The sequence below is a fragment of the Brassica napus genome, chromosome C4 (assembly GCF_020379485.1).
Source record: "Brassica napus cultivar Da-Ae chromosome C4, Da-Ae, whole genome shotgun sequence".
Taxonomy (NCBI): domain Eukaryota; kingdom Viridiplantae; phylum Streptophyta; class Magnoliopsida; order Brassicales; family Brassicaceae; genus Brassica; species Brassica napus.
The window spans coordinates 30,394,464-30,446,608 of NC_063447.1; the positions used below are offsets into that span (position 1 = coordinate 30,394,464).

Genomic DNA, 52,145 nt, shown 5'->3' on the forward strand with positions numbered 1-52,145 from the left:
GCGGAGGTCCATAGATGGGTACAGATGCTTCCCTAGGAGGTTCGTAATGTCTCATCGGAACACTCATTTTCCTTGGTGGAGCAATGGGACCGAGAGACACGTGTTCTCCAAGAAAGTCTTCCTGGGATATGTTGAAGCTGATAGCTCCAGGTCTCTCTAAGCTCGTCAGGTTCTGGTTTGGAAGAACCACTTCGACCGGCTTGCCCTTCAAGTAGTAGTGGTAGACGTAGTCCTTCCCATACATCCCACTGAAATATGTGGCAATCCTCAAGTAAGTGCCATCAATGAACTTAGGCTCTGCTGCGTCCTTTCCCAAAGGAACATTCAGAAATTGGAGCAGTGGTGTGATCATCCCGCCTATCCCAACCTTTGGGCGCGAATCAGAGGTGTACCATGTCCAGTCTCTGTAGTGCTCGAGACAATTCACGAAGAAGCTGACCATCCCGAAGGTAGCATAGATATCAGTGCTTGGAAGGGGCAACACTCCAGGGGGGGCGTAGGGGCGGATACCCGGGCAGAGCAGTCGCATGTCTTCCTCGGTGACATTACCAGCTTGCTTCCGGGGGTAGAATGCATGAACGAGCATCCTATGGAGGTAGCGTACAGACGGGTGCCGGATATGTGAGTTCTTGTCAGCCCCGGTAGAGTGCTTGTTTCCAGTGATCAACTTCCAAAGCTCGGTGGGGAGGTTTTCACACTTGGGAAGGAAGTAGTCTGCCAAGTCTTGGAAACCCATGACTCTCCCAATGTCCTTGAAGTTCATGTTGTAGTCTCTCCCATTGACCTTGAACCTGATTTTGCCCCATCCTTGCCTCACGTGCGGAGCGTCATGGTAAGTGACCTCAAGGGAAGACAAGAATTGACAGGAGACATCCCTGTAGACAGGGTAGGCCATGGTGAGGAGTTTGGGCATCTTCAGGTGCCCCAGAATTGCCTCAATATCATAATCGAGATCCAACTCCTTCAGCAAATCAAGGTCGGCGAATCTGGTTGGAGTCTAAGTCACCCCATTCAGCAAATGATGATACAGCTCTTCCGCAGATGGAGTTTTTGCCCTGTCTCTATCAATAGCAACCTCCTTCCCTTTTGACATCTTGGCCCTCTTTGTAGGAGCCTGCTCATCTGCACTTTCATCGCCACTCTCCTCGTCTGTGGCAACTGCTACACTTTTTCCTGCCCTCTTCTCCTGCTCTTTTGCCTTCTTTGCAGCCAAGGTTTGCTGTCGAGAAGTCCTCTGTGTCCCAGAGCTAGTCTGCTCCGAGGATAAATCTTTCCCTCTCAATGCAGATTCTTGTCTCTCAGCTTCTTGCTTCTCAGCATCCGACTTTCCCTTAGTTTTCTTAAACATTGGTACCTGAAAAATTCAAAACTTGGAAAGGGATAAGTGGATGAACTTTGCAAATGAAAATTGCAAGAGTAAACTCAACAAATGAATAGCAATTTAAACTCAAGTTAATTAAGCAATCAAGCTAAGAGTAAAGACTTACACTTCTCAATCTTTTAAAAATTTGAAAATTACAAGACAAGTAAAATTCAATAATCAAAGTGGTTTTAGAATGAGAGAATTCTTTAATCAAACCTTTCAACACCTTAACATACTAACTTACCCACTAGTACACTCAATTGGGGTCAATTTTGAAAACCCCCAAATCCATGAACCCTAAGTTTGCCAAAGTTCAAATTAGACTCAATTTCACCATTAATTCAACAACCCAACTTGATAGATAAGCTTTTCCTAGTCTATTTTACCACAATCTAGCAAGAAAATGACCAAATTTTGATTTTCAAATTCTAGGGTTCATGGACCTACGAATTTGAATTTAAAAACTCAATACATTGCTTTGGATGAAAGGAAATAGTGAATGGATGGTGAGGAATAGACTACAGGGGCGAAAGCTTGGATTTAGAAACAAGAACTTGTTGCTTTGGGTGAGAATTGAGAGAGTTAGGGGATTTTTTGTGTGGGTGAGTTTGAGAGAGTATGAGTGTTTATGAGAGGAGGAGAAGGTGAGGAAGATGAAATCGTGGGTGTTGGGTAGGTTTAGGGGCATCCGGTTCGGTTTAGGTAGATTGGGGATTGGTTATTTTAACTAAACCGGGTTTAAAACGAAGAAAACTTACCTGACTGGCTCGGGAGCGACTTGAGGTTGTCGCTGCGAGAGGTCGCTCCCGGGTCGTTTTTTGCGTCGTGATTCGGCGAAAATGCGAGCGACCTGGCTATTGCTCCATATGGACTAACCTCCTTGACCTTGAAAGGACCGGACCACCTCGACTTAAGCTTTCCTGGAAATAACTTCAGCCTAGAGTTGTAGAGAAGAACTTGATCTCCTACTTTAAACTCTCTCTTCAGGATATTCTTGACATGGAAAGCTTTAGTCTTCTCCTTGTAGATCCTTGAGTTCTCAAAAGCATCCATTCTTATCTCATCAAGCTCATGTAGCTGAAAAAGCATTTTCTCCTTAGCACTCTTGATGTCAAAGTTCAGCAACTTTACTGACCATAGTGCCTTGTACTCAAGATCCACTGGCAGATGGAAAGCTTTCTCGTACACTAGGTTGAAAGGTGTGGTCCCTAGAAGTGTATTGTAAGCTGTCCTATAAGCCCAAAGCGCATCATCAAGCTTAATTGACCAATCCTTCCTTGTAATCCCCACAATCTTCTCCACAATGGACTTGATCTCTCTGTTAGAAATCTTAACTTGACCACTTGTTTCAGGATGGTAAGAAGTTGCTACCTTGTGCTTAACACCGTTCTTCTTGAGAAGTCCCTCAAGCAGTTTGTTGATGAAATGAGTCCCTCCATCACTGATTACAACTCTTGGAACCCCGAACCTTGGAAAGATGGTGCTCCTGGGCATCTTGGTTACAACTCTAGCATCATTGGTGGGACTTGCAATAGCTTCCACCCATTTGGAGACATAGTCAACAGCTACAAGGATGTATTTGTTGCCAAAAGATGATGGAAATGGCCCCATGAAGTCTATACCCCATACATCAAACACTTCAACTTTCAGGATTGGATTTTGAGGCATCTCATTCCTTTTTGTGATGTTCCCTCTCATTTGGCATGAATCACACTTTGAAACAAAGTCCTGTGTATCTTTAAACATATGTGGCCCCCAGAATCCAGCTTGTAGCACCTTCGTAACAGTCTTGAAGGTAGCAAAGTGGCCTCCATAGGATGATCCATGACACTGTGTAAGGATCCCATCAATCTCCTCATTAGCAACCACTTTCCTATAAAGTTGATCCTTGCAGAGAATGTAGAGGTCGGGCTCATCCCAGTAGTATCTCTTCACATCCTTGTAGAACTTCTTCTTGGCATAGCCCACAAGATTCAAAGGTTCTTTTCCTGGTAATTTACTAAATCAGCATACCAAGGTTCTTTCTCCTCTGTTGCCTTGACTTCTTCAAGCTTCCTACCAGTCTCACAAACTGCCATCACTGCTCCAATAGCCATGATCTGTTCCTCAGGAAGTCCTTCGCAATAGGAATGCCACACTCCACTCTCAGCCTGGACAAGTGATCAGCTACACCATTCTCAACTCCTGGCTTGTCCTTGATCTCTAAATCAAACTCTTGAAGCAAAAGAATCCATCTCAAGAGCCTGAGTTTTGCATCCTTCTTTGCCAAAAGGTGTCTCAACGCAACATGATCTGTGTAGACAATGACTTTAGATCCTACCAAGTAGCTTCTGAACTTCTCAAAGGAAAAGACAATAGCTAGCATCTCTTTCTCTGTTGTGGCATATCTCATCTGAGCATCATTCAGGTTTTGGCTCGCATAGTAGATCACATGGGTCTTGCCATCTTTCTCCTGTCCCAAAACAGCTCCCACATCATAGTCACTAGCATCACACATGATCTCAAAGGGGAGATCCCAATTAGGTGGCTGGACGATCGGAGCACTGATGAGTTCACCTTTCAGCTTCTTGAAGGCTTGTAGACATTCCATATCGAAGATGAAAGTGGCTTCCTTGCACAGCAGCCTGGTCAATGGTCTAGTGATCATGGAGAAGTTCTTGATGAATCTTCTGTAGAACCCAGCATGACCAAGAAAACTTTGGATGTCTTTCACTGTATTTGGTGGGGGCAAACCAACCATAACATCAATTTTGGCCTTATCCACCTCAATCCCCTTCTCTGAAATCTTGTGTCCCAGCACAATCCCTTCTTTAACCATGAAGTGACACTTCTCCCAATTCATCACAAGGTTGGTTTCTTCACATGGCTGTAGGACCCTGCACAAATTTAACAAACAAGCAGAAAACGAAAAATCGGTAGACAGAGAAATCATCCATAAACACCTCCACAACATCCTCAATTAGATCAGAGAAAATTGACATCATGCACCTTTGAAAGGTGGCTGGAGCATTACATAGACCAAATGACATTCTTCACTATGCAAAGGTACCATAAGGACATGTGAATGTCATTTTCTCTTGATCATTGGGATGTATGGGGATTTGGAAAAATCCTAAATAGCCATCAAGAAAGCAATAGAATGGATGGTTTGCAAGTCTCTCAAGCATCTGATCAATAAATGGAAGTGGAAAATGATTTTTTCTATGACCAGTGACTGTTTTGGTAATCAATACACATTCTATGACCAGTGACTGTTCTTGTTGGCATCAATTCATCCTTGTCATTTTTAATTACAGTTATACCACCCTTCTTTGGCACAACATGCACAGGAGATACCCATTTGGAATCTGAAATAGGGTAAATCACACCAGCATCTAAGAATTTAAGAATCTCTTTCTTTACAACATCTTTCAGGTTAGGATTTAACCTTCTTTTATGCTCGACAGAAGTCATTGATTCATCCTCAAGATGTATCCTATGCATACACAAAGAGGGTGATATTCCTTTGATGTCATCAAGAGAGTAACCTATTGTTTTTCTAAATCTTTTAAGTGTTTTCAAAAGTTCAGATAGCTCAGTTTTAGTAAGTTCACTACTCACAATGACTGGGTAAGTTTCATTAGGACCAAGGAATGCATACCTTACACCATTGGGGAGAGGTTTAAGCTCCACTTTAGGCGCCTTAAGCTCGCTCCAGTCGTCTTACTGGGTGTCCTCTTGTTGAATGACTGAGGCTTCTTGATGAACCACTTGTGGCAGCTCCTCATACTGATCCTTACTACCAAATCCTCTGTGTGAATCCAGCATCATCCCATAGGCAGCACTCTCCAGGTTCTCAATCACTTCAGCTTCTCTCTCTATCGTCAAAGCATGCTGTAGAGGGTCTTCTAGTGACAACTCTTCAAGGAGCTCATCAGCATGGCCGTCCATCTCTTCAATGTAGAAAACTTGCCCTTGAACTATTGGTTTCTTCATTACCTCCTTGATGTCAAAGTGAAGAACATGCCCTTTACCCAAGTGGAGATCAATCTTGCCCTCTTTCACATTAACAATTGCTCCTGCTGTAGCTAAGAAAGGCTTACCAAGGATTAAAGGATCTGCAGCTTCCTCACCCATCTCAAGCACCACAAAGTCTGTAGGGATCTCATAGTTTCCAACCATAACGGGGAGGTCCTCCAAGAGACCCACAGGGTACTTCACTGAACGATCAGCCAATACCAGAGACAGTCTACACTTCTTGTACTGAGTGAAACCAAGCTTTTTAGCAACAGATAAAGGCATCAAGCTGACACTAGCTCCCAAATCGCAGAGACATCTATCAAATACCATAGGTCCAAGAGCACAAGGTAATGTGAAGCATCCTGGATCTTCTAACTTCTTTGGAACAACAAGCCTCTGGATGATGGCACTGCACTCATGAGTGAGAATCATCATGCCCTCCATCTCTTTCTTCTTTGTAGCTACAACATCTTTCAGGAACTTTTTATATTGAGGAATCAGCATGAAAGCATAAATGATGGGCATTGTGACTTGAACTTCACTTATTTGCTTCTCAAATAGAGCTTTGTACTTCTCTAGCAGCTGCCTCTTGAATCTACCAGGGAATGGAAGTTTGGGTTCATAGGGAGGAGGAACAAAAGAATTCTCACTTGCTGGAGCAACAACTTCACCATCTTTCACTGTTTTCTTCTCTTCCCCAACCTTTCATTTACCTTTGGCTTCCACAATCTTCTCCAAGATCTCATCATTGATTTTCTCATCAACAATCACCACTTCATCATCTATGTTGATGGCAACCCCCTCACCTTTCTCAGCATCCTTGGTGAGAGCTCTCTGAGGTAACTCCTTACCACTCCTGAGGGTGATAGCTTTCATGGTCTCCTTGGGGTTTTGCTCAGATTTTCCAGGTAAAGAACCTTGTTGGCGATTTTGTTGAGTGTTCATGGCAGCAAACTGGTTCTCCAAGGTTCTGAACTTGTTGTTGAGCTCATTGTAGCTTCCATCAATCTTTGAGTGAAAGTTCTTCAACTCATAACCAACATGCTTCTCACTTCTTGTCTAAGACTCCAAGATTTATTTCAGTAAGGCATCAGTGCTGCTGACTTGAGGAGTAGAGGTAGAAGGATTAGCTTGTTGTTGGAAAGAATGGTGTCCTTTGTTGTTGAAACTAGGAGGAGGGTTTTGTTGAGGCTGATAGCTGCCTTGCTTGTTGTTCCGAGGCTGATAACCACTCTGTTGGTTGTTGGAATAAGATTTCTGTTGGTAGTTGTTGTACTGAAAGTTGGGCTCTTTTTTGTACCAACTACCATTGTTGTTGATAAAACACAGCTCTTCTTGACCTTCCAAACCCTCGACCTCATGGACAACAGGTGGTGTCTCTTGGCTTGGGTTACCAACAAAGTGCAGCTGCTCTTGGGTGGCTTTATCAGCAATGAGGATGTCTATCTTATCCTGTAGAGCTTTCAACTCCTTCCTCGTCTGCTTGTCATTTGTTCTACTGCCTCTGTCGTGGTCTCCACTGTAGACTGCATCACTCTTTACCATGTTGTCAACCAGCTCTTCTGCATCTTCCTCAGTTCTCCCCAAGAAGAACCCATTGCTAGCTGTATCCAGTCTGGCCCTGTACTTAGGAAGAGTACCCCGGTAGAATGTGCTCAGCAAGCTTTCCTTAGAGAAGCCATGGTGTGGGCATTGAGCTTGGTAGCCCTTGAATCTCTCCAAGGCTTCACTGAATCCTTCCAAATTCTTCTGTTGAAAGCTGGAAATCTCATTTCTCAGCTTAGCAGTTCTTGAAGTAGAGAAGAACTTCTCCAAAAATGCTTTCTTGCAGTCATCCAAGGTGGTTATAGAGTCGCTGGGTAGAGACTTTTCCCACTGACGTGCCTTATCCCCCAAAGAGAAAGGGAATAGCTTGAGCTTTAAGGCATCTTCGGACACACCATTGGTCTTTGACAACCCACAGTAGCTGTCGAACCTGTCCAAGTGATCAAATGGGTCCTCTAGAGCCAAGCCATGATACTTGTTGTTCTCGATCAAGTTGAGAAGTCCTGATTTGATCTCAAAGTTGTTGGCTGCTACAGCTGGTGCTCGGATTCCCAATCTATGACCATGAATGTTGGGGCGGTCATAAGTGCCAATGGGTCGAGCTGCTCGCTGTTTGTTTTGTGGAACGTTGTTAGCTCCATTGGCGTCCGCATCATTTTGAGGTATGTCTCCCATATCAGTATCCAATCTCTGCAAGTGAGCCTGTTGTTCTTCTTCTCTTCTCTTTCTAACACACTCTCTCTCTCTAAAGCTCTGATGTCTGTAGCTCTTGGAACTAGGTTTGATGGACCCCTGCTCCTCAAGTTCTTACACCTGTAAATTTAAGGGAGGTGAAGAAAGAGAATCAGTAACGAAAGAAAATAAAAATGACTTAGTCTCAAGCAAATGACTAAATCTCAATGTTCAAATCTACTCAGAATTTGGCAACGGCGCCAATTTGATGTTAGGAGTTTTCAAGTCTCCTAAGACAAATGATGTAGTATAAAAGATTGTCGAACCAATTCTAAGGGATTCAAAGCACCGAGAATGCAAGTACGTACTTAATCTAAGTGCAACCGATAATTTGGATGGTTTTAAACTAATACTAATAATATAATGCAATAACAGAACAATAAAACAATAAAATAAGTGACTTTCTTTGGTTATGATAAAAGAGAACTCATGGGTATAGGAATTAGACCTTGGGTGATCAAGTTTCGAACTAAGGATGACAAATGATCAATCAAAATATCAACCTTAAGCTTAGACACAATCTTAAACAAACTCTATGTCTAGATGAATGTTCATTTACTAACATATTTCAAACATCAAATGTCTTTGGTTGAATAATATGAAAGCAATCATTACTAACAAGTCTATTGGCTATCTTAACACCTTTAACAACAAATGTCTTTGGTAAAGTATGTTAAAAGCTTAGGAGAGTTGTCTCAGACATTTCATCAAACACCTTGTGGATGAGAAATGCCTAAAGATCAACTTTTGAGAGGCCAACTCAGAAGATGCATTATGAATACTATACTAGCAAGGAATAAGAAGGATCTACACTATAACATCCTAGATCTAGCCTAATCACCATTAATCTCCCTAACCCATGAATTCAAGAGTGGATTATTTACTACTCTTCATGATTCCTCTTAAACCCATATTGGATTTCAGATTAATCATGTAGAGAAATACAGACAATAGCTATGAAAACAACAGAATTGCAATAACAAAATGATCAAATTGATTCAAAGAGATGAACTTTCCAAGAGGTTTTTGGTGGTTTTCTTTTTGATAAAAAAGATAATCTGCCTCCCTGGCTTACAAAAGGTACTTAAACTTAGGTTTAGAAAGTAAAAACGTGCATAATAAAATGACCAAAAGGCCCAGTAAACATGAATTCGAGCAAACAAGAGGCGCGCAGCGACCTCCAGTAGTCGCTCTAGGCTTCGGGAGCGACCTGGAGGGGTCGCTGCGAGACGTCGCTCCGGGCCCGTTTTCGTGTTTCTGCGTCGCTCTGGTAAGGTCGCTCTGATAAGGCAGGTCAGAGCGACTTGACGGTGTCGCTCCGGGAGGGTCGCTCCCAACGCTCTGCTCGTCCAATGATCACCTTTACACGTCTTTTGAGCTTCAAATACACCCAAATGTCTCCGAGAACTCCATGCGGTAATCCAATACCTAATAAAGACTTATGTATGCAAAATGCAACCTAAACTTGCCTAAATCCTAGTATATATGATCAAAATGCACATGGGTGAGTGAATAACACAATGAAAATATGCAAGATATCACGCTAGCGTCACAAGTCACTCGGGTAACAAACTGTTATTCCTTGTAGGGCACAGACTTGAAACTTTTGACTGTACACAAGTTTAAGACATCGATAACCTCAATTTTTTATAACATTAGAGGCAATAGATCCAGTAGACCACTCAAGCTGTGTGTTTGAAACACTAGCTAGGGAAGCACTTGAGCACAAAGGTTGCTTGAGTGAAATTACAACGCTCTGCAGTATAACGCCAGGTAACTTTCTTGATTCTTAGACTGATAGATTTGCCGTATCATTTACTCGGATGTAATTTTCTTTCACTCGCTTTATTTGCTATGTCTACTTCTGTATCAAAGGGTTAGAGGAGGAAGACGAACGTGGATGGTGGGACGAAAAAAGCTGTGGATGATTTTTTTCAAAGGATGACAGAGGATGAACTCACGGGAAGTGCTAAGCTGCAATACTATGAGGTCGTCGAAAGCTAAATGGAAATATATATATATTGCTTGCCCATTTTTATCTTCTTTCATCTGCATCATGTCAACATCTTTTTCATCTACAGATGGAAGTAGACACTGGATGGCTTCATCTATACGCGAAATTTGCGCTGTACTCCAAGCGATCGCAACTGGTGAGGAAACAAACTTGAGTGAAACTGGATGGTTTTTTATGTTCATTAAACTTCTTTTTTTTTGTCTTGTCTTGTCTTTCAGGAAGAAATTGTGTCTTTACTGCCAGTTGAGATGAGGAAGATAATTGTAAGAACCAGAGAGGATGTGGAGTCGAAGAAGAAAGTCAAGGCGTATAATAAGGAGGACAACGGATAAATTGCCAGGGCATTTTTCGCTTGAAGTCAACTGTTTGATTTGAGAGTCCCCACTTTGTATAGTCTTTCTTGGACAGTATTTACATTGATAGAATACATATAACAAAGTAAAACAATATAGTATTAAAATAAAATCTTTGCGGGTAGCAAAAGAATAATAATATACAATAAAACTTTATAAACTAATAAAATTGAGACTGTCATATTTTATTAATTTATAGAGTTACTTGTTTACCAAAAAATATTCCTTTTTAGATTCTTATTTTTAAAATTTATATTATAAAATAACTGAATTGTGTGGTTTATATTAAATTTAAAAAATTTATATTCTGTATTTTTATTATTAATGTACATAAGATATACACCACAAATTTAGTTTCATATTAGATGCAATATGAAAAAAAAATTAACATGTAACACACCATTCCACACCGTAAATTTGTGAACTTTTTTTTATCAAACGGGATTTCTGCATTTAAAATGTTTTATTTCGCTGAAAGAAATTTCAATATTTTATTTTGGTGCTCTCACAAAATAAAAATTAATAATTGAATGTTTGGATTTTAGAAATAAATATATCATATTTGAATACCAAATACATTAATTTATTTATATAATTGAAGTAATATTTTTTGATTCAATGTATAGGATACATATTAGATTAAGAATTCAATTTTAAGCAGCAACAATAACGATTTTCATTTGAATTTGCATTTACATTTACAGCATTCTGCCGAGGTAAGCAAACTCCCCCAAGTTTGAAATTCAGAGAGATGCATTTTTCATAGCATGTCTTTCCCGATGTTTCGCCCACACATGGTCCACAGTCTGTACATATCCCATTTTTGCCTATCCCTATTAGCTCATAATAGTAAGTAGAGCAATATTGGTTTTAAATTAGAAACTGACAGATTCAGAATATTAAGGATTTAAAGAAAAAATCATTTCATTTCTTTTGAATAAATCAATTACTTAAAAGTTCTTGATTTGTAAGAACTTCGGATTGATAACACTTTTTATTTTGCTTTTGAGAAAACATAAACATAAACAAATAAATGTCTTACCTGAAATTGTAGGAATAAGGCTCGTAAGAGTAAAGACCATCAACATGGACAAAATAAAGGACATCACAAAACTCTTTGCCTGAATATCCTTCGAAGTAAGAAACAGACAGATTTGAAAACTATCATTAGACAAAATTATGGTGCAATATATACTTTTTAATATAAATATATATATAGTTACAAAAACTAAAATTTTGTATATTAAGAAATATTTGCAGAAAATGCTATTTATTTTCAGTGAAATAAATTTAGTCTTCCTCAATATAAAACTTCTAACATTAACATGTATATCAGTGTATATATATATATATATATATATATATATATATATATATATATATTCCTAATATGATTCGCCTTTCGATATTATGTATTTTGCTGCTTACTGTGAAAATTGACATATTTACGAATGTTATGAAATTTTTTTCATTCGTCATTATTCCTTATTTCGTTGAAGATATTCGACACTAAATCAGAAACGGATATTCCTATCATCAAATGTTTTCATCCAAAAACGCAATAACCAAGTCTATACGTGGTGGAAAAAACAAGGTATGTATGTAACTTATGTGCTTTAACTGCATATTTATATTGGTTTATTATTTTTTTCAAACGTAAACTGTATTTTAATCCCAAATTTAGACTGTGCCAACATCACTGAAGAAAGACAATGGGTAAAAATTATGGAACGTGTGAAAATCCAAGAAAATCGTGGTAACTAAGTCTATAAATTTATACAACTAGTTTTATATTTGTGATCCTAAATAGTAGAATTGGTGAGAACCCTATGACTTGTTTTTTCACAGAGGTATGTTGGGAATTAGTCATAGCTGAACTTGTGAGTGTTGTAAAATATATCAAAAGACATGATAGGGTGACGATAGAGTATTATATACAAGATATAGTAGACTTCATTAATCCAGAAAAACTTTATCGGCTAAAGAACAAAAACCAAACATAATCAAAATCGGACCAAACCCTGGATTGAAATTAAAACTCCTAGTTAGGATAAAAAGGTATTTCAAAATATATTTAAATTAAATTAACTATTTTATTAAAATTAAATTTCAAAATACAAAATGTCATAAAACATTTTTTTTCCTCTCCTTTCCGGTACTAAGTCCCAATATGTTCTTATACCAATTTTCAAAGAATTTTTATTATTATTGTAAACTACTGTTAAAAATCATGTGATTTCTAATAGAATAATTATTAAAACCTTGCTTGAAAGCTTATCAAAAACTTCTTTCTCAAAAATACAAACCTTATAGAAAATAATGGAAAATGATATAATGGAACATTTCTAGCATCCGATAAAGGTTCTAAATTTCTAATACTCCATCCATTTTTAATGGGTAAGTTTTTAAGATTGTACATACAATTTGTTTTATAAAAAAATTGCATTTTAAACAAAAAAAAATCATAAATTATTGATCTAATCGTAATTTGATCAATGATAAAACACATTACAGAATACAAAAGATAATATCATATAAAAGGCTAATAAATTTTGCATTAAAATTGAAAACATCATCAATTTTGGAACAAAAGTTTTTCCCTCAAAAACGTTAATATTAAAATAAACGAAGGAAGTATATATGTATAATTTTGAATTTGGATTAAAAACTTCACAAAAACACATTAATATATAATGTAAAAGTAGTTAGGAAAATGTTTTGTTAAGCTAAAAAGGAATAACTGACATATATGCATGTGATTTCAGCATGAAAACCATACTTACTAATTACTAAAAACGAAGATAAGCAAAAGTATTCGAGATATAGAGACAAATGCTTGATTGATTACATGTTTAAAACTCAGTTTTAAGTTAACAATATACAATAGAGAGAAAGAGCGAGATGTACCTGATCTTGGACAACGAAACAATGAAGAAAATTTGTAAATGACCAAGTTTAATTAGTTGTTTGTTTAAAGCTTATGAAAATTTGAAAATAACCTAAAATGTTCAATAAATAATGAAAATAATAGAGTGATTGGTAACTAAGTATTAAGGACATTTTTTTTGGTTCAATTATTTCAGCTGCGAAAAAGCAGATTATGTTTCACCTTTAAATTTCCTTTTTTTTCTTTTTTGTCATAAAATTTCTTTTTTTTCTTTTAATTTGTTTGCACGTCAATGAATATCCAAATAAAAATTATATATGTATTTTTTTTTCTTTTTAGATTCTGATAGCTTGATTTGGTTCAACTTTTCCAGCTTTAATATGTATTAGTTGATTATTTTAAATTCAAATATTTATTGAAATTAATGATAAAATATACATATAAAACAAAATAATCAATGCAGTAAATACGAATAGATTATTAGGATTATTAGCCTTTTAAAGCTCTTTTTAGTAAAACTTTTTTAATAGATTTAATTCTTTTCAGCCCTATATATAAATTATATTTTTTCTCAAATTTATATCATTTATAAAAGAACCCGTATATATAAATGAAAAACAAAACGGTTTGCCATTTAGATAGCTCCTTAATTTAAATATCTCCTTAATTAAAGTGTAGTTTGACCATAAATTAACTATTTAAAAACTAAAGTGCCACCTCTCATTTAGATAGCTCAACTAAGATTGGTTCGATAAAAATTCCTAAGTTAATGATCTAATGTAGAAACTTTCATACTATTTATTAAGTGGATTAAACCTTCCTCCATGCTATCAGTAAACCATTATTAGTTCAGGAACTTTTATTTAAACCAAACTTAACCGATGAGTTTTACCACTAAAAATCTAAAAAATGCGCAGGAATTTAATAACTTCAAATTTCAAAGTTAGCACTTAGAAACAAATTAATAAAAAAAATGATATAGATTTTGCCTTTAAAATCCACATTGCATACAATACAGTTTGATATTGTTTCTTTTATTCGAACTGAACCCGATTATGTATAAATATATGATTAGGACCTAAACTTATGCTCTTGGAAATCCAAGAAAACTGAATTTTATAACAAAATGTAAGAATAAAAGAAAAGGAACGAAAATGTAAGCTATACCGGTGCTTAAACTACCCAATATGCTACTAGGAAAACAATCAAAGAAACAAAACACATCAATTGAACTCAGCCCAATTTAACTTATCTATGTTTTATTCAAAACTTTCTTAAATATGCTTTAGTTGTTCAAATGTTGTGAACCATGTTACTTTTTACTTTGTTTTAAATTTAAGTTATAAAACAATTAATACTTGAAAACAAATTCGTAAACATCATAAGGATAATTCACAAGAAGCTTTTCTTCATCAATGACTGTTTACCGGCCAAAACTTAAATTCTTCTGAGTTGTGTTTCACCAATAACATAATTATTTGTTTCCTTATACATTTCGTATGATATTATTAATATATAGTGTGGTTTGGAACATCCTCTGATCGCCATGGATAATAATATCTCCATGTAATTCTAAAAGCTAACAAATAAACAAAAATCATTGTTTTTGTATCTGAATATTGTTATTTTTTATACTTTTAAGAACCCACTGAAATACTACTAAAGGGATGCTCTAAGTCACCAACGTAATTGGATTTATGGAGGAAAATTTGTACAATTATTTGACTCAAGCTTCAGCATAGAAATCAAACCGTATCATTTGCCATTCCTTCAAAGATCTGTATTTAATTATGGACAGTATAAGATTTTATATTATAGAAAACTAGCGCTGACTTGCTCTAAAAAATGCTACATTATAAACCCTCAAGGATAGACCAACCCGTATGACGCTAGTGGATTTGTGTTCACGGACAGCCTCGTTCTCGGATCGGAGAATTTCTTGGGCAGACCGTGGCGCAGTTACGCTCGAGTGATCTTTTACAAAACAGACCTGACCGACGTGGTTGTTCCCCAAGGTTTGGACTCATGGCACTTTGCGGGCCATGTATCTCAGCTGACGTTTGCAGAGATTGGATGCTATGGGAGTAGATCAAATACGGGGAGACGTGTGAGCAGGGTTAAGAAGCTGAGTGGATAAAGTGTTCAAAGTTTGATTAATCTCGACTTCATTAACAGTGGTGGATGGGTTCAAGCTTTGCCCATTCCTGTTTGATTTCACATTTCTTATGTTATGTTGCTTGTTTTTAGATTTGTTATTTATCATTTTCCAGGTTTTAGTTTGCCTAAATGGATTTAGAATTTATGCAGTCATGCATAAGAAGTAAGAAAAGGATAAGGCAAACCTTACGATCAGTTTGAAGGATTAATTGAGGAAAATACAAAAATAGCACTAAATCAAGTTTTTTTTCCCAAACTAGCACTTAAGGTCAAAAATCACAAAAATAGCACTTAATGTTTTATCAAAAGTCACAAACTTAGGGTTTAGAGTTAAAGGGTGGGGTTTAGGATTTAGGGTTTAGGGTTTAGGGTTTAGGGTTTAGGGTTTAGAGTTTAGGGTTTAGGGTTTAGAGTTTAGGGTTTAGGGTTTAGGGTTTAGGGTTTAGAGTTTAGAGTTTAGGATTTAGGATTTAGAGTTTAGGGTTTAGGGTTTAGGGTTTAGAGTTTAGGGTTTAGAGTTTAGGGTTTAGGGTTTAGAGTTTAGGGTTTAGGGTTTAGAGTTGAGAAATGAGGTTTTGGGGATAAGATTTCAAATTTTGAAAAATAAAAAAATTAAAATTTTCAAAAGATAAAATGCTATTTTGGTCATTTTAGTTTTTGAGTGCTATTTTTGTGATATAAGCTTAGAAAGGTGATATTTTGGAGATTTGCCCGGATTAATTTTGCATACTAAACCAAAAGAACGAGGACGGTTCGTTGTATATAACATTAAACCTTGATCTATATTATAAAGGTATGATATATTCCCATAGCAAATACAAATTAATGAAGTTGAGACTGTTGTCACTCCACCCTCCAAACGTTCCTTTGACATATCTCTTTCTTTTTCCTCTACATGGTAGAGTTTGCATCATTATTTGTAATCATTTTTCTTGTTATGAAAGGGTTGATGATTTTGTGTTTTTTTTTTCCATACAAGAAATTTTTTCATATTTGTGTTTTCGAAAATTCACAAATGGAACGCACTTGATTAAAGTGTAGTTCAGCCCTATATATAAATTATATTTTTTCTCAAATTTATATCATTTATAAAAGAACCCGTATATATAAATGAAAAACAAAACGGTTTGCCATTTAGATAGCTCCTTAATTTAAATATCTCCTTAATTAAAGTGTAGTTTGACCATAAATTAACTATTTAAAAACTAAAGTGCCACCTCTCATTTAGATAGCTCAACTAAGATTGGTTCGATAAAAATTCCTAAGTTAATGATCTAATGTAGAAACTTTCATACTATTTATTAAGTGGATTAAACCTTCCTCCATGCTATCAGTAAACCATTATTAGTTCAGGAACTTTTATTTAAACCAAACTTAACCGATGAGTTTTACCACTAAAAATCTAAAAAATGCGCAGGAATTTAATAACTTCAAATTTCAAAGTTAGCACTTAGAAACAAATTAATAAAAAAAATGATATAGATTTTGCCTTTAAAATCCACATTGCATACAATACAGTTTGATATTGTTTCTTTTATTCGAAGTGAACCCGATTATGTATAAATATATGATTAGGACCTAAACTTATGCTCTTGGAAATCCAAGAAAACTGAATTTTATAACAAAATGTAAGAATAAAAGAAAAGAAACGAAAATGTAAGCTATACCGGTGCTTAAACTACCCAATATGCTACTAGGAAAACAATCAAAGAAACAAAACACATCAATTGAACTCAGCCCAATTTAACTTATCTATGTTTTATTCAAAACTTTCTTAAATATGCTTTAGTTGTTCAAATGTTGTGAACCATGTTACTTTTTACTTTGTTTTAAATTTAAGTTATAAAACAATTAATACTTGAAAACAAATTCGTAAACATCATAAGGATAATTCACAAGAAGCTTTTCTTCATCAATGACTGTTTACCGGCCAAAACTTAAATTCTTCTGAGTTGTGTTTCACCAATAACATAATTATTTGTTTCCTTATACATTTCGTATGATATTATTAATATATAGTGTGGTTTGGAACATCCTCTGATCGCCATGGATAATAATATCTCCATGTAATTCTAAAAGCTAACAAATAAACAAAAATCATTGTTTTTGTATCTGAATATTGTTATTTTTTATACTTTTAAGAACCCACTGAAATACTACTAAAGGGATGCTCTAAGTCACCAACGTAATTGGATTTATGGAGGAAAATTTGTACAATTATTTGACTCAAGCTTCAGCATAGAAATCAAACCGTATCATTTGCCATTCCTTCAAAGATCTGTATTTAATTATGGACAGTATAAGATTTTATATTATAGAAAACTAGCGCTGACTTGCTCTAAAAAATGCTACATTATAAACCCTCAAGGATAGACCAACCCGTATGACGCTAGTGGATTTGTGTTCACGGACAGCCTCGTTCTCGGATCGGAGAATTTCTTGGGCAGACCGTGGCGCAGTTACGCTCGAGTGATCTTTTACCAAACAGACCTGACCGACGTGGTTGTTCCCCAAGGTTTGGACTCATGGCACTTTGCGGGCCATGTATCTCAGCTGACGTTTGCAGAGATTGGATGCTATGGGAGTAGATCAAATACGGGGAGACGTGTGAGCAGGGTTAAGAAGCTGAGTGGATAAAGTGTTCAAAGTTTGATTAATCTCGACTTCATTAACAGTGGTGGATGGGTTCAAGCTTTGCCCATTCCTGTTTGATTTCACATTTCTTATGTTATGTTGCTTGTTTTTAGATTTGTTATTTATCATTTTCCAGGTTTTAGTTTGCCTAAATGGATTTAGAATTTATGCAGTCATGCATAAGAAGTAAGAAAAGGATAAGGCAAACCTTACGATCAGTTTGAAGGATTAATTGAGAAAAAGACAAAAATAGCACTAAATCAAGTTTTTGTTCCCAAACTAGCACTTAAGGTCAAAAATCACAAAAATAGCACTTAATGTTTTATCAAAAGTCACAAACTTAGGGTTTAGAGTTAAAGGGTGGGGTTTAGGATTTAGGGTTTAGGGTTTAGGGTTTAGGGTTTAGGGTTTAGAGTTTAGGGTTTAGGGTTTAGAGTTTAGGGTTTAGGGTTTAGGGTTTAGGGTTTAGGGTTTAGAGTTTAGAGTTTAGGGTTTAGGATTTAGAGTTTAGGGTTTAGGGTTTAGGGTTTAGAGTTTAGGGTTTAGAGTTTAGGGTTTAGGGTTTAGAGTTTAGGGTTTAGGGTTTAGAGTTGAGAAATGAGGTTTTGGGGATAAGATTTCAAATTTTGAAAAATAAAAAAATTAAAATTTTCAAAAGAGAAAATGCTATTTTGGTCATTTTAGTTTTTGAGTGCTATTTTTGTGATATAAGCTTAGAAAGGTGATATTTTGGAGATTTGCCCGGATTAATTTTGCATACTAAACCAAAAGAACGAGGACGGTTCGTTGTATATAACATTAAACCTTGATCTATATTATAAAGGTATGATATATTCCCATAGCAAATACAAATTAATGAAGTTGAGACTGTTGTCACTCCACCCTCCAAACGTTCCTTTGACATATCTCTTTCTTTTTCCTCTACATGGTAGAGTTTGCATCATTATTTGTAATCATTTTTCTTGTTATGAAAGGGTTGATGATTTTGTGTTTTTTTTTTCCATACAAGAAATTTTTTCATATTTGTGTTTTCGAAAATTCACAAATGGAACGCACTTGATGACAACATGGATTTACAGTTGGTATGTGAACACACCAGCGAGACTGATGTTGTCATTTGAATTTTGAGTTGATGTTGCAGCCTTAGTTTTAATTTCTTCTTTATTGTAAGAGATGTAAAAAATATTGCAGACAATTTGGTAAAAGATGCTAAAATTGCTCTTGTAGTTTTTTTTTACAACAATTGCTCTGGTAGTTATGTACAACAGGAAGGTCAATACGTTATTTTGAGAATAGAATGCTGAACACAAGAAGTAACGGTTGAAGAAGCAACTGAAGTATTTACATATCCCTTTTTCGTTCTTTTTCTTATTCGATTAATGATGAATTATTTATTTTTTCCTATAAATATTATATTGCTTAAAACTATTTTGATTATATTTAATGTTATTTGTTAAAGATAATTTACTATTTTCACTATTTAGTTAGTGTTATTTTGTGACTTTCAATCTTGTGAACTATTTTATTAAAAGATTTATATATATAGATACTAATGAATTTTTCTTTTGTTTTTGTATTAAAATAATTGATTTTACACATTTAAAGTTGTTTCTTTGCGTACGTATTTGACATGCAACCTAGGTTTTAATTTCATCTTTGTTGAAGGGGATGCAAAAATTGATGTTGCAGTTATGAACCAAAAGAAAAAGTTGACCAAAAAGTAGTGTTAATACTTTATGTTTGATAATAACAAGTGAAAGTAGCGGTTGAAGAAGCAACATCATTACTTAAATACCCCTTAACTATCTTTACTTTGTCTTTTGAGTCTTGGGTTTTGGTGTTGAACTGTTGTGATTGATTAACTTAGCTTGGATTTTCCAAATTCGGGTAACGTCATGTCGAAGCGAGAATCTAAAGACTCGACCGCAGAACCATTGCACCAGAGATTCTACCCTCTCAACAGGGAAGAAGCGCTAGCATCACAAGTCACTCGGGTAACAAACTGTTATTCCTTTTTCACTGTTCACAATTTTGATTAGTTCTTTAATTCTCTGTTTTGTAATGATTTGCGTTTATTTTCTTTAATATAATGATTTTCAGTTTATGTGAATGTGGTTTTGTTTAGATGCTCTATGATCGTAATCGTTATATTGATTACAATCAGGAATACCCTCCCTTTATACCCGTATTCAAATATGGAGCTCTTTGGTAAACTTGGACTCCATTACTACTATTTGCACAAGGTAGAATATCATAGCTTTCTCTTTTCTTCAGCAGCGAAAAACAACTGGTATCACAAGATCACATTGTGGTTTGATTCTTACTAATTTGACTTTCACTTATGAGCTTGTAGGGCACAGACTTGAAACTTTTGACTGTACACAAGTTTAAGACATGGATAACCTCAATTTTTTTATAACATTAGAGGCAATAGATCCAGTAGACCACTCAAGCTGTGTGTTTGAAACACTAGTTAGGGAAGCACTTGAGCACAAAGGTTGCTTGAGTGAAATTACAACGCTCTGCAGTACAACGCCAGGTAACTTTCTTGATTCTTAGACTCTGATAGATTTGCCGTATCATTTACTCGGATGTAATTTTCTTTCACTCGCTTTATTTGCTATGTCTACTTCTGTATCAAAGGGTTAGAGGAGGAAGACGAACGTGGATGGTGGGACGAAAAAAGCTGTGGATGATTTTTTTCAAAGGATGACAGAGGATGAACTCACGGGAAGTGATAAGCTGCAATACTATGAGGTCGTCGAAAGCTAAATGGAAATATATATATATATATATATATATATATATATATATATTGCTTGCCCATTTTTATCTTCTTTCATCTGCATCATGTCAACATCTTTTTCATCTACAGATGGAAGTAGACACTGGATGGCTTCATCTATACGCGAAATTCGCACTGTACTCCAAGCGATCGCAATTGGTGAGGAAACAAACTTGAGTGAAACTGGATGGTTTTTTATGTTCATTAAACTTCTTTTTTTTGTCTTGTCTTGTCTTTCAGGAAGAAATTGTGTCTGCCAGTTGAGATGAGGAAGATAATTGTAAGAACCAGGGAGGATGTGGAGTCGAAGAAGAAAGTCAAGGCGTATAATGCAATCTTCTACATTAGCTTCAAAACTCGCTGTGGTAGAGACTTCAATGCTATTATAAGGAGGACAACGGATAGATTGCCAGGGCATTTCTCGCTTGAAGTCAAGTGTTTGATTTGAGAGTTCCCACTATGTATAAAGTCTTTCTCGGACAGTTTATTAGTATAGTTCTTCAGATGGTTGGAAAATGCTGCTTAAGGTTGGGCTGTGTGCTAGTAGATATAACTGATATATAATTTGGTTTTATGAATTGATTTGAAACAAAAACTTCTTAGTAACAGTCCTTTAAATTAACCATACTTACATCATGATAATTTATTAATTTATTAGAAATATCTTAAAATAGTATTAAATAAAGTTTTAAATGATAAATTCATTATAAAATAATTTGAGCAATGAAAAAGTAATTTGCATAATCCAATTGATAAAAAAAGTTGTTATTTATTTTTATGTGGTGATTGAAAATAATATAATTTTTAACCTTAATATCATCTAACTAAATTGTGCTATATTTTGTACCAGACCGATTCTGCTTTCAGGTTCTGAACAATTCATTCAGCTGCTTTTAATTTTTTTTCTTTTGGACACAACTTCATTAAATCACAAGAGTAAGTGGTCACACCACTTGATACAAGGCCAAAGCCTATAGCCAAACGATCAGCAACAGAGTTCCTCCCTCGAGGAATCCAAACAAAATAAACATATTCAAAAGCAGTACAATCATTCGAAAGGATGCAACACTCTAGCGTAATTCTATAGACGGAAACAAAGATTGGAAAATGTTATAAGTTTTGTATACCATTCAATACAGGCGCTATGTACATGGATAGCGGAATATGTCATATCCAACAACCAGCATACGACTTGAATAATGCAAAATTTTTCCAGTGGCCTAACAAAATATTGATCCAACGAGATCACAACAACAAAAATATTTCGTGTTCTTTGAGGTCGCTTTTTGCAACAGGTTCTCCGGTCTCTTGGAGTTGATCCGATCTGGCCAGTGAAAGGGGTTGTAGTCTCGATTTTCACATTGGTTGTACTCGGAAAATCTGGAGGTCCAGCGAAAAAAAAAGATATCAATCGCCCGGAGATTCGAATTGGCAACCCCAGAAGCTTCGAGAAGTCCTGCAACGTGTTTGCCTCTCTCACAGCATCCACTTGCGGCACGATGATATGGTCCTTGGACAGGAGGGACTCTCACCCCACGGAACAGAGATTATAAGAATTCACTAGATCCTGATCCGCGCGCGGATATGAATTTTCAGTTTTTAATTATTTATTTTATTAAATGATGTATTTGTAAAATTTATTCATATTATATTCATTAAGTAAATATTTTTTTTTTGCATCTTAAACTCTCTATTTTTTACGAATGTGTGATATCATATAAAAAAATATAAAAATATGAGTATACATGGTTAATTAGGTGGGGGTATTGGATTCAGAAATTTGATAGAATTAGAAAGAATTATAGTTTCCATTAAATTCCACTGTTATTCAATTATGGATTTCATCAATTCTTTTAAATTCTTTTGTTATTAGATTAAGCATTTGGAATCATTCTTTTAATTACTTTAAATTCTGTTGTTATTCAATATTTGATAGATTTTGTAGTAATGATATTTGATAAGAATTTAATGGAAAATGTCATGTATAAATGTAAATGGTCAATTCTTTGCTCTTATGCAGAGATTCGTAATGAATCGTAGGAAAACACAAACAATAGCATTTCTCTGCTTCTCATTTTTTCAGAAGTACGTGAAGAATGAAGAGACCTTTGTAGATGATAATTAATGAGTTACCAGCAAATATAAAGAACAATAATTAACAAATATAAAGTCAATGTTGCCTTGTTACTGAAAAAAACCCGTGTATGTTAACCAAATCAAGATGCCTTTTGAGACTTTCGATTGTGTGCTTTTGCACATCATTGTTAAGAGCCTTTACGAACACAAGAGCAAGATAAAAAAAATACAAATACTTGGAGAAAAACTATAGCAGAACTTAGAAGATATGTGGAGAGATGCTATGAGTTTAGATGATCCATATATTTTATTTATTAGTATTATGATTTTAATAAAATTGCTACAATCCATAAACTATGTAGTACTAATTACTATTTTTTAGTTTTAAGAATAAAATAATTTTTGTTACCTTTTTAAATATACAAGGATTCGAAAATTCATAGAATTTAGAGGAATTAGTATTCTATCAAATTTATGTATATTCTTTTAAAATCAATAATAGAAGTAAGCATAGGAATTAGATATATGCATTAAAATCTCATCAAATCTTTGAAAATATTGCAAAAGTTTTTCCTTATGAATTCTTTCAAATTCTTGGATTGAATACCACCCACTTAGATAATTGTAAAAACATAAATTTTTCTTTCGTTTGCGATATCATATAAATAATGATCCGCCCAGTTAACAAAAATCATGATTTTTTTTGTGTGTAATTTTTTTTTATTTTGACCATTTCCTTAAAGCTATATTAAATTTTACATATTTTAATTAGAATATTTTTAATATCTTTACCTTTTTATTTGAAATGCAACTTAATATTTTTTAAAAAATTATAACAAAATATTTAAAAAATATTTTTAGAATTTTTTTGAAAATATGAAAATTACATTTTAAATTAAAATTATCCTAAAATATGATAAGTTTTGATGTAAACGAAAACTCAAATTATGTCAAAAATAATTATATTCAATGAGAATAACAATTTAAATTGATTATTTTTTAAAAAATACATTTACAAAAATATTTTTTGAAAGAAAATTCATTTCTCTTTCAAATATAAAATGAAAATATTATAATTAAATAATAAAAAATATAAATAAAAACCATAAATTTAGCAAATGACAACTGAGTTATATTATGCTATAATTTCATTTCTAACAATTTAGCAAATGACAAATGAGTTATGAGCAAATAATACCATATAATTTTTAAAAACATAGCCATTCTTAAATATTTTTTGAATAAATAAATATTTTTTAATTTAATCAACTGAAAATAATATCCGTACAATTGTGTGAGTCAAATTCTAGTTTTATTGATGCATGTTATATATTAATATTGTATGTTTTAGGTAACATTTTAATAATGCACCTTTTGAAAAATTTCCATTATTAAAATTATGCACGTAAGGATAACTCATGAGTTTTTTTTGTTGATTAAATGACATTATGTCCAAATTTATTTAAGGATATTTCATTAAGGTAACTGAAAAAGACAAACAATAAAATAGGAAGTTTAAATTCATTTAAGCATATTTCATTAATGTAACTGAAAAGACAAGTAATAAATTAGACAGTTTTATTCGTTTTATGATATTTCATAAATGCAACTGAAAAAGACAAGTAAAAAAATATGGAGTTTAATTAATGAAGTAAGAACATTTTCAAATGGGTACTTCTCTTTTAATAATATAGATTTACTAATTTGTTTTGCTTTGAAATTATCTGAGCGGTAAGTGATTTTATCACTTTTGTAAGATTGGTGTGCGTAAGCCAACACCTAATATAAGATTTCAATTAAACACATAATCCATGAGTTATCGCTAAGATAAGAAAGGGTCAACTATAAAGAAATCTCAGAAATTCAATAAACATAAAAGAAACAGGCTACAAAGAGTCTTGTATCATCAAATCAAACCTGAATATATAACGAAAGGCTCTATTTGATGCAACATGTGACAGGACACGTCACATAGTTTTCATAACGGTTTTAACGGTTTTACGTTTATCATTATCAAGTTAGTTTTATGATTTTTATTCATATTAAGATAAAGATTTATTAGCCTTATCTCTTAGAGAGTTTTCATATATATGTAAGCCTCACGGCTGATTACGTTTCTTACACATTCAATAAACTATTTTACCTCATCTTACTTTACTCTCAAGCTATCCTGCAAAGCTCCTATACGAAGCTACGCTTACGAAGATTTCTCTTATGCTCGATCATCTTTTAGGTTTACATATCCCTATTCTTTGAATCCGTAAGTAGGATTTCTAGTTCGGGAATCTATCATCCTACTACCGTCTCAGTGGTATCAGTGACACGATAAAGTCACAAAGCTATTCATAGTTATCTAAAACAAGCAAACGATTAAAAATAAATACCCTATTCCACTTTTAGAAGACCTTCTCGACTAACTTGGTGGCACAAAATATTTCTCCAAGCTCGACTTAAGAGCAGGGTTTCATCAGCTTCAAATGTCTCCCGATGATGTGCATAAGACAGCTTTCCGCACTCATTCTGGTCACTATGAATACCTCGTCATGCCATTAGGCTTAACGAATGTCTCATGTACATTCCAAGGCCTCATGAACCACGTTTTTGAGCCCATCCTTTGGAAATTTCTACTGGTCTTCTTTGACGACATTTTAATATACAGTAAAAGCTGGGACGTGCATCTATTACACTTGGAAACGGTTTTCTCCATCCTGCAACACCAACAACTTTATCTCAAACAGTCAAAGTGCACCTTTGGAGCAACCAAGATGGAATACCTTGGTCACTTCATATCCAACGAAGGCGTTAGTAGCAACCCTGCAAAAATCAAAGCCGTTGTACTCGGAAACTCTGGAGGTCCCGCGAAAAAAAAAGATATCAATCGCCCGGAGATTCGAATTGGCAACCCCAGAAGCTTCGAGAAGTCCTGCAACGTGTTTGCCTCTCTCACAGCATCCACTTGCGGCACGATGATATGGTCCTTGGACAGGAGGGACTCTCACCCCACGGAACAGAGATTATAAGAATTCATTTTCTAATTTGTTTTGCTTTGAAATTATCTGAGCGGTAAGTGATTTTATCACTTTTGTAAGATTGGTGTGCGTAAGCCAACACCTAATATAAGATTTCAATTAAACACATAATCCATTAGTTATCGCTAAGATAAGAAAGGGTCAACTATAAAGAAATCTCAGAAATTCAATAAACATAAAAGAAACAGGCTACAAAGAGTCTTGTATCATCAAACCAAACCTGAATATATAACGAAAGGCTCTATTTGATGCAACAAATCGAGTTGTTCATGGCAGGGTTTCTGTACAAATGAGGCCAGTAAGATAAATATTGTGGATATTGGGAGAATTGAAGGGGTCGCCGCCATTGAAGGGTTACTGAAGTTGTAGTGACCCTCGTTAATGGGCGTGAACTCGTTAAATGTGTGTGTGTTCTCCTTCTCTTCTCTCTCACATTCTCTTATCCAAAGCTCTTTCTGTTTCATTCATCTCAACATAAATCTGTTATGTATCTTTAAGTTAACACAACTAGAGTCTTGTCTGTTGAAGGAAATCTTAACAGAAGTAAATAGAGCTTTGAAGAATGTAAGTGGAGGGGTTACGCTAAGATGGAGCCTATGAACTGGTGGCGTTAGTTTTTTTTGGGTAAAAAAAAAATACGTGGAGAAGGGATTTTACTTGGGCTACATATTATGTTTCTACCGTGAACAAAGAAAAAACTTGATTTAAGCCTTTGTAAGTTTTCCTCGGATTTTTAGTTTAGCCAGTGACATGGAAAATGAGGATGAGTTGTCAATTTGATTGGAGAGAATATTTGACTGATGTGAATTGTTTAGAGCTCAAAACCAATCCTTTTATTTTTTTGTATTGGAGTTGCTTCTATGCTCACGTCAGGGTTATTAATTGTGTATTCCATGTTTAGTTATGAGAATTCGATTTAAAAAGAAAATAATCTCAAAATAAGTAATTACCAATTTGCCATACATTACAAATAATCCTTAAATTAGCAGAAACTTATTAATAGAAACACATTTTGTTAAATATATAGTTAAAAAATACTAATGATGCAGTGCTCCGGGGGATCCACGTCGATGATCCCAGACTCAGGGCATGTTTCGGGATAGACAACCATATCGATTAAGGACCGTGGATATTTCCCAAACTCGTTCCCTATATCAGGAGTGAGGCACATCATCATTATTTCGATGGAAACTTTCAAATTTCCATTGACACCAAGTGTTTCACCGTGACTTGATCTAACATAAACATTTTTCTCGCCATTTTCTTCAGTCGCCGCACCTATAATATTTACCGCATGCATACTCGTAAACACTGACGACGAAGTAGTAGGACCACGATATATTTTCTGCAAAGATAATTTACGTGAGAATATATATACCTACAATTAAATTGGTAAGTTCAAAATTAAGAAAAAGAGAAAGACTTACATTCCCTATGTTTGTGTACTCAGGTACGAAAATGGGTATCTCCGCTGCAACGGGATGTTCATGTAGAACCGTGAGAGTATCTTCGATGGTTCTCAAGTGTATCACCTTACTTATGTAAGTAAGTTTTGATAAGGGATCACGTGGAGCTACATTTTTGGTACAAGAGTTGACTTGAAATGGTCGATCTTCCTCTCGTTGAACCCCACATCTCTTCACGTACTCCAAGCCTGAATGTATGTACCATGGATAGCAATAGTGCCCGGTATCCTTCCTTAGCCGACGTTCTTCCTTGTTGGTGAAGTCAACTATATCTTGTATAGAATAGTCCACCTTCACCCTGTCATGTCCTCTAACGTATCTTACCACGCTCACAAGTTCGGCTAAGACAAGTGCCCAACATACCTCTGTGAAAAAAAACAAGACAAAGGTTTGACCCATTTTGCTATTTAGAATCAAAAATATAAAATTAGTTGTATAAAACATAGACTTAATTACCATGATTTCCTTGGTTTTTCACAGGTCCCATAGGTTTTAACCATTGATCTTCCTTCAATGATGTTGGCACAGTCTAAATATGGGATTAAAACACAGTTTATGTTTGAAAAATCAATAAATCAATAAGTTAAACACATACCTTATTTTTTCCACTACGCGTAGGTTCTTGCCTCTTGCGTTTTCTGATGCAAACTTTTGATGATAAAAATATCCGATTCTGGTTTGGTCATAAGTATCTTCTTTAATTGATCAACGCTGACATATTTTAAAATGTTTTGAAACATTTCCCACTCGTCTTTCTTCGGTACACTCCTTATTTGGTTGAACTGAAATGTTTTGACTGCATATTTATACGGTCCACTAGATAATGAAAGTACTAGAGGGTATTGAGCTGAAAGTACAGCAAGTTCTCGAGAACAATATTGATAATCATCAAAGTATATGATCTGAATATTCTAGTAACTTCTGAATACAATTTCCCAAACAGTTGAATATTTTAAGAAATAGTTTGAGATGAAAGATCTTGGAAAACAAAGTTTTGTTTGAGATTACAGCTTGAGTACATTAACAATGAAATCCTTGTGCATCAAATAGTATATACAGAAAAGGGTACTCAAGAGATTTAATATGGATCAGTCTCACTCATTATCTAGTACATGGGCGTGAGATCACTTGTTTTGGACACTGATCCATTTAGTCCAAAGGTGGACGATAAAGAAGTCCATTTAGTCCTGAGATGGGTGATGCAGAAGTCTTGTTTTAGACACTGATCTGTTTGGTCCATAAGAAGGACGATGAAGAAGCCTTTGATTTTGGTTTATTTTATACTAACCAGCCCAAAGAGGGGTTATTTGGTTTTGTTAATTTGTTTTCCAGAAAGGTTAGGTTTACACATGGTGGTACATGCATATCACAGCAACATTATCCAAGATTTCATGTGTGTGTATTTGAGGTCGATGACTCAATATGTTCGATCAGATTGTGGCATGGCCGATGGTAAAGAAGAACCAACTATCATGTTCGAGGACGAATCATATTTTTCCCAAGATCTTCATCACCCACGGATTGTAGAAAATTGGAGAGGTCCAAGGGACCTTCAGTAATGTCCAAATCAGAGGGAGTAATGTGTGTTGTACTCTTTTTCCTTCACTATGGTTTTATTCCAATTGGGTTTTCTTGGTAAGGTTTTAATGAGGCAACATTAAAACACATTACAAGCTCTAAATGGTTATGACATCCAAGAGGGAGTGTTATGAATCAGATTGCGGATGGCTCATAACCAAGAGATTATGATTTGTAATCTTTCCATTTATCTATGACGGTGTAATATCCTATATAAGGAACCTCTATGTCATGAATAAAGATAAACTTTTCCATTACTTTCACAACATTTCGATGAAATAAAATGTTGACGTGCTTTGTTCTATATACAAACTAGTATTAACGCCGTGGTTCGCATGGGAATATTTTTCCATATAAAATATTTTGTTTTATATGACTAAAATGTATGTATAAAATAACTTCGATTTATAAGAAAGAGATGTGTATATCAAGAACAAAAACATTAAAACATTGCCTTAGAGAATATATAAAATCATTGATCTTCCTATTTTTCATGGTAGTTAAGAGAATACAATGGAGTTGAAAATAAAATTTAATCATTGTGTATTAATATATCAAACATCTAAAAGAAAACATTGTGTATTGGAAATATTGCAGTAATATAAACGTGTACCTGCTAATTAATATTTATTTGTGCTTATCCTAAAATTTAATCAGCTTTTACGTGGCATTGTCATCTTCAACTTCTTGTGTCCCTCTCGCTATTGATTACTTAATATCTGACTGAAACATTAAACCTTTAAAGAAAAGAGTATCAAAGTGCTCAGCATAATTTTACCAAAAAAAAAAAAAGTGCTCAGCATATCATATTAAAGGATGTTTTAGTTTACAATATGATCCTTTAATTTTGTGGTGAATTAATAGATGCACATTTACCTTTTATCAAAGATGTTCTTCTAATTCAACCACGTCTTCATCTGCATTGGTGTATGCTTTCTATTTTCGTCCTCTTTCTTTCTCTTTTCTTTGTCCTAAAGTCTTTGTTGGAGTCGAGTCTCCTCCAATTCAGATCCACCATATCCACTCTTTCTTAAACCTTTCTATAACTCTAAACCGGTTCGGTGAAGGATGTTTTGCCAAAGAAGATAGCTTCACTAGGAAATATCAAATATGCTTTGTTGGTATCTGTTTCCTACAGATCAATTTCAGCACTGGCTCGGGACATTCCATACGACCCCAAATTTGCATTAAGATCATAAATCTTTCATACTTTGTTTTAGATAGATAGAAGTTCCTGTGATATTTGTTTATCCAATCTAAGAATATTTCAAAATATAGAAAAGCAAAAGATAGTGGGAAATGAAAATGATCGTGGGTTGTAGATCGTAAGAAACTGTTGTACATTACAATTTTTTTAGATCATTATCTTACTTAACTGATTTTCTTTTAAAAAAAAATTAAATATTTTTTCCATACGTCAGAATCTGACTGGCAAGGTGACGTGTACTTTATTATTATATAAGGGATCCGGTTAATTTCAAACCGGTGACTCGGTGAGTTGTTGGTTTCAACATACACATTACATCAGAAATGGGGCGGACACAGAGCTTTAGAGCATGTTTATCCGTAAATGGATTTTTTAGATTTTTTGGCCTAAACAAAAAAAATTAAAGAGAAAACCATTCGCGGGCCGCTACGAGTCAGTGGGACCCACGAATAGTGTAAGAAACTCACTAAAATCGGTTCTTAGTTAGTAGTTTTTGTAACCGATCATTAAGGATTTTGTGGGGCCCACACACTAAGAACCTCAATAAGGATTCCAGATAAACATGCTCTTAGTGGGTGTGGTATGTGCCCCACCCTAAAAAACAAATTTCATTAATAATTAGTGTAAGTTTGTTCTAAGTATATATATGCTAAGCTATTAGTTATAAGAAAATGGTTGTGTGACCCATACCAAAAGGCATCCTTGATCCGCCATTGAAATGCCTATCTAACCCACGACACACATGCAGATTTTTCTTTCTTTTACTTCCGACACATAAAAGTTCTTATTATAATTAAACATCAAATCAACATTTTAATATTTTGCACTCGATCTAAACCCTAGATTTAAAGAAACAAAACTTCTCGTTTATGTTAAATGCTAGTATTAAAAACAAAGTTCAAAATCCCTAAAATGAAGTAAATAAATGTGATTTTGGAAGAAGAAAGAGGGATCTCTTTCTTTAATATTTTTTCTCACTCACTAAACACTCCTCGGTTTACCGGAGCAGTTTGGAAAAAGAAAGAGTGATCTCTTCACTTCCATTGGTGGCAGGATTAGAAAAAAAGGAAGCAGCTGGTTAAACAGATTCTTGTCGAAAGAGGGGAAAATGACTATGATCAAGAGTATACTCTCTCCCATTCCGTCACACGCTATGAGCTGCTTTAAATTTCCAGTTTCCTTTTGTAAACGGATCCAATCTGCAGTTACTCTATTCTGGTAGGACGATCAGGATGGACAGAAAAAAATGGCATGGGTTTTATGGGAAAAAATGATACAGCCAAAAGACATCGGAGGTTTCGGATTTAGAGACTTCCAAGCTTTCAATGATGTTTTTCTAGGAAAATTGAGCAGGAGGATACTCAACAACCCTGAGCTCTTGATATCCAGGATCTTAATGGGGAAGTACTGCCCCTCGGAAAGCTCCAGGACGTGGCACAAAAAAACAGCAACTTTACACGGGTGGCGCGAAATCCTGTTAGGCAGAGACTTGCTTAAAGAAGACATGGGATGGGTCGTCGGAAATGGCTCCTCTATATGTTGACATGAAGAATAAAACAAAGGGAGATGTCGGCAAGATTAAATAATGAAGTAGTGGAGGAAGTGGGAGGAGCGGCCATATCACTTACCAAATGGAGAGGAGCGGCCAGTCCACTGCTAGTTGTTTATTCTTCCACCACTGAGTGTTTATTGCTTTTGTTTTCTTTAAATACATCATGTATGTTACACAATTAAACACACAATTCAATACAAACATTTTTTTCATTCTCTCAATCTCGCAAATCCTCTCATCCTCTTAATTTCGAAAATTTCTCTTCTCTCTCAAATACTTACGGTTACTTCACTCCTTTTTTACTTTGTTCTTGTGCTTCATCACGGTTCAAACACTTAGAAGCTCTCATAATCCCACAAATTATCATGGTATCAGAGCAGCAACACTCTTGAAACCTTTCTAAATTCCGCAAAATCAAAACTCTGTTTCTAGTTCTTGTTGTTCTTAGTATTCTTGCGGCATTTACCCAGAAAAAAAAATAAAAAAAAAACTTTACCTCTGACCAAGTAAATCCTCAAGATGGAGAACAACAACAACAATAACAACAACCGCATCAGCATACATGTGACCCTGAAGGGGATTAACTACCTCTTGTGGGCCAGGATGGTGAAGATTGCCCTTGGAGGAAAGGGTTTGTGGATTGCCCTTGGAGGAAAGGGTTTGTGGAGTCATGTCTCAGCAGAAGCGGCTCCAAAACAAACCACCCAAGGAGAAGATGGACAGGAGATTGTGGTAGCTGCTGATGAAGACAAATGGGCTCAGGAAGATCTCATGGTTCTCACGGTGCTCCTTAGCTCCCTAGAACTCGCCATCATGGAGTCTTACTCCTACTGTGAAACTACCAAGCAGCTGTGGGATACACTCTACAAAGTGTATGGAAATACCTCCAACCTTACAAGGGTCTTTGAAGTAAAAAGAGCTATCAATACCCTCAACCAAGGAGATATGGAGTTCCAGCCTCACTTTGGCAAGTTCCGGTCTCTTTGGGCAGAGATGGAACTACTCAGACCACATACTACCGACCCTGCCACTCTCTTAACCAGGCGTGAAGAGGACAGAGTGTTTGGACTACTGCTCACGCTTAATCCATCTTATGGGAGCTTAATCAAGCACATCCTGAGAGCTGACAAGTTACCTGACCTAGATGAAGTATGCGCTCAAATTCAGAAGGAAGAAGGCTCTGTGGGCTTATTTGGAGGCAAGGGAGACTTAAACATGGCACATCAAGCTGAACGAGTCGTGTCAAACAAGGCAGCTTACAAGCTAGATGAGAAGAAAAACCTAACATGCGATCACTACAAGAAGAAGGGCCACATGAAGGACAAATGCTGGATACTACATCCGCACCTCAAGCTCAACAAATTCAGGGACAACCGCCCTCAATACCAAGATGCAAGAGCCAACTTCTCAACTGATGGTGCCGAGCCAACAACACCAATCACCATGGGTATAAGCAACCTAGGTGTGGGAAGTGCTACTGCCTCCACATCAGGCTATGCCACGCCAAGAGCCAATCTAGATGAGACCATCAAGAAGTCTGACTTAACCGCTCTCATCAAGGCTCTCAAGGAATCTGGTATATCTAAAACTCTTGGCATCTCCCTTAATGCTTCTCACAATGCAAATGGTTCTATGAATAATTTTAAATCGGCTAAGCTCTTAGTTATAGACTCTGGTGCTTCTCATCACATGATAAATGATTTAGAACTGATTAAGAACATATAACCGGCTTTAGGAAATGTGATGATAGCAAATGGAGATAAAATTCCAATAAAAGGTGTAGGTGAACTTAGATTGTTTGATAAAGAATCTAAAGATTTCTATATGCCTACATTTGCCTCAAACCTACTGTCTGTTAAGAAAGTAACTAATGATCTCAATTGTCAAGTTACTTTCATGCCTAACAGTGTATACTTTCAGGATATTGATTCTAGTAAGTTGCTTGGCAAAGGTGTTACCAAGGGAGACTTGTACTTACTTGAGGACACAAGACCTGTATCTCAATTATCGTGTGTGTTTCATTCTGTTTCTGAATTCCCTAAAGATGAAATCTGGCATGCTAGACTAGGACATCCCCATTCTCGTGCCTTGAACATCCTGTTGCCTAGTATTTCTTTTAAAAATGAGTGTGAAGCGTGTATATTAGGAAAACATTGCAGAACTGTGTTTCCTAAATCAAAAACCCAATATGAAAACTGATTTGATTTGATTCACTCTGATGTGTGGACTGCTCCATGTGTATCTAGAGAACAACATAAATATTTTGTGACATTCATTGATGAAAAATCTAAATACACATGGATCACTTTGTTGCAATCTAAGGATAGGGTGCTAGAAGCATTTAAAAATTTTCAGAACTATATTACTAACCATTTCAATGTTAAGATTAAAATTCTTAGATCAGATAATGGTGGTGAATATACTAGCACAACCTTCAAACAACATCTAGCTTCACATGGAATCATTCAACAAACCAGCTGTCCTTACACACCCCAACAAAATGGTGTGGCTGAAAGAAAGAATAGACACTTGATGGAAGTGGCAAGGAGTATGATGTTCCATACAAATGTACCCAAGCGGTTTTGGGGGGATGCAGTAGTCACAGCCACCTACCTAATCAACCGCACACCTACAAGAGTCCTCTTTGATGCCACCCCATATGAGGTACTAAACAAATCTAGACCATCAATTGATCATTTGCGTGTGTTTGGGTGTGTGTGCTTTGTTTTGATTCCAGGAGAACTAAGAAACAAACTGGAGGCAAAGAGCACAAAGGCAATGTTCATTGGATACTCTACGCACCAAAAGGGGTACAAATGCTATGTACCAGAGACAAGGAGAGTCCTAGTATCCAGAGATGTTAACTTCATGGAATCCAAGGCCTATTATGATGAGAAGAGTTGGGAAGAACTCAAAGATCTATCTCATTCTGCCTCGGACAGAGCTAACAACCTGAAGATTCTTATGGAAAGACTCGGCATTAACCGAGAAAAGGAACCAGAGAAAGGCCGGGACACTACTCCTTATAAAGAGACCATGGTTCATAACACTGAAGACTCTCATCCTGACCATGAAGGGGGGAATGAAGATCAACCGGCGCAAGCTCAACATGAAGAAAACCCAGTATTGTCTCATGATCAAGATGAGATGGGACAACCAGACACTGAAGCTCAAGAAGGAGAACCAAGCAGCAGTAATGAACCTGAGCAGACACAAGTCCTAAGGAGAAGTACAAGGATCAGAAGACCAGCCTCAGATTGGGTTAAAAATGATTTTGTTTACTACAATGCTCAAGCTATGGCACATCCAGAAAGTGAATTATGCTCCCTAGCTCACTATCCAGAAGAACATCAAGTCTTTATGAGTTCATTGGACCTGGAATGGATACCAAGAACATATGCAGAAGCTATGGAAGATGATGAATGGAGGAAATCGGTGGATGATGAAATGGGGGCCATGGAGAAGAACAACACCTGGTATGAGACAGAACTTCCAAAAGGGAAGAAAGCCGTGACCAGCAGACTCATACAGACCATTAAGTATCTTGCAAATGGGAAGCCAGAAAGAAAGAAGACCAGACTGGTGGCAAGAGGATACACACAAGTGTATGGAGAGGACTATCTAGACACCTTTGCACCAGTGGCCAAGCTTCATACAATCCGGATTCTACTCTCATTAGCAGTGAACCTAGAATGGAACTTTGGCAAATGGATGTGAAGAATGTTTTCCTGCAAGGAGAACTAGAAGATGAAGTGTATATGAAACCACCTCCGGGGATGGAAGAAATGGTGAAACCAGGGAATGTCCTTAGACTCAGAAAGGAAATCTATGGCTTGAAGCAATCACCAAGAGCTTGGTACCACAAGCTAAGCACTACATTGAATGGAAGGGGATTTGTGAAGTCTCAAGCGGATCACACACTCTTTACTCTCACCAGCAAGCAAGGAATTATGGTAATTCTTGTCTATGTACATGACATCATCATCACGGGTAGTGACAAGGAGGGGATCAGTTTAACCAAGACATTTCTCAAGGCCGCATTTGACATCAAAGACCTAGGAGAACTGAAGTACTTTCTTGGCATTGAGATGTGCAGATCAAAGGAAGGATTATTCATGTCCCAAAGAAAGTATACCCTGGACATATTAAAGGAGGCAGGAGACCTTGGAGGAAGAAATGCCAAGACACCACTTGAAGAAGGTTACAAGGTATTGCGAGAGGGGGAGTATGAAGACACTCCATTTGAAGATGTCAAGCAGTATAGACGGATGGTTGGGAAGCTGATCTATCTAACCATCACTCGGCCAGATGTGTGTTTCGTAGTTAATCAAGTGAGCTAGCACATGCAAACTCCCAAGGTTCATCACTGGAACATGGTGGAGAGGATTCTAAGATACTTTAGAGAAGCGCCAGGACAAGGTGTATGGATGGCTTGCAACAAGAACACTGAGGTGATAGGATACTGTGATGCAGATTGGGCTGGAGATAGAGTAGACAGAAGGTCAACCACCGGTTATTGTACATTCATTGGAGGGAATCTTGTCACTTGGAAGAGCAAGAAACAGAAAGTAGTATCTTGTTCAAGCGCAGAAGCAGAGTACAGATCAATGAGGAAGCTAACCAGTGAGCTTATCTGGATAAAGGGGCTTCTAGGCGACTTGGGAATTGAGATCACCACTCCCATGACCATGCACTATGACAACCAAGCCACAATACACATTGCATCCAACTCAGTCTTTCATGAGAGGACAAAGCACATAGAAGTAGACTGCCACAAGGTCAGACAAGCAGTGGAGCAGCAAGTGATTCTCCCATGTTATACAAGAAGTGAGGATCAGCTGGCTGACATCTTCACCAAGGTGGCCAGTAGCAAAGTTTGTGAGTCCATTCTTCCAAGACTTGGACTCATAAACCTTCCATGTCAATGATCCCCTCACCGTGGAGTATTCTACTCTTTTTCCTTTGCTTGGTTTTTATCCCAAGTGGTTTTTCCAAGAAAAAGTTTTAATGAGGGAATACTTCATGGCTTTCCAAGCTTGACACTGACTACTGTCAAGCTTGAGGGGGAGTGTTGACATGAAGAATTAAACAAAGGGAGATGTCGGCAAGATTAAATAAAGAAGTAGTGGAGGAAGTGGGAGGAGCGGCCATATCACTTACCAAATGGGGAGGAGCGGCCAGTCCACTGCTAGTTGTTTATTCTTCCACCACTGAGTGCTTATTGCTTTTGTTTTCTTTAAATACACCATGTATGTTACACAATTAAACACACAATTCAATACAAACATTTCTTTCATTCTCTCAATCTCGCAAATCCTCTCATTCTCTTAATTTCACAAATTTCTCTTCTCTCTCAAATACTTACGGTTACTTCACTCATTTTTTACTTTTTCTTGTGCTTCATCACGGTTAAAACACTTACAAGCTCTCATAATCCCACAAATTATCACTATAGAATCTGGGATGATGCATGGCTCAGCCTCACTGCTCAACTGTGACCAACAGGACCAGCTACAGAAGCATCAACAACGTGCACCGTTAACGACTTAGTTTATTGAAGGATCAAGAAGCTGGAATGTTGAGAAGATCCAACAACTGTTGCCACAATGGGAAGAGGTTATAAAAGCCATCACACCAAGTGAATCAGGAGCTCCTGGCAAGCAAATATACCTGAGCAAACCTTCCGGTGAGTACACGAGGAAGTCATGATACCACACAGCTACAAAAGAGAGAACATAGGAAATGGAACCAAATGCGGAGGAAGCGGATCTAGAGTGGTTAAGGGTGTCTGGAATCTTCATGTTTCACCCAAGATAAATATGTTCCTATGGAAAATGTTTCAACAAGCTTTGCCAGTGGGAGAAGTGCTTGCGATGAGAAACATCACCGCCGAAAACCTTTGCCAGAGATGTGGTATATCTGAATCTATAGATCATCTTTTCTTACATTGTCCGTTTGCGAAGGAAGTTTGGCGAGCTGCCCCTTTTGCAACAAATTTTTTGTATAGAGGATTGATAGATTTAAAAATGTATGGCTAAATCTGTGTGGTAGAAGTTGTTTACCTCCTACAGGTCTCGTATTAGGACACCTAGTGCTTTGGATCCTATGCCAGATCAGGTGTGCTCGAAACCAACTCATATTTGAAGGTGAGATTATGTCTGCAGAGGAAACTCTCACGAAAGCTGTGGTTATGGCAAGAGAATGGACTAACAGTCAAGAGAAGAAGAAGCACTTTCCATCCCACAAGAATCCAACTTGAACTCCAGATTTGCAGAACCATACAATCGTTAATACAGGCGGCGTGGCGAGCTACCAACCTTACTGCTGGTCTGGGATGGATGATGAAGGACCAGGAGGGCTCTCCGTGCTTCACATCAGCTGCTTATCATGTTGGATCTGCCCTGGTGGCGGAAGGCTTAGCTTTGAGGATGGCTCTCTCTTGTTGCAAGGAGAGAGGTATCAAACGACTACACTGCTTCTCGGACTCTGCTCAGCTCATCAAGGCAGTCAACAACGGTGAATCTTACCCACAGTTACACGGGATTGTTTTAGATGTATTTGCAATTCCTAGTTTTCTCGATGAACTCTCCTTTTTTGGATATCAAGAGAGAGAGAGACAGAGAGGCTGATAATCTAGCCAAACATTGTCTGGTTGACGCAGAAGCCTTTATGGCTGGAACCTAACCGCTTAAATGCATTAATATCAGTTTGTGTTAAAAAAAAAAGTAGAAAAATGTGATAAAAAGAGAATGAAGGAGATTCCTCCTTGTCATCACATTCCTCCTTCATCAATTCACTTTATATAAAAACGTTTCTTCTCCTTAAATAACACATTTTAAGATTTTATCGAAAGAGATTGGATCGAGAAATTAAAATATTAAATCACGATCATGAAGCTCGTCTGGTCGCCAGAACTGCCTCTAAAGCTTACATCCACACTGTTAGATCTGTAAGAATACTCTAAATCAGTCATGCACATATTTTTTTACCATCTTCAGTTTCTGAGTTATCTTTTCTTGAAATATAATTTCTTGATGAATTTGTATATGAATTATACAAATTCAATGGTTATTACGATATTTTATGGTTATTTGTGACGATGTGTCTGTAAGAGATTGTTGTTTAGATGTTCTTGATGTATATGAAACTAGAATCTTGATCAATTTTTTAGTTTATATATATATATATGTATATGTATCGCGGGTACGGCGGGATGGAACACGAGGCTTATCGTCAAGACTTGTACACATAGAGATCCAATCGATACCAGTGTGGGACTTATCGCCATGGTCGTCCACACGAACCGGCACCGTGTTTGAGATAAGACATGAATGTCGTGAGATGGGTTTTTATTACCGTCGAAGAGGATCAGAATAGGCTTCCTAGCTAGCGGGTGGATTAAATACATTGATCCTCGGTTTGGAGAATTGCATTTGTTCAAGTGTTAATAGAAAACGATTTGGGTAAATAAAAGGATAAGTTCCCTTAGAACAACCTCATTCATGAATATCTCAATTTGGGGTTCTCAATTTCAAAACATTAATATTTTAATACCATATCATTAGATAATTGAATTTAAATTATTTAGAAAAGATTAGATAGTTTTAAGCCAGGGCAATAGAGTTTCTAAAGAAGCTTTTCATATAATTTTTAAAAAATGTTTTGAGTTGCTCAAATTCGAACTAGTTTGGTCAAAAACTTGAGTTATTCTTGGGTTCACCTCCTAGGATGAACCTCTAGGTTCACCAACCAATAAAATTTCATTATTTCAAATTTCATATTTTAAAAAAAAGGAAACAAAATATTGTCAAGTTATATTATGTTTCTAAAATAAAAGGTAAAAAAAAAATAGTAGTTACAAAAAAAAGATTTTTTTAAAAAAATATTGTTAACGTTGTCAGCAAAACACTAAACTCTAAATCCTAATCCCTAAACCCTAAATCCGAAACCCTAAACCCTTGGGTAAACCCTAAACCCTTAGATAAATCATAAACTCTAAATCAAAAACATTAAACACTAAAATACTCAAGGGTTTAGGATTTTAGTGTTTAGTGTTTTTGATATAGAGTTTATGATTTATCTAAGGGTTTAGGGTTTACCCAAGGGTTTAGGGTTTCAGATTTAGGGTTTATGGATTAGGATTTAGGGTTTAGTTTTTTCCTGACGACGTTTTATTTTTTATCTTTTTATTTTAAAAACATAATATAACTTGATAATATTTTGTTTTCTTTTATAAAAGATATCAAATTTGAAATAACACAATCCTATTGGTTGGTGAACTTAGAGAATAAGAATAAGTCCAAAAATTTTGGAGTTTGTTTTTTTTGTCAAACTTCAAAATAATTCGTCTTAAAGATTTAAATGTTAAATATTTGTACGAGATTATCCCAAAAGGGAAACACAAACAACTGTATGTCTAATAAAAATCAGAGCCTCATATTTCTTTGCATATTAAAACAATGTACTCAATAATATTTAGATTCATTTTTTTACAAAAAAAATATATTATCTATTTCTATGTAAGTACATATGCAAAAAAAAGGAAGCACAATACAGAATTCAAAATTTCTAAGGCCAAAAGGAAATAAATTAAAATAGTCAACAATAAATAAAGCTACTTAATTAATATGACTAAACATCAATTTCTTCATGTCTTTCATAAGCTTCGTTTTCATTTTTTTAATACCTCCCATTGTCTCAGCGTTAAGACTCTCTGGCTTTAGTTTTTTCTCTCATCTTCTTTGATTTAAAAGCCATGAAGAGACAGTCATCATTATCGTCATCATCATCGCCTGATGAAAAAATCAGAAAGCTACAAAATCCTATCGTTGACGATGATTGTATCAGCGAACTCCCAGACGATCTATTACGAATGATCCTTTCAAAATTGTCCACTGAAGAAGCGGTGAAGACAATTCTCTTATAATCACTATGGATGGATTTGTGGAAATGGAGACCTCATTTCGTCTTGGATATGAAAAGGATCTTAGATAAAACCCCCTACCGAACTTTGGCACCACGTTTCCACTCAGTTGGCTAGTTCAATGGACAAGGTTCATAATTTTTATTCTGTTCATTTCTCTTCTTTTAGATTTCATTTCAATAGATGCCAAAAAATAAAAGATTTCATTTCAATCATTTTTATAAAGATTTTGTATATAAAATAATACACAAAATAGGTCGCTCTATAAACTGATGTTTGGATAGACGTAGTGCCTTGCAGATTTTGTAGTATTAAAATGTTATATGTTGATTAGATCTATGAAGTAATATGCGATAAAATACTATACTCTTTAAATACATTATTGATTATTCAGAATTTTGTAAGGTTATTGTATTAGATTCAGTGGCAAATTATAAAATAAGATGAATAAAAGCAGTATTATGTGTCGAAAATATTGAAATTTTTAGAAATTGACTTTCAATTTCGTAAAAAAAAATTTCAAAAAAAAAAAATTTCGTAAAAATGTTTTGTTATAAATTTTGACAATTTAAATTTATATTATGATTTTGCTAGTATAATAAATATTTTTTTAGTTAAAATCAAAACTACGGATAAAGCTGAAATTTGATTAAAACTATATATTTCTTAGGACAAAAAGGGATCTTAAAACAACAATTTCTAAAAATATGATCAATGGGTTTGAAAGAGAGTAAAGACTAAAGAGTAGAGAGTTAGACTCTAGAAAAAGTGATGTGTTGCATTTACGACCCCCACAGATTAAATACACATACAATTAAATAAAATCTATGCACAAACTAGACAACATTCTTTAAATTTTATAAATAGGTTTTGATAGACAACTTCTATTGCATGCATGCAGATATTTGTACATATATAGCATATGAAATTTACACCTGTACCATTTAAAAAAAAAATTATAATCATTTAATTTTGTGGTTTCTGAAGACTTTTAGAAAACACCGCGGCGACCTGGAGAGCTGCATTATCACATCCCAATGTTATGATGGTACGCTTCAAAATTGGGTCCAACATGCGATTCGTGTGAAACACACTAAAGATCTCACACTAAACTACATTCATGGTCGTAAGAGACGTTACAGAGGAACTCATTTGCTCGACATGCTCCCAGAAATATTTTCCCATCATAGCCTCACTTCACTGTCACTTAGTGGATACAGTCTACTAAGTACACGTTCCTTCAATAATTGTGGGAATCTCAAGACCCTCAAGCTTTTAAACATGGTACTCATTCGGGTTAGTACCCTTAGCACCGTTTTGGAAGCTTGCTCCTCCCTCGAGGTGATTGTGTTGCAAATCGCTTTCTTAACCGGGTTTGGTGTGTTGAAGATCGAGAACAAAAATTTGAAGTTCTTTCAAGTGACTTTCCCTTACTATGTTGAGAGGATCGAAGTGAATGCACCCTGTCTAGATGTTCTAGACATCAGGGATATCAAATGTCAGAGCAAGAATAACTTCATCCTCACTGATCCGAACAACCAGTTTAACAGAAACCATTGGGTTTCTAGGTGTGTTTATCGTCCTCACATCAGCTATAATGTATCAGAACTTGCTCAGGTACACAATTATTCTTATATTAAAATAATAATCTATTACTCAAATTTTAAACGGTTTTGGAAACTACACCGGGAGAGAAAAACCAGTTAAAACGAATATGTATATATATTATATATATAGTTTGACAACTAATAAAAAACAAATCACCAACTTGTGTGGATATAATATATAGATAGGTATATAGTTTGACATGTATGAGTTTTATGAATCATAGGAGACCAGAAACATTTGGCATGAGCTCCTGGTGAGTGACTTTCATGGTATGACGACAAGGCATGGAACTTTATCGGTGAGTGTAGACATAACTAGTCCTAAAGAAGTGAAGATATTGAAGGAACTTTTGCTTATGTGGACTACTTACACAATGATAGAGCTTGAGATCTTGTTCAAGGTATACATTCATGTCATGGTTGAATTCTCATTACTTGGATAATGTTTGATCACTTCTCTTACTCATTTATCATAATTTCCTTTTAGACCAACAATGCTTCTAGAGAAGAAGAAGGTGAATGTTATAGTGACGGCATAGCAAATGAGAAGTTGTGGGAGGATGCAACGCCGTTCCCTTACGCTGATTTTCGGGTTTATAATGTGTGGATGTATAACTTTAATGGTTCGAGTAAGGAAGAGTTTGCGTTTGCTTCACGTTTTGTGATGCAAAAGACTGTGATGATGAAGATGATGATCGAGACCTCGTCCTATCCACCGATGAAGAAGTTAGAGATAGAAGCAGCTGTGGCCAAGCTAGTGGAACTTCCTAAAGGTAATGAAGATCTTAGTATTGAGTGCTTCTGATGGAAGTTTGATTCCAGTTTTTCCATAATCCATTTCTAGAATAACTATAAACTATGATGCTAGCTTTTTTCTTTGTTAGTAAGGATTATATGGTTTTGAATTTTGGATTATTATATTCCGAATTTATGTGACAAAGGATTGAGATTATGCTTTGTCTTAATTTTAATATTATATGATTTGTTTCATGGTGCTCTTCTTTTGGTTAATGTTTTCTCAAATGTGGATTATGTTATAAACTTATGATAGAAAGTATTTGTGGTTATAAATCTTTGGGGGATTTAGTTTAGGTTTTGACTTCAATTTTTTTCTCCATAAATTAGATTTAAAAAGAAGATTGAAAATGATATAATTTAAGACTTTTGTTACTAATGTAAACATGTTTTTGTTTACTAATAAAAATATTAACACTGAAAACAAGCTGTTTAGAACAAAAGCTTTTTGAAGAAGGTGATTGTAGATCCTAAAATCTACATTAAGTATTTGATAGTGATCGGAAGTTTAATCTGGGGAAGAAAAAGGATGTGGGCAACGATATTCTTAGAACACAACGATATAATCAGGTATGAGTCGGCTAAAATGGACTATATTCGCAGGTCGAATATCATAAAGATATCGGGAAAGAGAAGACCGTGACTGAACTCGAGAACGAGCTGCCTACCGTCGTGGGATCAAGTCTAAACGTAGTTCGATTATCATCATATCGAAAGGGATGTCAGTTTCATCGGTCTTGAGAAAGACATCGGGTTTGTCGGTCTCGATCGATACATCAAGTTCGTCGGTTCTCAGGAGAGACATCGAGTTCGTCAGTTCTCTGAAGACGTCGGTTTTTATCTCTTACCATCTCGGGCGAGATGTCGTTTACCTCCGTTAGAACGAGACCTCATTTACGAATAGGGAACAATTTGAACTCAAGACGGTCAATTACGATCTCGTTAGATCGTGCATCGTACGAAGGATAAGTCTTGTTCTTCAACAAACGTAGAGACGTATTGGAGTGATAGAGAAACGTGTATGATGATGTGTAGTAAACCCTTCGTCTTATTGATCTATGTTAACGCATGTAGCCTGGATTCACTAAGTGCACACGTCTCCTCTCTTAATAATAATGGTAATGGATGGTGTTTTATTTGTCGTTGTGAGCCTCCGTAAGCTCTCTTGGAAGATAGCCTTATAAATCAATTTTTTTGTCTTTTTATAAGGGTTTCAAGGTGTTGCACGTGCTTCCTAAAATTCAGTCTTTGACATCTTCTTATGTCCATGTGAGTCCAAGAGATCGGTAACTAACTTTTGATTTCGTCTTTGACGTTCAATAACAACAAGAGACTTGGTGATGAATTATTGTCCCACAATAATCTCTATAACAACATATAATTATAGTAGGAGTGATTTGGTACAAATCATGGTCCAACATTTGCCTCCCAGTTCTTCAAACGAGGTGACTGATATCTTGCATATTTCCATTGTGTTATCCATTCATCCATGTGCATTTTGATCATATAGACTAGGATTTAACCATGTTTAGGTTGCATTTTGCATGCATGAGTCTTTATTAGGTATTGGAGTACCACATGAAGTTCTTGGGGACATTTGGGTGCGTTTGGAGCTCAAAAGAGGTGATTAAGGTGATCATTGGACTAGCAATGCATGGGAGCGACCATACCGGAGCGACGCCATGAACTCGCTCGCCATTTACGCTTCGGAGCGACCTCCAAGAGCGACAAGGCGAAGTCGCTCCAGCTCCTAGAGCGACCTCACCACAGCGACACCCAGAGGTCGCTCGGGTTGTGTCGATTTGAGAGCGACGAACAAGCCGGGAGCGACGTCCCACAGCGACTACCTGAGGTCGTTCCCAGCACCCAGAGCGACCTCCCGGAGCGACGTGCCGAGGTCGCTCCGCGTCGTCTATTTGGTCGAACTTATGATTTATCAAGGGTTTTTTGGTCATTTTGTTATGCACATTTTACACTTTCTAAACCTATGTTTAAGTACCTTTTGTAAGCCATTGGAGGCAGATTATCTTTTATCAAAAAGAAACCACCAAAAACCTCTTGGAAAGTTCATCTCTTTGAATCAATTGATCATTTTGTTATTGGAATTCTGTTGTTTTCATATCTATTTTCTGTATTTCTCTACATGATTAATCTGAAATCCAATATGGGCTTAAGAGGAATCATGAAGAGTAGTGAGTAATCCATTCTTGAATTCGTGGGTTAGGGAGATTAAGGGTGATTAGGCTAGATCTAGGATGTTATAGTGTAGATCCTTCTTATTCCTTTCTAATATAGTATTCATAAGGCATCTTCTGAGTTGGCCTCTCAAAAGTTGATCTTTAGGCATTTCCCACCCACAAGGTGTTTGATGAAATGTTTGAGACAACTCTCCTAAGCTTTTAACATACTTTACCAAAGACATTTGTTGTTAAAGGTGTTAAGATAGCCAATAGACTTGTTAGTAATGATTGCTTTCATATTATTCAACCAAAGACATTTGATGTTTGAAATATGTTAGTAATGAACATTCATCTAGACATAGAGCTTGTTTAAGATTGTGTCTAAGCTTAAGATTGATAGTTTAATTGATCATTTGCTATCCTTAGTTCGAAACTTGATCACCCAAGGTCTAATTCCTATACCCATGAGTTCTCTTTTATCATAAACAAGAAAGTCACTTCTTTTATTGTTTTATTGTTATGCTCTTGCATTCTATTATTATTAGTAATTTAAAACCATCCGAATTATCGGTTGCACTTAGATTAAGTACTTACTTGCATTCTCGGTGCTTTGAAATCCCTTAGAATTGGTTCGACAATCTTTTATACTACAACATTTGTCTTAGGAGCCTTGAAAACTCCTAACATCAAATTGGCGCCATTGCCAAATTCTGAGTAGATTTGAACATTGAGATTTAGTCAGTTGCTTGAGACTAAGTCATTTTTATTTTCTTTTGTTACTGATTCTACTTCTTCACCTCCCTTTAATTTACAGGTGTATGAACTTGAGGAGCAGGGGTCCATCAAACCTAGTTCCAAGAGCTGCAGACATCAGAGCTTTAGAGAGAGAGTGTGCTAGAAAGAGAAGAGAAGAAGAGCAGCAGGCTCACTTGCAGATATTGGATATTGATATGGGAGACATACCTCAAAATGATGCAGGCGTCAATGGAGCTAACAACGTTCCAGAAAACCAACAGCGAGCAGCTCGACCCATTGACACTTATGACCGCCCTAACATTCATGGTCATAGATTGGGAATCCGAGCACCGGCTGTAGCAGCCAACAACTTTGAGATCAAATCAGGACTCCTCAACGTGATCGAGAACAACAAGTATCATGGCTTGGCTCTAGAGGACCCATTTGATCACTTGGACAGGTTCGACAGCTACTGTGGGTTGTCAAAGACCAATGGTGTGTCCGAAGATGCCTTAAAACTCAAGCTATTCCCTTTCTCTTTGGGGGATAAGGCACATCAGTGGGAAAATTCTCTACCCAGCGACTCTATAACCACCTGGGATGACTGCAAGAAAGCATTTTTGGAGAAGTTCTTCTCTACTTCAAGAACTGCTAAGCTGAGAAATGAGATTTTCATCTTTCAACAGAAGAACTTGGAAGGATTCAGTGAAGCCTGGGAGAGATTCAAGGGCTACCAAGCTCAATGCCCACACCATAGCTTCTCTAAGGAAAGCTTGCTGAGCACATTCTACCGGGGTGCTCTTCCTATGTACAGGGCCAGACTGGATACAACTAGCAATGAGTTCTTCTTGGGGAGAACTGAGGAAGATGCAGAAGAGCTGGTTGACAACATGGTAAAGAGTGATGCAGTGTACAGTGGAGACCACGACAGAGGCAGTAGATCAGATGACAAGCAGACGAGGAAGGAGTTGAAAGCTCTACAGGATAAGATAGTTATCCTCATTGCTGATAAAGCCACCCAAGAGCAGCTGCACTTTGTTGGTAACCCAAGCCAAGAGACACCACCTGTTGTCCATGAGGTTGAGGGTTTGGAAGGTCAAGAAGAGCTGTGTTTTATCAACAACAATGGTAGCTGGTACAAAAAAGAGCCCAACTTTCAGTACAACAACTACCAACAGAAATCCTATTCCAACAACCAACAGAGTGGTTATCAGCCTCGGAACAACCAGCAAGGCAGCTATCAGCCTCAACAAAACCCTCCTCCTGGTTTCAACAACAAAGGACACCATTCTTCCCAACAGCAAGCTAATCCTTCTACCTCTACTCCTCAAGTCAGCAGCACTGATGCCCTACTGAAACAAATCTTGGAGTCTCAGACAAGAAGTGAGAAGCATGTTGGCTATGAGTTGAAGAACCTTCACTCAAAGATTGATGGAAGCTACAATGAGCTCAACAACAAGTTCAGAACCTTGGAGAACCAGTTTGCTGACATGAACACTCACCAAAATCGCCAACAAGGTTCTTTACCTGGAAAATCTGAGCAAAACCCCAAGGAGACCATGAAAGCTATCACCCTTAGGAGTGGTAAGGAGTTACCTCAGAGAGCTTTTACCAAGGATGCTGAGAAACAAGGTGAGGGGGTTGCCATCAACATAGATGATGAAGTGGTGATTGTTGATGAGAAAATGAATGATGAAATCTTGGAGAAGATTGTGGAAGGCAAAGGTAAAGGAAAGGTTGGGGAAGAGAAGAAAACAGTGAAAGATGGTGAAGTTGTTGCTCCAGCAAGTGAGAATTCTTTTGTTCTTCCTCCTTATGAACCCAAACTTCCATTCCCTGGTAGATTCAAGAGGCAGCTGCTAGAGAAGTACAAAGCTCTATTTGAGAAGCAAATGAGTGAAGTTCAAGTCACAATGCCCATCATTGATGCTTTCATGCTGATTCCTCAATATAGCAAGTTCCTGAAAGATGTTGTAGCTGCAAAGAAGAAAGAGATGGAGGGCATGATGATTCTCACTCATGAGTGCAGTGCCATCATCCAGAGGCTTGTTGTTCCAAATAAGCTAGAAGATCCAGGATGCTTCACATTACCTTGTGCTCTTGGACCTATGGTATTTGATAGATGTCTCTGCGATTTGGGAGCTAGTGTCAGCTTGATGCCTTTATCTGTTGCTAAGAAGCTTGGTTTCACTCAGTACAAGAAGTGTAGACTGTCTCTGGTATTGGCTGATCGTTCAGTGAAGTACCCTGTGGGTATCTTGGAGGACCTCCCCGTTATGGTTGGAAACTATGAGATCCCTACAGACTTTGTGGTGCTTGAGATGGGTGAGGAAGCTGCAGATCCTTTAATCCTTGGAAGGCCTTTCTTAGCTACATCAGGAGCAATTGTTAATATGAAAGAGGGCAAGATTGATCTCCACTTGGGTAAAGGGTATGTTCTTCACTTTGACATCAAGGAGGTAATGAAGAAACCAACAGTTCAAGGGCAAGTTTTCTACATTGAAGAGATGGACGCCCTTGCTGATGAGCTCCTTGAAGAGTTGTCACTAGAAGACCCTCTACAGCATGCTTTGACGATATAGAGAGAAGCTGAAGTGATTGAGAACCAGGAGAGTGCTGCCTATGGGATGATGCTGGATTCACACAGAGGATTTGGTAGTAAGGATCAGTATGAGGAGCTGCCAAAAGTGGTTCATCAAGAAGCCTCAGTCATTCAATAAGAGGACACCCAGCAAGACGACTGGAGCGAGCTTAAGTCACCTAAAGAGGAGCTTAAACCCCTCCCCCATGGTGTAAGGATCGTACAGAGATGTGAAGACACCAACCTTGTGCTGAATGGGGAGAAGTGTCACTTCATGGTTAAGGAAGGGATTGTACTGGGACACAAGATTTCAGAGAAGGGGATTGAGGTGGATAAGGCTAAGATCGATGTTATGGTTGGTTTGCCCCCCCACCGAAGACAGTGAAAGACATCAGAAGTTTTCTTGGTCATGTTGGGTTCTACAGAAGATTCATCAAGGACTTCTCCATGATCACTAGACCATTGACCAAGCTGCTGTGCAAGGAAGCCTTCAAGAGGCTGAAAGGTGAACTCATCAGTGCTCCAATTGTCCAGCCACCTGATTGGGATCTCCCCTTTGAGATCATGTGTGATGCTAGTGACTATGCTGTGGGAGCTGTTTTGGGACAGAAGAAAGACGGCAAGACCCATGTGATCTACTACGCGAGCCAAACCCTGAATGATGCTCAGGTGAGGTATGCCACAACAGAGAACCTGGATCAGGTGTGGGAGCGAGGGTGAAAGGTCGCTCCAGCTGGGAGCAACGTCACCACAGCGAGTGTAACAAGTCTCTCGGCTTTACGGTGTTTTGGGGCTCGAAAATACTCTCGGAGCAACCTCCTAGAGCGACGACACGAAGTCGCTCCAGCTCTAGTGCGAGGTCACCACAACGACACCCCGAGGTCACTCGGGTTTGTGTTGATTTGAGACACGAAAAACAAGCCGGGAGCAACATCCCGCAGCGACTACCTCAGGTCGCTCCACGACCGGTCCAGGGTTCATGGTTTGGAGGCTAAAGCTCAGTACCAGGTGGTTACTACACCACGTTCCCACCGGACGACGACGATGCTGGGGCCTCTGCCCCTACTCACTATCCTTGAAGGTACTTCATTATTTTCCCTTGTATATACCATCTCGTTTTTGCATATTAGTTTTTTTTCTTGTGGGTATCTCCCTCTACTTGACAACACAGAGACTGTGTAACTTAAGTTTGGGGGAGGTACCAAGTATTTGATCATGTTTTCTTTGATGATTTGAGTCTCATGCATTGCATTGTGCATACATATATGCATAGAAAAAAAATTGAAAAATTTGAAAAACACAAAAAGAAACATGTAGTTGCATCACTTGCACTTTTAAGATTGAGTCTTGAGCATATAGGTTACATTCACTTGCATTGGGAACAATGATTTAAAATGCCTTGCGAAGAACTCTTGTCTAGAACTCAAAATGACACCCTAGTTAAACATATCAAGTAGCTTAAGCATCTTTTGAAAGCCTTGCACGCTTCGAGCCTTGAAAACTCTTCTAGAAACTTGTTTGCTTGCTTGATGTTAGCATTGTCCTTAAGATCAGCTCCAACTTGAACTTGGCTTCAATGAACTTAATCTCTCTTGCATATGGGCATTTGCATACTTGATCATGGATCTCATACACATTTGGGTTATCTTATTCCTTTATACCTATCTTTGTTAACCCAAATGACACTCCTTACCCTAAAACCTTAACCATTCTTTGAGACCAAACATTGAATTGCATGAGTGAGGCCTCTTTTGACAGCTTGTCATGTGCAAAATCTTGAGAGTATTGGAGGCGACATAGGTTTATTCTCATCTCTTGCTAGCACAATGAGTTAGCATTTGGGGATGGTGAGAAGAGTTTGTGTGTTCTAAATTTCAATATCTTGGGTTTGGGGAGTGAGAAAGATGAGAGAGATGAGCAAAAGAGTATAAATAGAAAAGAAAACTCTAGGGACAAAAAAGAAGGTATAAAGTTCTAGATTATGTAACAAAGAACCTTTCTCCCACAATAAAAAAAAAGAGAAAAAAAAAATTCCAAGAGAAGGTGGGGAAGAAAATGAGAAAGAGTTAGATCATGTAAAAAATGAATTTAAATCCCTAGTGGTTGAGTCAAAAGGAAAGGAGAGTTGTTCATTGGGTGAGTGATGTGAGGAGTTTATTTTGATTCTGAGATGATGATAAAAAAGGTAGAACTTGTGATAACTTAATACAAAAGGGGGGGGGGGTAGAATGATGAGAATGAATCTATGTATGCATGAGTTGCTTCTAATCTTAGATAAATTTTGCATAATGATCAAGCTCCTTGTTTCGAGTGATGATCCCTTTTAAATGAAAACATTTGAACCCGTCTCTTCATTCATATTAGACCATTGCTTACCTAGCCCAATGATTGAGATCAAATGCTCATTTGTGAGAATTCACTTTGTGTGTGTATGTGTGAATCAATGTGAGAGCTGGTTGAAGGGACTTGCTAGTTGATGAGTATTGCGACTTGTGTAAAGGCATAAGAGTAAGGATAGCCTAGAGAAGCTAGAGTATAATAATAGAGTTGCTCATGCTATTTGCTATGTTTCTTTAGGATGTTAAGTTGAGTGCTAGGAAGTGTTACTTTTGGTTATGAGTTCCCACCTTCAAACCTCTCTCCTATATGAGTTCTTGCAAGTTCACTTGAGGACAAGTAAATAACAAGTTTCGGGGAGTTGATATCTTGCATATTTCCATTGTGTTATCCATTCAACCATGTGCATTTTGATCATATAGACTAGGATTTAGCTATGTTTAGGTTGCATTTTGCATGCATGAGTCTTTATTAGATATTGGAGTACCACATGGAGTTCTTGGGGACATTTGGGTGCGTTTAGAGCTCAAAAGAGGTGATTAAGGTGATCATTGGACAAGCAATGCATGGGAGCGACCCTACCGGAACGACGCCATGAACTCACTCGCCATTTACGCTTCGGAGCGACCTCCAAGAGCGACAAGGCGAAGTCGCTTCAGCTCCTAGAGCGACCTCACCATAGCGACACCCAGAGGTCGCTCGGGTTGTGTCGATATGAGAGCGACGAATAAGCCGGGAGTGACATCCCACAACGACTACCTGAGGTCACTCCCAGCACCCAGAGTGACCTCCCGGAGCGACGTACTGAGATCGCTCCGCGTCGTCTATTTGGTCGTACTTATGATTTATCAAGGGCTTTTTGGTCATTTTGTTATGCACGTTTTACACTTTCTAAACCTATGTTTAAGTACCTTTTGTAAGCCATTGGAGGCAGATTATCTTTTATCAAAAAGAAACCACCAAAAACCTCTTGGAAAGTTCATCTCTTTGAATCAATTGATCATTTTGTTATTGCAATTCTGTTGTTTTCATATCTATTATCTGTATTTCTCTACATGATTAATCTGAAATCCAATATGGGTTTAAGAGGAATCATGAAGAGTAGTGAGTAATCCATTCTTGAATTCATGGGTTAGGGAGATTAAGGGTGATTAGGCTAGATCTAGGATGTTATAGTGTAGATCCTTCTTATTATTCCTTGCTAATAGAGTATTCATAATGCATCTTCTGAGTTGGCCTCTCAAAAGTTGATCTTTAGGCATTTCCCACCCACAAGGTGTTTGATGAAATGCTTGAGACAACTCTCCTAAGCTTTTAACATACATTACCAAAGACATTTGTTGTTAAAGGTGTTAAGATAGCCAATAGACTTGTTAGTAATGATTGCTTTCATATTATTCAACCAAATACATTTGATGTTTGAAATATGTTAGTAAATGAACATTCATCTAGACATAGAGTTTGTTTAAGATTGTGTCTAAGCTTAAGGTTGATAGTTTGATTGATCATTTGCTATCCTTAGTTTGAAACTTGATCACCTAAGGTCTAATTCCTATACCCATGTGTTCTCTTTTATCATAAACAAGAAAGTCACTTCTTTTATTGTTTTA

At 36.7% G+C, this 52,145-nt stretch overlaps 1 protein-coding gene, 1 long non-coding RNA gene, 2 other non-coding genes and 2 pseudogenes across 4 annotated transcripts; 3 read left to right on the forward strand and 3 right to left on the reverse strand.

Annotated features, from left to right (window-relative positions):
- The first annotated feature begins 7,037 nt into the window (after positions 1 to 7,037).
- LOC125586551 lies at positions 7,038 to 7,144 on the forward strand. The gene has a single exon (XR_007323088.1). It is a non-coding gene; the product is annotated as a small nucleolar RNA R71 (small nucleolar RNA).
- A 3,436-nt stretch (positions 7,145 to 10,580) lies between these two features.
- Positions 10,581 to 13,062, reverse strand: LOC106405612. Its single transcript, XR_001281419.3, has 3 exons — positions 12,914 to 13,062; positions 11,049 to 11,136; positions 10,581 to 10,839 (listed from the first exon to the last, which is right to left on the reverse strand). It is a non-coding gene; the product is annotated as an uncharacterized LOC106405612 (long non-coding RNA).
- A 5,247-nt stretch (positions 13,063 to 18,309) lies between these two features.
- Positions 18,310 to 23,206, forward strand: LOC106404031 (annotated as a pseudogene).
- Positions 23,207 to 26,601: 3,395 nt separating this feature from the next.
- Positions 26,602 to 27,527, reverse strand: LOC106404030. The gene is made up of 3 exons (XM_048755742.1): positions 27,497 to 27,527; positions 27,002 to 27,405; positions 26,602 to 26,952 (listed from the first exon to the last, which is right to left on the reverse strand). Exons 1-3 carry the CDS (start codon positions 27,525 to 27,527, stop codon positions 26,602 to 26,604), a joined length of 786 nt encoding a protein of 261 aa, XP_048611699.1.
- A 12,052-nt stretch (positions 27,528 to 39,579) lies between these two features.
- On the forward strand, positions 39,580 to 44,236 carry LOC106405471 (annotated as a pseudogene).
- A 2,034-nt stretch (positions 44,237 to 46,270) lies between these two features.
- LOC125586648 lies at positions 46,271 to 46,377 on the reverse strand. The gene has a single exon (XR_007323185.1). It is a non-coding gene; the product is annotated as a small nucleolar RNA R71 (small nucleolar RNA).
- Between the last annotated feature and the right edge of the window lie 5,768 nt (positions 46,378 to 52,145).

Bases quoted from the DNA above. Each gene is read 5' to 3' on its own strand.
- LOC106404030 (XM_048755742.1), bottom strand. From the start codon at position 27,527: ATGGGACCTGTGAAAAACCAAGGAAATCATG. The intron at 27,406-27,496 runs GTAATTAAGTCT...TTTTTTTCACAG, and splicing joins GAAAAACCAAGGAAATCATG to AGGTATGTTGGGCACTTGTC. The intron at 26,953-27,001 runs GTAAGTCTTTCT...ATTTAATTGTAG, and splicing joins AGTACACAAACATAGGGAAT to GTATATATATTCTCACGTAA.